This window comes from Strix aluco, chromosome 14 (genome assembly GCF_031877795.1).
Source record: "Strix aluco isolate bStrAlu1 chromosome 14, bStrAlu1.hap1, whole genome shotgun sequence".
NCBI lineage: Eukaryota > Metazoa > Chordata > Aves > Strigiformes > Strigidae > Strix > Strix aluco.
Genome location: NC_133944.1, coordinates 15862507 through 15934595, shown reverse-complemented (window position 1 = coordinate 15934595; position 72089 = coordinate 15862507). Strand labels below are relative to the sequence as shown.

The following is a 72089-nucleotide window of genomic DNA, read 5'->3' as shown; positions in this document are numbered from 1 at the left end:
TTAAGGAGATGAGATCAGGGGGTAGGCTAGAGGGACTTGTGCCTTCCTTGAGGAGGGGAGAGGGTGGGAGTGCAGAGGGACTCAGTTGGGAGTTGTGCAGTTGGAACAGGCATCTCTCTGGGCGCTGGTGATGGAAGAGGAAATGGAAAATGTAGCCTTGAAGGGTCTGGGGATCATGGCCTCATATCCCAGGCACAGGGCAGCTTGGTTCTTGCCTGTACATCTTTTAACCACCATCACTGTGGTTTGAATTTCTCAGGGTTGGCATTGTTATCAGGAGGAGGGAAGCAGCTTGGAGATTCAAGAGAGCTGATGACCTCCCTGGAGCACTACATGTCCTCCTGGGTTCCCCCACCCTTGTGTGGAGTTTTGCTGCTGCTGCCAGTAGTAAATACAAAATATATTATTTTGTTCCTCATCCTTTAGGGGGGGAAATTAACTTTTGCCTATGGTGCTGGAAAGCTTTGGGTAGCCCATGACATACAACCTTCTCAGTCAATAGGTGGAAACAAAAGTGTTTTCTCTCCTAAATGATGCCCCCAGAGGTTTGTATGTATCTGACAACGTAGTTAAAGCTGAATGGCCACCAGTAAAAACTGACTTTCAAGAACTGTAAGTAACATGGTGGCTGGGACTAATCTTTAGTCTTGCCACAATTGTTATATGGGGCCTCAGTCATTTGAACAGCTACAAGAGCATCCTGACGTCCAGATTAAGGTATCAATATTTGACCTACTTCCCTGCCTTTGTCCTTCAACTTCCTCTCCCACTTTATTTTCTTAGAGGAAGAAACAGCAGCAGCTGAAATATTGCTTCTGTAGTTAATGTACCTGGCTACAAATATGACAGTAGCCTATAATTTAATTTAGGAAAATTAGAAGGCTATTTCTGACCCAGCAACACTAGAAATTGAAGTCTATTTGTCACCTGCAAACACAGAGCTCAGACAGCAACAGTGCAAACCTCTTCATATTGGTCCCTAGTGTGATACTAATGTTGGCTGGGAGTAAGAGAATTCATTTTGTGGACCCTGCTTCAGAGCAAAGATTACCTATCATGCTTAATTGTGTGTGCTGGTTAGGAGGATGTGGTACAGCTAGGGACAGTGCTGAAGCTGCTACACCTATGATCCCAGGGTAGAGATTCAGGTTGCTTTCAGGCTGAAGAATTGGCACTCATAGTTCTAGCAGAAGATGAGAACAAATACAGCCTTTTTTTCCCCCTCCTCTATATGCACTTGCTTGCAATCAAAGATTTAGAGTTGTCAAACCTTCAAGTATGATGTTAGTATGTACTACCAAACCAGTACCGAAATTTGACATGCTGCCTTGTAATAGACATAATAACATGTACTAAGTTGTGATTTGCTCATTAAAAAAACATATCTAGAAGACAGTTTGTTTTCCAATATATTTTTTTTATGTAATGAACTTGGGGTTTTTTTATCTAGGAATTGGTGTACATTATTACTTACACTTTCTAAATTCTGAGTCAAAGAGCTGCCTTTTCACTAAGAATTCAATATAGCCATTGAGTTTTGTACTTGTGGTTAATGGCATGTGTAATTAGTATTACATTGTTGCGCAGTGCATTTTGTTGGTAGAAATGTGGGTGCGTTTTTCTGATTTGCAGATGTAATTCACTTACCTTTCAAAAAAATCAGCAATAGAAGTGTTTGAAACTGCCTCCTTCTCCATCTACTGACACCGTGCACTGAACTCCAACTGCTGGCACTGTAACAAACTATTTTGCTTAATACCATTTCATGCTCTTTCCTGTGAAATTCAAAGCTTTGCTTTACAATTTTCAGGCCTGGAGGCTGCTGTCATTCAGGAAAATACCAGCATCTGTTGAATTTCTTGGAATCTGTCAACTTGGGTGATGGTATTTTTAAGAATTTGTACTCGCTCATACTTCAATTCAGCTTTGAATGTTTTGAATCCTTTTATGCACAGCCTGATTCAAATAATTTAAAACTTGTACTGTATTGATTCAACAGAATTTTTGTGATGGAATAAGCAAAGAACAGGATTGCATCTTTAATTAGCATGATGAAGAATACTGTTTCCATGGCCTGCATGTTGTGATGATGATTTGACTTTCTTGGAGTTTAACTCTTCAGAATTTCTTGGAGTTTGAGTGATACAGACAAACAAATTTTGCAACTTGACTGTTGTAAGGTTAAGTCTTGTCACGTCCAGTCTGAAATGAACTGTAGTTGGCCTTGTTTCCTTTTTGATAAATGAAAAAGCGTCTGCCAACTTTTTCGTTGCAACTGTGTAAATTATCGAAGTAGTAATTAGGCTGAGGTTGGATTCTGTTCGCTGACTTATAGCATTGCCTCACAGAGAAGGCAGCAAGGGAATTATTTACCTTTTAATTGTAGTTCTCTGAAGGTGGGAGTCTCTGTGGATTGATGCTCAGGGGGTCTCAGCTGTTGTGACCTTGGGTACTGAATGACTAGATTAAATGGTAAAGTTTAGAACTGGTCATAATGAGTTAGTACAAAAAGATGCCTTGAGGGGTCTATATGGCATATCATAGCCCCTAACTCCCAAATCCTTTTCAGACTAATTATAATAATTAGAACTTAAATAGGAATAAAACCCCAGCTCTCAGGGGGAGGTGGGAGGATGAGTGTGGCTCTAATAGCGGACACCATGCTCGGAGAACTCAATTATAAGCAAGTAATTTCCTTCTCTCCAAAAGGTAATTGGCCTCTTCCACATCTCTGTTCTCACAGATGATGGGGGAGAATTGCGTGGAGAGGGCGCTCTGCTGCCAATAGGACCCAGGATTGCTGGATAACGTGTGGAAATTAAAATCAGCAATGGCCTTAATTTTCCCCTGGACTAAAAAGGAAATGTCCTGAACACTACGAAATGCCTGGTAGGATACATATGGAAAACAACATAGATGTACAGTAGGTGGGTGTATTGAAAGCATGTGTTGTGGTTGTAACAATTACAGCATGCTGTCTTCATTGCCCTGGAGGTGGATGGCTTTCATACAGACCCAGAACAGGAGCGATTCTCAAAGCTTGCTGTTGCATCTCAGTATCCCATTGTTGAGACCACCCTGCAAATAAGTGTTATAATTTGGCTTTAGCTGTTCCTCTGAGACTGCCAGTAGTGGCCAGTTAGTTCAAATGTGGCAGCAAACTCATTATAAAACAATATACCTCAGGTTTTGCATTTTTAACATGTGCATTTAAATTCCACTTTTATCACAGTTTTAGTTGAGGAGCTTCACTGCAAGGTGTTGCCGAGGAAAGAAGCCCCAGGGGTAAATCTGTGCACCCCTCTCACCCTCCACTTCTTCCTCCCCATGCCAGGCCACCCCAAGCAGCTCTCTAGCTTGGCAGACACTGCAACTCCTGGAGGACCTAAGTAAGTTGAGGTTTGCTGATGCAGAATGGAAAAATACTCTGCTGATATTCAGTCAAGTTTAAGAGTAGGTTCTGACCGGATTGTGTTTATGACCCTTTCTAATACAGAAAATTTGATTTACTGAGAATGTTGACTGCAAGCCTCTGCTGTATCAGCTGGGGACAAAACCAGCTGAACAAATCTGTGATTAAAGTTAGGAAATTGTCTAATGTCCTGCAGAGGGCAGGTTACTGGCCAGGTTGATATCTTTAATTTGACAATGTTCTAGAGCCTCTGAGATTTGTTTGCAGTTAGTAAAATGCATGAAGTTCTGGAACAGAAACATATCGCTTTTAGTTTTAAAACATTTTGTAGCTGATTGTAGCTTATCTGACAGTAGTCTCAGCACAGATACCAATTGCTTACAAAACCAGATGTTTTTATCTTGTATCCTATAATTCTTTGCATTTGGGGGGAAAAAAAAAAAATCTGTTTTTTTACCAAAGACATGTCTTTGTATAATGCCAGACTATCTTCACAGTCTGTGTGGTTTCTGCTCTGAGAGTGTTAAAACTCTAGATCCCCAAATCTCTAAATGTTTAGGGACTCTTTTGGATGAGGCAGCTTTTATTCCAGCTGCCCCCAAATCACAAAGTTAGTGTTCAGGCCTATTTCTAGTAGCAGTGACATTTAAGGACATCTCTGAAAGTGTGATTACCCCAGAAACTCCTTGTCTGGAAGATAAAACTGATTGTTCTTAGCTTCCCAATAATGGGTAGAGAACTGCATAATGCTGTGCATCTGCAACAGACTCCTTGTTGCTTCTTGCATCAAATATTGGCAAACTATTAACTAGAAAATCTCCAAATGGTGTTTTTAACCTCATTGACGTTCAGCATCTGTAAAAGCTGTGGTTGCCATAGTAGCAAGTTGTTGCCTGAGTGACAGTGTTCTTATGATGTCATCAGAAAACAGCCTGTTCCCAGGAATACCTTGAACTCCTTATATAAAAGTGCTGCCCTCATTGTAGTTCAGTATGGAAACAATTAGAAATGCATGTTTTTGTATCGTTATGAAATACCTCTTTTCTGTGTGCTGGCACATCTTGACATCCGCAGTAGAATTTTTAAAGAAAACAAGAGAATTACTTTGAACTTGTTGAAAAAGGGTTATTATGTAAAATGTGTATCTGGCAGTGAGTGTTTGTTACATTAACTATAATCGTTACATGCCTATCTGCTATAGACTGGCTATTGTTTAAGTGTAATGTTTTATTCTATGTTGCAAGGTTCATATGAGTTTCTTAGCTCCACTCCTTAAAGAACCATGAGTTTAAAGCTTAATGATGGTTTATTCTTCTCTGTTCTCCATACTTGACAAAGAGTGCCCTTTTCCTTGACATATATTTCTATATAGAAATAATGGGCAGTTTATGAATTCTACCTTTTTACTAGCCCGGATTCATATGTGATAAGTAACAGCTCAGAGATGGAGGGTCTGAAATGGCACATACTGGTGTGGGAGCGGCAGCTGGGAAGTTGCTATGCTGTGGTCCTCTGTATTGTTCGTTGGGTTTCTACATGTCCTTGTCTTATACTAAGAAGTTTTGAGTAGAAAGTCATGTGCCCACACTTCCAGCTTCTTGCAGTGCATTGCCATACCTCCAGGAACATTCACATGGCCAGCACACATATGCAGTGTGACTGAGAGTCTTACCTGGAGCACGAGAACATTGGCTGAGACTGGTGTTTTCTGGCCAGCTGCATCAGTGCTGGCTGTGATAACAGAGCAGGGAGGGTACTGGCACAGATACTTCTCATGCCATACAACACTAGCTCTATCCTTAACCTGGCAGGTTGGTCTGTTCTAGTGCAGGCCAGAGCTCTCGAGGGGTCCAGCCCCCTGTGCCTAGGCTAGGGAACAGAATATGACCCAACAAATTCTCGGCCTCTTTGAAACTGCTAATACAGTGTCACACAATCAGTGTCCCTCGTGATCTAGGTGTCTGCCCTTATTTCGCTTCACGCCATCAAATGGCCACAGTCATCCTCTGATCCCATTTGACTTGGTTTTCAACCAGATTCATGGCACCAGCAGAAGATGCCCTGCCTACTACCAGCCTCACTGCGTGTTCTCCTTGCTCTAATGTTGCTTTTTTCTGTCGCCTTTAAAACAGAATGTGGTACCTAAGATATGTTACAATCTTATTTCCCCCAGTATATGCTCCAAATATGTTGGAGTTTTATTTTAAAATACACTTAAAATGGAGCTTTTTGAACCCAGCAGAATTTGAGCTATGTAGATGGAGAAATGTAGTGTTTGTAAGGGAATGTTTGCACTGTGTGTCTTTCTCTCACTTTAAGTCAAATGAAATAATTTGCAGAATCTGTTGTATTTATTATCAGTCTCCCTGCCCCTTAGAAAATATTTTCTACAGTTAAAGATTAGTGGTTTTTAAAAATGGCTAGCTGATGAAATTGTGTGCTGAACCTAAAGAATAAAAATATTCTTCCAGCCTCTTTTTTCTTCCAGAAAAAAATGTTAATTGGCCTGATCTGCTTTTTTAATAGCAGCATTTATTACCTATTGAGGCAAATAAGTTTGTTTAATTCCCATTTATTTTTATTCCCTTGGAAGAATAGATCATTTATATTTCATTTCATGTAGGACACTCTGGACTTGAGCTGTCTTGCAGCAGAGAGAGCTGGAGAATGGAGCAACTGTATTATTGAAGAGCTCCATAGCCACAGACTGGGAAAAGCATGATCGGATGTGATTTTCAGAACAGATGCCCAAGCAGAGTTGGCAGTTAATTAAAAGCACTATGTACTTAATGATTAACTAATCACAGCATGATGGCATTCAACGGAGATGCAAGAAACTTCTCTGCTGGATTCAACAGAGAAACTCCTAATGTCTGCCTTCAGGGTACTGTACTTACAGCCGTTTGCTTTTGCATTACCAGCAGAGACAACACGAGCAGTTAGTCTAGCAAATTTCATTAAGCATTGCTTAGCTAAAACTTTAAAAACAGAAGAGATGAGCTTAGTCAATACTGTATCAGCTATAAATATTGCACAGTTTGTCTTTAGCAATAGTATTCCACAGCCATATTGTCAAACAAATTATTGTAAAGCACTATGAACATTTAATCATGCTTCATGAGGAAGCTATATTATTTCCATTCTACCAATGAGTAAATAAGGAGCAGAGAGGTTACATGACATAAATGACATGTCTGTAAATAAGTCTGGAAAGTTCTGGATTTTCACCAACAGATGATATTTCTTTTCTTTGCAATAGAATTACAGAATCATGCTTACAGTGCAACACCTATTCATTTCAAGGTTATCTTCTTAATCACTTTTTCCAGGTTTGGTTTTTTTTTTTCATCTTACCCTCAAGTATTCATTTCTTTTGCACAGGAACTGACTATCTTTTTGCCTAAATTTTGCTAGGTACAGCACCTAGCACTGTAAGATCCTGTGGTGTAACAACCCAATTAAATAATTACAGTATTGTGTTTCTGCGTTTCATAGATGGTGTTCATAGAAAACCCAGTTATGTGCAAAATGTGATGCAGAAAGCTGAGGCATTTTCAACCCGATTAGAAAGCAAATTTCTGGGAAGTCTCTGGGGTGATTGCTTTCTTGTCACAATTCTGCTTCATGGTGTGGATGCAATCCAGATAATTAGAGCTAAAAAGGAGAATGACAGTGGATTTAAAAAAACTCCCAACAAAACAGTTTGAATTCAGTGATGATACTGAAGAGAACATTTTAAAATTATTGGTAGAGATTGCCAAAGATAATTGCTCCAGTGTGAACATGTTTGGCAAAATAAAACGGCTACTTTTTCCAGTAGTGAAGTACTCTGCCTGGCTGTGAGGATGTCTGGGTCCTACTCCTGACTCATGTAGGCTGCGAGTGGAGGGTACTAAGCCTCGATCTTCTCGTTTCTCAAATTCACAGGTAGTCGTATCCAACATGAGAAGAGATGCTTGGAATAATTAAACATGTACGCTGCACAGGAGATTCTTGGCTAGAGCAGGCTATCACACCCGACACCAAGGCACACTGGGGCTTATTCTCTCGATACAGTTTGAATATGGTTTTCTTCCTTGCAGTTAGGTCTAATTCAGGAACAAAATAGCATTTATTACCTCCATTGTCCCTATTGCCATGGCTAGCTGGTCTGCATATACTGTGCTTCAATATGAAATATCTTTTCCCAAAGGAGAGCTTTCAGAAGCATAGACAACCAGCTTTTCTTTTTTCAGGAAACAGATGGAACAAGAAGACTGACAGGTGTCTCTACAGTGACAGCAGCCATTCAGCACGTGTTTCTATTGAGCCAGGTCTGCACCCCCTCATCACCCCAATAATCCCCTTTGCTGTCTTTGCCTAGTCTTGCTGCACCAACCACCCACTCTCCAGCAAAATAGATGAGCAGTGAGCTGCACGTGAGGCATAGAAGATAAAGGTGTCAAGTAGAGGTCCAGTCTCTTGGTGTCTGCCTAAAGCCAGGATGTCCTTCTCTGGATGTACATGGCTCTGCTGCAGTTTTCTGGTGCTGTCACAGACAGGACAAGTTTGTCCTCTGCGTGCCACCTCGTGGCTGTTGGCATGTAACTCTGCAGACCTTGTCCCAGGGATTTTCACGTGCTGAGTGAAAGACATGGACAGGGCAGCCCAAGGGTTGTTGGTCACTGTCCAGAAGCCCTGAAAGGTGAAGCACTTGTAAAAACCCCCTGATTTTTCAGTTTCAGGTCCCTGGTTGCACTATGGAGAAACCAATGCAAAGTCCCTAAACTGATGATATTTATGGGATAGTCATTGCTACAGTGAAGTTGTTTCCAGCACCTCAGCCCTGCCTCAGAAGAGGGGAGGCCTCATGGCTGCAAGGCTGTAGCACAGATACGGATCTCAGGAGTGGGAATGCTGCTGGACTTCAGTGTGTGGTGAGTGCCTGGATCTCCAGAGTGTGTCACCTCTTTTCAAAAGGGGTATCAGCCTGTTCCTGTAACTTTCTAGCTGCTTTTCCCTATTCAAGTAGTTGTTTTTCCATGAGGAAAGAAATCAGGGGAGATAGACCTGTCAATAAACTTGCCAAGAGAGGTTGTATGTCTATTAAGAAAGCAAAATAATAGTTTTAGTTAGTGACTAACCAAGTTAGAGGCAAGAAGGAAATCAAATGTTAGCACAAACTTACCTGACAGGTCATCTTCTTTGCTGATCTCAACTGAAAAAAAATTAAAGTGATGCTGAAGTGAATGTGCTTGGTGCCACATGTAGAAGATAGTGTCCTTGTTTTCAAGGTAGAAAAACAAAGGGAAGAAGTGCAACGTGAGCAAAGCATGAAGTGGCTCCTCTCCATGGTAACGTGTTGCATGAGTAACGTCTTTTTGGTGGTAAGGCATATAGGATGCTCTTGAGCCCCACAGGAAAAAAGCATCTTGACTAGCTCTCTGTGTATGCTCTGGGATAAACAACCAAGCACACCACGGATGAGAGACACTTCAGATTGTATTTGGATGGTGGGGTGTTACTTGGCATCATAATGGACTTGTGCCAACATATCAGAACTTTCCGTGGTCATCAGAGGTGCTTTTTACTTTTTTTTTTAACTGACTCATAAAACCAAGATTACTTTTAAAATGTGTCTGGAGAACTCATTGAACAGGCCACAGTTTTAATGGGAAATTACAGTGTTAAAGTCCCTATTACAGTATCCTGGGTGTAGAGGAGGCTGACGATTCTTACAGGATGGTAATATAAAGCTGAGAGCAATGGGAAAAACCAAGAAAGGAAAACATTTCTTTTGTTTCAGATTTCTCTGTACACTTATGTTAGGATTCTCCTCTAGATTTTCAGTCACTTCAGGACAAAACCACAGAAAACAGATGCCAAGAAATGACAAGACCAGAAAGTATCACCTGTGGTGACTGAAGCACTGAGTCGCTCTGTGAAAGGGGCCAGCCCCAGTCACACGAGCTCAGCTATCGAGCCCTGATGTCTGCTGGCGTGGCAGCCATGGACAGCCTCCTCCCATCAGAGGGGGAGCAAATTACAGCCAAGCTGTGATGGTGTTTTCTGACCCCTTCTTTTGGTGGCTGCTTAACATTGTCCCTTCAGAGAAGAACAAGGTAGCAGGAGAAGATCAGAGAGAGTGATGTTCCTGCTGATAATTCAGTGTTTGCATGTGTGTCCATCTGAGGGGGAGCTCTCCTCTTTCTCTGCCACTTCATGAGACATAGCAGCTGGTTCATGCTCTGACAGGACCATTAATGAAAAATCAATGCTTGCCAAATGGAGAAAGAAAAAAAGCCACTGAAGCAACACCAAAAGGATGTGGAAGTTGAGATCTTTAAATAATGGAGAATAAGCAAACTTGCAAAATGTCTTTGAGTATCTTTTTTTTAAATGCCAAAGACTTAGATGAAAATATTGCTTGCAGTTAAAGCACTGAGCTGGGATGCAGATAGCTGATTTCCATCACTGCTGAGGAAAGGCTACTTTGGATAATTGTTAGAATGTGAAAAATCGTTGAGATCTGAGCTTTAACCTACACCCCTTACTTGCTAAATTGTTTTTTCATACTGTGGACCACCAATGTCATTTATTGAGTGATAGAATAATTTTTCATTATGTTTGTCTCATTTCTATGTTACTCTGTGTTTACAAAAATGTCTGTTATTTCTTTTAACATAGAAAGAATTTCTAAGTGAAACTTTGTATCAGGACTGATGCATTTTCCTTAAAGCAAGATTATAACAATGTGTAAAGATACTGGATACCATGTTTCTTATTGAGCGGGTATTGTCCTTCTGTGAAAATTAGTGAAAGCACTAACTAAATAAATTTTCCAAAGTCTGATCCTGTATTATTTCCACTTGCTTCAAGGATTATTCACCCTTTTGTTAAGACTTGCCCGTAACTTGCAAAGCAGTGGCGTAGATCTTCTGTGAAGAAGTATGTGTACTTTTCCTTTTGCCATGTGTGGTGCATTGTAGTTTTTCTACCTTCCTTACAAAAGAAAAAGGATAATATTTTAAAATAGGTATGCATTAGCTAATGAAAGGTTTCAGAAAATATGTCTCAGAGTAATACAATAGTGCTCCCTCCTATTTTTATACAATAAAAACTGATTTAAAAAGAAAGGCATGCTACTTGGAAAACAAACTCTGAGATTGATAAGTTGGTTCTGCTTGTTGCCATGTAAACTTCTTGCTTAATTTTCAGCATACAGAAGCTTAGAGGATGGATTGACCTTGTACAAATGTAGCCAACCTCAGCAATCTCCTGCCAGATGTGTGCTTCATTATTTAAGTGATACCGCACTGTCAGACTCCTTCTGAAATGAAGTGGACATGCCAATGCAGCGTCTGGTCCTCAGATCCTTAGTTCCTGTAAGTAGAAAACACTGTACAGACGGAGAGCTGATTCCATGTACTCCAGGGAGACTCACGTGGATTTGAAATGTTAATCGATGCAGTTCAGAGCTCTCTGAAAAAGTTCTGTTCTGAAAGTGGTAGAACTTCAAAACTTCTGAGCTACTTCATGTCTCCAGTCTAAAAGTGTGTTTATAATGTGTTTCAAAGTTTAGGATTTCAAATATTTTGTTAGATTTGATAACAGGTAAGCCTTAATTATTTCCATTTTTATGCTACTCTTTAAATGTATTTGATTTTAGGCAAAAACAGGCTCTGCACATTTATAATTGCAAGAAATAGCATGCTATCATATTATAAATTAGACTTTTACCCCTTTCCTTATGTGTTGGGGGGGGGGGGATGGGTGGCGGTGTTTGCTTTGGTTTTTGTTTGGGGTTTTTTGTGTTTTGTTTTTGTTTCAAAGAGTTGAGATCACTGTCATACTGAACACCTGTGAGACGCCCCCCCAGTGTAGAGAACTGAGCAGGCAAGACCCCAGGACTCTTACCGCTTGGTCTTTTGATCAGCAGGTTCAGGCTGTAGGGCAGGAGGGAGGGCACTGCAGAGCTGAGGTCTCCTCAGTAAATGTCCTGGTTAGGACACAACGGCTACCCAGTTGCAAGGGAGACATATGAAGAGGTCCACTGATAGCTACTGAAAGGAACTGGAGGGAGTGATCTGTAAAATTTGACACTTTTTGTTTCCAGAGTAGGCAATGTAAATGGTACAGCAGGCTCTGGGAGATCCACAAAGCAGCATAAGTCAGCAGAGGCACCTTGGAGTGCTCGAGGAAGACAACAAGCAGAAATAGCTCAGCTGAATCAGTGCAAGCCATGTAATGAGTGAATTTCGAAAGAACAGTTTAAAAAACATACCATGACTCTTGCAGAGAGCAGGAAGGATTTGTAATAATGCTTATTCTTCACCTAACTTGATGATTGTTGATGAGTTTTCCTTTCTAAATAAGCACATGTGCTTGGAGGAAACTCGATGGCAGCCCTTATCTGACCCCAATGTCTCCTTTTTTAGGAGACAACTTAAGAATTTCACACCTCACTTAGTACCAAATTTAATGTACTGTTTTTTTATAAAGATTACTTGCACAGTGTGTAAGCATTTGGCTTAAGCAGGGCCTGAAAGATTTTGAGCATTTAGAAGTGTGCAGCAAAGCATGCCAAATTAAGCTGGTTTTCTAAGCACAGGCAGTTTCTTTGATTTTCATTGATTTATTGCATGTGTAATTTACAGAATTTTGCATGGAGCTAAAAGAAAATTCTCTGAATTTGTGGGGAAAAAAATCCATTTAAGCTTAACAAGGATGTACAGTACTGTGACAATTAGCTGAATGAGAACTCTTCTAATGATGTGAGGGATATTTTATACATTCCTGTATGTATTACTTTTGGGGAGGAGGAGTTTACTCCACTAACTGATGATACTTAAAGCTTTTGACACTTCTTTGTCTATTCAGTAATCCACTCAGCCTTCATGTCAAGCAGCTTCCTTTGTAGCCTCCACTCCTGTACATCTTTGTATATCTGAGGTGGGTCTTCAGGTTCTAGATAAAAGGCTTACACTGTGCAAGGTACTGTACTGCTGTTGAATTAAAACATTCTTGCTTCATGGATCTGCAGTCTAAATAGACAAACCAGAAAGGGAGGAAGGAAGTGGATGGTGTCTGAGACATCTGCTCAATGAAACTTTGGAAATGAGAACAGAGAAATTAATCAAAATTCATAACTGAGTACAGCCTTCCACCTGGTATCAGTACTGTCTGTACCCATTGTGGAAGGCTTTCTTGGTTTTGGAGGAACATCTCCAACCTCTCATCAAAATCTACCACTCCTTTTCCTTTAAACAAGTAATCTTATGATACAAATATAAATTAACCATACTAAGATATTCTTATGCATATTCATGAATCAGGTCTATTTTCAAAGCTATGGACAAATTAAACTTTAGCTGAAAAATGGAGCTGGTGTAACATGATACAACAGTTGAGATCCTAAACAGAGGTTTTGCAGTTACCTCTTTCCCCATGTATCCTAGTCCCAAGCACCCCATGCCACAGGCTGTAGCTGGTTTCCAAGTGAGTGATTGAATAGTGTGTGCACACTAAAAGAGATGCAGATTGTTTGGGTTTCCCCTGGCCCCGGAGAAGAGTGGTCAGGACCCTCTTCTTGGAGGAGACTACAGACAGTGCTGGCCTCAGCTTACTGGTCTCTTCTGTTTTCTTTTTCCAGGCAAGATACTCTATACGCTCTGACAGGAGCAGAATAAAAGACAAATTATCAACATGTTCAGCTTAGTCTCCACTGCTGTTATTGAAGAAATACATGGTATTGCTTGTAATACTAAAGAGCAGTCTGGAAATACTTGAAGAGCAGGGAGGCACTGCAGTCAACCAAAGTGATAATAAAAGGCTGAGAGCTTTCCCAGTGGTTTCCTGTGTCACCTGGGTCAATCTTTGAATTTGACTGTACTTTTCTTCCCACTTGTAAAATGGGGAGTCCTTCCTTACCACATAGTAAAGGCAAAATGCATTACTTGTGTATAGGTAAGTCTGAAAGGTCTCCTGAACCCACTCTCACTTGAGTGAAATCTGCCTATGATTTGTCCAGGCTTGCAAAAACCATGTAGCCATGGTCAGCTTGCCTAGCTTAATACCCTGCTCTCTCAGCTGGTTCTATTAGGACTGGTTTAGGATTACACTAACACAGCTGTGTTGCTTTAGTTTGCATCAGACTGTGGACAGACCTGGCATGTGTCAGCTGTGAAGGTCAGATAGATACATCTGTGAGAATGTGGCTGCGGGTACTTCCAGAAGAAGAGAGCACCAAAACCACTTCTCTCTGTGTGTACGTGTATATCCAGAGGTGAGTCAGGCTACTGGCATGAGGAGAAGGGAGTGGGAAGCACAAGTTACTTGCCTTCATAGCACTGTCAAGAACTTTTAGTTTTCTGTCTTCAAAAGCATTTGAGAAGCAGAGGGGACAGCTTAAGAGAAAAGTTGCTCTAATGGAGAGAGATGTGAAGGCAGGTCATCCTGAAACTGCACTTTAACCATATCACTACAGATTATCTCCCATCTGACACACACTCTGAGCTCTTTAAAAATCCAAGCACAAGATGTTTCGCTTAAAATTATTTAACAATATTTTTATTGTGTTAAGATTCTTTTTCCCCCCAGTGTTAGTAACTCTGGCCCCCAGCCTGTGCTGCTGGAAGGCATGGAATAACTCTCTCATTTTAGGCAAACCTCTTCGACGCATGAGACGAATATTGGAAAATCTGAGAGTATGTTTTGCCCTAGGAATCTTTTGTTCTGGTTAATTCTGTTGCAGACCTGTTAAAAAACTGTTCTTGAATACTCATGGAAGCAAATCTCCCATTTTGTACAGGTCAGTGGAGAATGATTTCAGCCATAGGTTTACTGTAGCAATAGGGACTAAAAGCATCCTCATGCTTATTTAATATTTTGGAGGAAAACCTACCTGCACACAAAAAGAATTAAAGGTGGCTTTTTTTAAAAAAAACCCAAAACTGTCTGAAACAGTGCCAAGGTTTTGTCTCTAGAAATGACATTTATTCTGTATTACAAGTACCTGCTTTCCAGGACTGATCAACCTGGAGCTGCATCAACAAAGGGTAATACTTGACTGTGGTGGAATTCATCCATTAAGAAATGTATCACTTAACAGCTTGGCAAAATAGTATTTAATAGCCTCTAGACCGTGCAGTCTAATGCTCTATTCCCCAGAGCATTAAATTTCACCCTGAATGCATTGCAATTGTAAGTATACTTTGAATAACAAGGTAATTGTGCATGAAAACTGTTAGTTACGTATGCAAATAGCTTGCTGCACTCTGGTTCTGAGAGTTGTCTGGGCTGCTTCTGTTTAAAAAAAAAAAAAAAAAAAAAAAATCCTCGTGGTTAACTGTCCTTATTGCCTTTTCTAAAATTCTTTTAACAAAATATCCCAAAATTCCAACAGTTTTTCTTTGTAAATGATGTCCACCAATCACCCTATTCTAAAGCTTCATTTTCAGTTGAGGCATTTTTAGAGCAGTATTTGATTTGCCTGAATTAAGTTGCCCACAGTTCTTAATCATCTTTGACAACTAATCGTCTAACTCACACTGCATCCAATCTTGTCAGCATATGTGTGGACTGGACACTTAGGCAGCAGCTGTGCTGTTTTCATCAGCAGTGTTAGAAATAGGTGTTACCTGCTAAATGCAGAGCTGGTGGGGGAAAGATACTAGTGAAAAAGAGAAAGAGGATTGAGAACATGTTGGCACAAGCAGCACCACAGTAAATTTGTCTTACATTGTAAATGTAGAATCTTTCTTTGAAGAAAGTTTTACTCCTAGTTAAAAGTGGCATTTTTCTGAACTGCCCAATTTAAAGATGGAAGAGAGTTAGTTCAGGTGTGCACAGAAGGCCTTTGCTCACCTCAGTACATAGTGAGTGGTTTTTGTTGATGAAGAGAAACTTTGGGCCAGTGCTTGGCGTCCAGCCCTGATCTCAGCGTGCCTCTCCTGAAGTGCAGAGACAAACACCTTTACAGTCCTTGTGCAGAGAGCACGTTTAAAATGTTTTTCCTGAGAAGTCAGTGAACTCTAGATTTCTCACTTCCAGGAGCCCCCTGCTGCTGAGAGGGATGAAGAGCCTGTTGTGTTACTAAGTCACAACAGGAATTTTGCAAGTTTTCTTTCTTCCGATGTAAAATGGGGACTTACAAAAGTCTCAGCAATGTTACTTTGCACAGGACAACTCTAAAGCCGATATGCTATTAGGAACATTAAAAGTAGATGATGACAGGGTGTTGTTTTGTGAAGGTCTTCTCAAGTTCATTGCCTTTCCTGCTGCCCTTAGATGTCTGTGATAACAGTTGCTGCAACTGAATCCTCACATCTGCAAACTTAAAATCAGTGCTTCAAAAATGTTTGCCATCACATATATTAAGGAAAGGAATTTAGCAGTCTTCTATGGTCACTGAAAGACAAGTAGCAAACCAAATTTTTCTTCTAAGGCTTTCTGCTATTGCAATGTTTGTCTGCTTTTTGACGAGACTGGATTGATTTTGGTGGTGTTAAAATGTGATCTCATCCTTCAGAAACCGGAGAGAAAGGATAATCTTATGTATAAACCCTCCCCATTGCTGCTCTCAGGGAACTCCATAGGTATAATTATGCCATGGAAATAGATGGTGCAAGACTACAGAAAGCTGGAATAGAACTAAACAAGAACAAAGAATGACTGAAGTGCATTACCCTCTGCAAAGCAGGGTTTCCAGTCTGTGTGTCTTTATCTTGTGTGGCATTAGGAGGGATTGGTTGGCTGAGCAAACAAAAATGTAAAAAGTCGCTACAAGAAAAATTTAGGACATCATTGTATTCACAGGACATTATCACCAATGTGTGTGTTGTGTATATACAAAAAAGATTCCTCCTCTATTGATGTTTTTACAGTTCTCATTAGCATAAGGGAGAAAAAGAAACATTAATATAGGAAGAAGGGAGGGGATAAAACCTGAAATTCAATTAAATGCATGCTGCTATGTTTATTTTCATGATTTGGCATTTTCTGAGATATTTTATGAGACGGTCTTTGGCCAGTTCCTGATCTACTGCATAAGTAATATTTTTTAACAATCAAGGGAAAAGAGAATGTTGCATTCTGCCTTGTGTGTTCTCTCCTCTGCAGTCCCCTTTGTCCTGGATTCCCTTAGGTGGCAGTAACTGCAATGCTCAGAAACGTTAGCCATGCGATCAGGTACAGTGCCAAGTCTAACACAAAGTAAATTTGAGCTGTGCTTGCCCTTGGATAATCTCCGCTGTGATTTGAGAAGGGGTGATCAGTGCTTTGTTTTCCTGTGAGTGCACGCTTCAACTTCATGTGAGAAATGTTCAAATGTAAAAGCTACAGGTGAGTTTGATGAACATGACCCGACACATGATAGAATGGTCTCTTAGGAATTATTCACAGCAACACAATTTCTTGTTGTATCTTTCATAGGGTTTTTTTTAATTTTCTGGTAGGTTTAGCAGAAGAAAATGGGACAAGAGCTTTACATCATTCCTAATGCTGCTCCACATTTTTTAAAAATTATTTCTGCTTTCATCCAGTGTATATTTATTGCTTTTTCTCAATTGTAGGATCTGTAGGCTTTTATTCAATGACATATTTTGCTGCTTTTAATTTATTAGAAGTGTGCACCGTCCTGTGATTTTATTATTTATTTATTTCCCACCCCTGCTACCTCCCACCTCCCCATGAAAATGCTGGAGCCACTCACTTTTAGTACCAATAGTTTGATCAGATGAGCAGTTATCAGAAAATTATCTATCTAATATTTTTCCTGTTGCTTTTTTTATGATGGAAACATAAAGCACAAATGCAGTTGATCAAACACAAACCAGGATTATTTAAGTATTTTTTGTTATTTAGGTATTTAAAGTATTTAATTGAGTTTTAAAAATTATTATTTACATATATTTTTAAATTATCATTTGAGTGTGATTTGTAGAAAATGTCCAGTAGTACTTTGTCCAGCATTTCACCCACCTGAGAGATCCCTGGAGTAGTTACTCTCTTGAGTGATGACTCTGTTGGCCTCATTCTGCTACACTGGCGATCACTGAGTAGTGCTTTCGCTGGCCTGCAGATATCAAAAGCAATGGGAATCAAGCCTTTTGTTAGCACACGAAAGCTTTACCACCTGGAAAAGTGTGTCAGCTTTTTTGATTTATTTGTTCAGAATTTTTCACTTATTGCCTTCTGGGTCATATGACAAGTATTTGGAGGCAGAGTATAGCTTCAAAGTCTACTTTTTTAAGGAACCTAATTATGTAGCTCATCTTAGTAGAAGAATATTCCTGATCAAGGAAGTTTACTGCATCATGTTTCTCAAAGGATGAACCTACTGAATCTCTAAGCTGTTTTTCTTCACTAGCCTGATTCATCTAGTGAAAATGGAAGGAAGGCAAGTACAGTTATCAGGACCCAAAGGCAGAGGATGAAAGCAGAGAAATTGGCTTCTCCTGTTCCTGGCCCTCTCTTTGGGAAACAGCTTTTGCTTATCTTGAGGAAAAAAAGAAGTTGTTTTTTTTTTTTTATTAACTTCCAAATAAGTATATAACTCAGCACATAGACCTACACTCAGTGACGTTTTCTTCCTAGCTTTGCTCTAATACATTTGACAATCCCTATTGAGCCAAATAGATATAAAGTTTTCTTCTAGAAATCGATCTGCAGCAGCAGCTGGCCTGGGCCACTACTTTAGGAAAACACAGATATTTTATATTTCTTAATGTTTTGCCTTAGAAATATCATAATAGATGCGGAAATAGAGAGGCGGAAATTTTCCTTAGATGAGCATATGCGAGACCTTCTTGCTTTTGAAGAGCTGTGATTGTCAGAGGTCCAAAATGGGCCAAGTCAAATTAGCACTAATTAGCACTTCAGCATCATTTGTGCTGTAAATACTGCATTCACCACAACTTACTACTGCCTCATTGTGGCAGCCTGTGAATAAATCCTCAAGTACCTAGCAGATGCTCAGATGTTTAGAGGACATAAACCATGCCACTAACTAGATAGCATGATAGTCTGCGTTTATGAGAACCTGATATGTTACCAGAGTGAGATGCATTAATACTGAGACAGTGTCTTCGTACACTACAGGGTTAATTACGTTAGTTTTGTAAAGCACTGTTCAAAATTTCTCTAAATTCTATCCGGTAGTTGCATTATTAATCTAGTTTGTAAACTAGAATGTGGAAAATTTATTTACACAGGCATCTGCCTGCCTGCTTGCCTAATTCCCCTCTCCCATTTAGAAATCCGAGAATGAAGGTGGCTGCCTCTGAAACAAATAATGCAGAGGGTCTCTTAATAAAGCAAGGGACTGCGCTTGCTCTTCTCTTGCAAAATTCAGCGGCACTGCTCCTTGGCTGTATGAACAGCTGTGGCAACAGCCCCAAGCAGGTGGAAAAAGAGTGGGTACAGTGGCAGATGAGATGGAGCAGGAGAGAGAAGGCAGCATTTGGTTGAGCAGTTGGGTAGAGATGAATTTAAAGCAAGGGAGGGTTGGCAAGAGGGTTTTGAAAATGGACAAAACCTGAAACAGAGCTTCAAGTATGTCCCATGATGCTGACAAGATCACCGAGAGCCTAGCTGGAAAGAGCTGCGTAAGGACACTTAAATACATTCAGTCTGAGCAATGTTTCTAATGCTGATGAGACTGGACATGCTTTATAGGACTACTTGAAGATTGTTTTTATATTTTAATCATACTAAACTTTTTTGACAGCTAGAAAACAAAGGAACTGTCTCTGCTTCCTCCCTGAAAACATGACTTAGAGAGAAACTTTGTTTTTCTCTGGTTTAGAAACCTGGTAATGCCCAAATGTGTTTAAAAAAAACCCAAAACAAAACAACAAAAAACCCACAAAAAAAAACAGGAAAAAAAACCCCAAACACCCAAAAAACCCAAACCCCAACCCTTGTTTAATGCATCGTCATGAAGAACTGTCTGCACTTTTTTTAACTGAGCGCCTTATCCAGGGGGATGAAACCTTTCAGTAGTAAAGAAAGAAAATTGCCTTGGAATAGATGATTTCACTGGTCATCCATCTACTGCGCTTTAAAACAGTAAATGGTCTTTCTGACATCTCTTCCCACAAAATATCAGTTCTCATTTTCAGAGTCTCTGTCTGGCAGTTGTATACATTAGGGGATGCTGCTTAGAAGTAGTAAAACATGCTATGGATGTGGTGAAATAAAATTAATCTATAATGCCACAGAAGAAGCATATGTTGAATGCTTTTTCCAGGGCTAAGTGGGGTATTTAATCACCAAAGTTTTAGTCTTTGGCCTTTTAAAATTCTCAATTACATACATTCAGGAGTCTTGGCCCCCAGGGCATTACACAGAAGTTTGGAAAGGTTGGGGTTTGATCGCGGAACACTGCTGGTATTGATTTCTTCTGGTATTCACTAAAACTTACAAAGAAATTTAAACAACATGTTTCTGTTTTTATCATCTCTATTACAAATAAGCACAGGAAAATGGCATTTTTTCCTGAATTTTAATTGTGAAAATGCTATTATGAGAGATTATGATTCAAGATTATATTTTCACTTGTCTTGACTATTATGAGTAGTGACATCTGCCTGCCTTGGAGTTTGAATTAAAAAAGGCTGTCTGGATTATTATTATTATTGCTCCTACATTCTCATGCAAGCCATAAACCCATTTTATCATAAATTCCTTATGTAAATGCTATTTTTAAGTGCTATCAGGGTTGAACACCAGTCATTAAATCCTTCTGAGCAGTAACAACTGGGAGAGTTTAATGGAGCCCCCATCAAAGATGAACATGGAAGAAGATGGAGAGATGCTTCTGTGCATGCTGCCTGCAGCCTGGAGGGGAACAGAGCGAGGAGAACCTCTACAATTTACTGTGCTTCTCTGTTGTAGGGAAAAAAGAATTAAAACACATAACCTAAACCAAAGCCCAGTAAAACCTGTGGGAGGCTTTCTGTTAACTTCAATGTGCACTAGATCTGGTTGATAGATTTCTAAAATATAAAGCATTTCACATGGCGTGTTGAAGAGATTTTTCCATGCAATGGACACATATAATGAGATCTTTCATTCTCTCTCTTCCCCAGATTTGGCCTTGAAGAAAACCCTAGAGCTGAATGTTCTGAACTTTGGGCAGAGTTGGATTCTGACCTGAATGTTGAGGACAGAGTCCTTGTCTATTCTTGTTTGTTGCTACACATAAGTTCTTTCTCATCTGCTGCTCTGTTCTTGGTTATCTGCAGGGTAAAGGATTCTGAACCAGAAATAGATTTGCACGTGGAGGTCTGGGTTATGGGGGCAATAGCTCTTCTCTCTATGCCATCAACAGAGCTTTCTGCTTCCCTCCTGCAGCATGTCTTGTAGTCACAGATGTGTGGAGAGTTACCTTTACAGATAGATGCTGGCAAGTGTCTGTTTTTCTCAGCAAGAATACACAAGGCAGAACGTTAAGATTTGCTTTTCAAGTAGTCAGATATGAGCACACCAGCATGCCATTGTATCCTCCTAGTTGCTTTGGTCATCTGTTACTTAGTTTCTTGAGTGGATCTTTGTACCAACCACCTACATATCTCAAATATCAGAAATATAAATTTTTTTAAAGTGTTGGTTTTCTTTTCTCTGTGATTCTTGAAAACATGATTCATGTGAGCAATGAGGGATTTTTTCTGTACAAAATAATTCATCTGAGGGTGAGAGACAAGTGTATCGCCCTCTTTGTATCTGGAAAAGAGATATTGTTGCAGGGAAATCATCCCTTAATTCTCACGTGGCACTTGGCTCTGAAACTGTTGCAGGTGCTTTTTGGACTGGACTTCTATTTTTCAGGATTTGGAGTGCAGCAGAATCCGAGGCCATCTTCTGCTTCTCTGTTATATGTACTACTGCAGGTTTTCCCAGAAACACAATCATCTTTGGCTGGCTATTAAAGTCACTTGAGAAGACTTGAGAATGGAGGAGATGAGGCACCAGCTGAGCAATAGTTCTTCACCTTTCCTGTTCCTTTTCATCAGAAGATTGGGATGGAGGTGCTGTGTGCTCTTTGGGAAGGGTATATGTTTCCTTTGTGAACAGCAGTGAGTGGACTCTCCCATGTGGGCAGCCAGGAGGGGAGTCATCCACACCGCTTTCTCAGCAGTGTTGGACTGAGGCATTCATTTTGTTGTCCCAGCCAAGCTCTCTGTTCAGTACCCACAGACTGAGAGACTGCTGTTGTCCCCAGGGAGTCCCAGCAGGAGAGCCAGAGCAAACCTGGGCCAGAGGGTCAGGACCTGCAGCAGGCTGCCTTCTGTGAAGTATCTCCAGCTCTAGGGTTGGCTCCTTCGATTTTCTGACAGTTATTTTTCATTTTGCTAATTTTAGGACTTCACTGAAAATCTAGTCTCTTGCCTTATGTGTTTCTAGAGGAGTTGGAATGAAAGACATGGGGCAAGCAGGGGCAGATGACTTTGCGTTATTTTAGGTTAACTTTATTATTTTCTATAAATTAGCCTGAGAGGTCCAGGAACAGAAATAGGGTGAGGGCAAGAAGTGCTTGTGTCACCAAAGTGTGCATTTATGTAAGGTCTGTCTGAAGGTTTCCCTTGTCATTTGAAGTAATGACCCTGCAATGCTGCTGTTTCCAGTTGCTTGTTGCCTGTAACAGCTTAAAGTTGCTGTGGTTTATCCTGAGATCCTGTGGACACCTCCTAGTCTGTACGCACCAGCACACAGGGCAAAGGAAGAGCACCTGCCTACACCCAGCTTAATGCCCTTCAGTGCTCTCATAGCTGACAACTGTAAGTGGTACAATGGAAACTGACTGTTTGTGTTGCAGTGCCCTTTTTAGTGTTCAATATCTCAAATTATTTTAGTGAGTAGATGTGGTGAGAGCTGATAGAGCTTTATAGAACTGCAAACAGTCCATGAAGCCAATACCCTGGGGCAGCTCATTTGCCTAACACAGAGCATGTGAAATACTCAGCTGGTATAACACAGTACAAATATTTACTAAAATCAGTTTTTAGTGTTTATCTTTGAGTGGGAGAGCACATTTTTAACAATTAATCTCTGTTGTGCCTGACTATGCAGTGCAGAATATGTTCAGCAGAATCCTGTTGTCAAGCCTTGGATGCACATATAGATGCTTTAGAGAGTGAACTAAAGTGCATCCTGCTGTGTTGTGCTGAGCACAGGAGAAATGAAAGGTGTAAGTAGACCCAGGATTCTGTGTCGGAAATGACATGTTTAAACACAGTGATGATTTATATGTATTCAGCCATAATTAGCAAGAGTCAGCTCAGAAAGGCCCTTGAAGAGTTTACTGTGGTACTTCCAGCATCTAATAGTGAAGATGATGTCTTTGGCAAGTGCTTATCGGCATCTGGTAGCCATGAATATTTTTGTTGTACAGAAAAGCAGCAAGCTATTTCTAGTGGTACTCAAAGCTGTGGGCTCCTGGGCAGTACTGTCAAGGTCTCTCAGAGGAACAGTGTTTGTGCTTTTGTGCCCTGCACAAGGCTATTGGTGCCATCACAGCTTTGGCAATGCGCTGCTGCTGTCACCAAAGCAAATCTGTGTGTTCACAGAAACAAAGGACTACATGGTGTGATTCCTCTTAATGTGGTGCATTGGTAAAGTGGTCACATTCTGCTTTTCACCTACTCATTTAAGCAGTTCTTCAGTTTCTTTGTTTCTTTGCAATTGAGAGAGATGAGTTTAGGAGGATGCAGGTGAAAATAGTGCATGGAAAGAAATTTTCAATGAGGTCATTTTGCTGTTTCATCAGATGAGGAGGAGTTTAAGGACAACCATTCAGGCTTCCTGAGTATGCAGATCTTTAGTAAAAGGTAGAGATTCTCAAACATTTGTCAGTTTATAGCAGGAATGTCATGTTTTTCCAATACATTATTTGCCAACTGGTTTATTTTTCTCTTTTCTCCCACAGTTCAATAGATTTAAAAAAAAAAAAAAAAAGTCTGCTTATGGAGAGGGTTTTCTTCTGCATGTTGTGAAGGTATTTACACTGATACAAAGAGTGTAAGAGTACTAACATGTCATTGTTCTGATCCTTTTCTATCTGCTTTGCCCTGCTGTGAATGACTATGCAATGTTTAGGACAGTAGAAACTGTCTCTGTTTGTGTGTATGTGTGTGTTATGTGCTTTTAAAAAATCCTGTGTGTAGGCTCGCCTGCCCATGTGGTGTATTAGCAGAACAGGGCTTTGTGGGTTTGGAAGCTTGCCAAGTGCACTTAGGCAATACCTAGGGCTGAGCCCCTTGCTGTCCGAGTTCTTGCTCTTCTATTACCAGTTGGCTTAAACACCTAAAATACTTCATTTTGCCATGGATGTGATTCATACTTCAGAGGACATGGGCGTGACTGATGCTTTTTGTAACTGTGCTGTTGAGTTCTGCCTTTCCATCTTAGCAAGAACTCCATTGCAGTATCTGAGTAAGTCAAAGACCACAGAGATGTTCAGCCTCCCCTGAGCGGCACTTTAGTTACCACATAAAGTTGTCTGTGGGTGCCTGGGGTCATTTGTTGTGGAATAGCTGTGCTCAAAATCCAGCAAAGGGTATCCCAAAGGTGTGAAGAGACCTGTGGATTGAGGTCATGCAAATGAAGTCAATGGGATTTGAAAGAATCAACAATTCATATTGCTTCTCTGGGTCTCATAACAAATGTCACCACCCCAACTGTGGTCCCGTGTTGTAATATGTCCCTTGCATATATTCTTTTTACAGAAGTCTGAGTATATTTGTAGGTAATTTCTATCAAAATAATGTGACAACCCAGGTATGTTTTAATTGTTCCTTCAGCTGTGGCTCTTCATCATTACAGAGCTGAGAAGACACCATGCTGGGGCAAGCACAGCTGCAGAGTGAAACCAAAACCAGAATGTGTTTGAGATGGATGGGAAGCACCATTCATGAAAACTCTTCTGATTAAAATTAGAACTGGTAACAGCAAGGTCTTTGTTTAAAAAAAGGAAAGGGAAAAGAAGACAAGGAAAAAAGGAGAGAAAGTATAAAGCCTCCTGCAGAGTGGGCAGAAAGGGGAGGTGGTTAGAGTGTTTCTAAAACACTTAATAACCAGGGACAGTGAAAGGAGGTGAGAGATGTGGAAAATCCTGCTCCACTGACAGGACCTACCACATCCCAGGAGCAGCCTGCAGGGGACTGGCAATGCTGTACAAAGGCATTTGCAAATTCCCTTGAATACTTTTTCCTCCTGAAGTATGTAATTTAAGAATGCAAATTTTTTTATTTCCAACTGCCACGTTACAGTACCAAGTTTTTATGTTGTAGATGTAAATCATAAATTGACGTCAGGTGAGTCTCAACAACGTATGGACTAATTAGAGAGGGGATGTATCAGCAGTATCACAAAGTTCTAATGGGCTCAGGGCTGAAATACTACAAGAAATGCTTTTTTTTTTTTCTTCTTTGTCTGGGAGCCATTATCTATTTTAATTCCTCTTTATTGAAATATGAATCATGTGAGTCCTACCCTTGATTTGTTTCTTTATCTGTGCTTTGTTGACTTCATAGGTTATACAAAACACAGCAGGGGAGAGCCGTGAGACTATGTATCAAGCATTATAGTGCATTAGAGTAATCACTTTTCTCTCTAACACATAAGATGTTGTCATCAAGTTTTATGAGTATAGGTGTTATTTTTCTCAGAATCTCCTGAAACTATTCATCTTAATTAGCAGTAGTATAAGCTTCTTCATAAAGCTGGAATACTTTTTATTATGAAGAAATTTTGTGGTAAATGCACCTGCTTAGTATTTCTAAACAAAGTGTTACAAAACAATTTTCTATGGCTCAGAAAGCTTCCTTTATAAAATTAATTTTAAACTGTTGCTGTAAGGTTAGAAGTCACACTATTTTCCCCTGAAGGGACCAGATGGTGAATTCTGGTTTGTGGCTCACAGGCTAACTGCTCTGAGTGCCCCTGAGCCCCGTCCGTGCTCCAGGCAGACTGTGGTGGTGGTGGCAGTGTCCCAGGCACGAAGGTAGTTGTTGTTCCTTTTGTTCTCCTTGCTGTGATGTGACATGTTTTCTTACCATCCTGTGTGAATATGTAGGTATTTCTTGTCTTTCAACCCTGATCCAAAAAAGCTTTTTAATCAGAGGGCAGCAAATGCAAAATGGATTGTGTTATAAAATACCACAATTTCAAAAGACAAACAATACAAAGAGATAATCCAGCTGTTGATGGCCAACCCTATGAACAGGTTTCTTAAATATGAGCTCAGCTGTTGCTCACCAAACTTTCAAGGTAAAAGAAAATATGGGCTAAATAGTCCCTGTTTCCCAAGCTGTGCATGGTTGTAAGCTGGCGTACCAGTTCACGAGCAGCAGCTCCCCAGTAAGCTGGCACTGGTGTTGAGAACATGGTATTATTTCTAGTCTCAGTCTTTTGCTCTTGTTTTTTTTTGTTGTTTGGTTTTTTTTTTTTTAAAGGAGTTGATGAATAGAAGACCCTGAATGAAGTGGTTTGCATTTGTTTTCTGATGTGGCAAACAACAAATGTTGCATTGTCATAGCTGTGTTCAAGGCCCCCTTATTCATCAGCAGCCTTAAAGTAGCTGTGCCCTGTCATTATGAAACACTGTAGATATTTTTTTTCATCAGTTGCAAAGTAGAATTTGACAAGAGAAGTACTTGGAGAGCAACAAGCAATAAGAGACATCTTGTACATTTGAATAGGACATTTATAGATTATTATCAGCTTTTTTGCCAGGGGGTGGTTCACCCTTTAAAAACTCTCAGCACTATTCCAAACAGCAATGTTAGAATATCATCTGCCCTGCTCTCGCTGGGGTTGGGCAGGAGTCGGGAAATGCACTGAGCTTGTTCATGGATCATGTCATGCTGGGGGTAGCTCACATGCAACGTGGCACTGACTGTTCAAGGCTGCTTCATGGTTGTTGTCTGAGCATCCTGCACTTCCATTTTCTGTTTAAGTGATGATGCAGTTGAACTATCATGTTTTTACCTATGTATTGCAGTCTTACCGTATGAAAATATTATTTAAACTCTTAGAGAGCAGTGTGCATTGAGTTATTTTTCCCCCACGAATGTCTTGCTTTCTAGTGTTGAATTGAGTATGTGAATTTGGGTGTCAAAACATCTATCTCAAGTTCTGTAAAAGTGGGGAAATGTGTCTGTGTATATGCAGTAAGCATTACATCTCTGTGCAGATTGTGATTACTCTATATAAAGCCTGGGCAAGAGAGGTTATGGTAAGTGCTGGCATTTATGGAGAAGCAGTTTGTCCATTCATGTCACTCAGTGCAACAGCTGCATCTGAAATTTGTTGCCCTTTGCTTATAGACTGATCCTGGTATTTGAAACACTTTGAGTGTTTCACTGCTCAGGTGTCCACAATTTGAAACAAAATCAATTATAACTGCTATAGGCAGGGAGGTTTATGGTCATAATGTTCCAATGACAGTGTCTGGGGGAAGCATCAGGAACTTCCAGCTAATGTTTATTTGCAGACATTTCTACACAGTCTTAAAATAACAGTAATTGGTGCAGAAAAAGCAGGTACAGCATGATCTCTGCCCCTACAGAGAAGTAACTATATAGATAGGTAATATAATGTTAGGAATAGAAAAAAAAAAAATGTGATACAAAAATGCAAGTCATGTTCTAGACGGAAGATAGTTGGTTTCGCTGCACTGGCTTCTAATGGCAATCTCTTTGCAGGATACTTCAAAAGTGATGGATTGAGGCACACACATAATGACCTGTTCCAGTCGGAAACTGAGACAGCCTCAAAGGGAGTTGCCAACGAGATCTATAGAATGAGACATGTGAGTGTATGCAAGAGCAGTGTTTGTACAATTTTGCATGTATATCTTCCTGCCAAAAAGTTTTTAAAAAAAAAGTCAAGACTGCACATTTTGGAGGATTAATCATCTGAGGTTTTTCTTTAATTTATCACCAACAGGAATAATGTTCACTTTGTTTCTGTTTTACAGGGACACCCACATAGACTTTAAACAGCATAAATAAAATGAAGTCCACACAGGCTGTGGGTCTGTGCGGCAGCTGTTCACATGACACTCTATTTTATCTGCATACATTTAATCATTTTTTCCTGAGCAACTGTCTCAATCTGTCAAAATATTTGTAAATGGATTCAGTTTCCAGTGAAATTTGCTTTCACTAGCACAACAGAGAGACAGGGAAGACTTATGCCCAGTGGGAAGAAAAAAAGCAAAATTGTTTTCCATTGCAGGTTGAACAGCTCAGTCCTAAGGCATTTGCCTTGACAACTGTGTGAAGACAGTACTCTCACTTAGCAGCTACCTCATTTCTGGGAGGAGATATTTCATTTCATCAGACAGATTTCTCCATGACTGAACAAGCACAAACGAAATGGTAGGTGACAGAGGATGGCTCTGTATTTCAGTAGAGGAGGAACTCACTTGGAGAGGAGGGATATTTGGGATTTGTTTCTGTTTTTACCCCTGACTCACTGTGTCCTCTTATTTTCCTCTTCTGTGTAATGGGTTAATGCTTCCTTCCTGTATCTTGGAAATCTCCTAGCCTGAGAGTGCCCTGGGGGCTGTGTGACAATTTACTACAATAATTAAACAGATGAGCTGGTAACCACTTCCCATCAGTTCTCCAGCAAATTCAGTGTCTGTGTTAGCCCAGCTTCCTTGTAATGACCCTCTGAGTGCACAGGTGTGGGAAGAAGATTACTTAAGCCTCTTGGTTTCCCAAATCCATCACTGCCCTTTTTGTGAGACAACACAGATTCCTTTGTTAGACTCATCGGACATGGAGGGGGCAATGCATCCTGAGAATATGGTGATGAGGGCAGGTATCATCATGATGCATAATTGCTTTCCAGAACTATCCTGGAGGAAGTTGGTTAAAGCGCAGGATGTGGGATCACTTTCAAAAGTGAAAACACAGATATGCCAGCGTTGCCCACCAATGCAGGCTAGTCTAACATCAGCTGCCTGTAGACTACCACAGCAGCTTCTGTACCTGCAGTCTTACCAAAGCTGTAGAAATCCACGTGCTTTGATTATCCCATGAAGGAAATAAGCCTTACAGCTCATATCAATATATTGGTCTTTAATTCTGTTGTATAAACGAGAAAATCCAGATGTCAAGTCTATTTTTAAGCCCTAATCTGTAGCAATGAAAGTGAGAGTTTGATGTGTTTGCTACAGCAAGGGGATTTCTATGTGCACAGGACTACCTGAGGCCTTACAGAGGGGTTTGCAGGGTGAAGGAACTGGTTGGGTTAGTTGTGTAACTTAGTGGGCAGGAGCTGCTTGTAGGGTAACTAGAGCAAAGAATGTCTTTGCCTTATATACAGGCAGTACTGTGTACTGAGGAACACGGACCACACTGTTTTGGTATAGTCTTGAGCCCATCCTTTATGCCTCTGAATTAGGTTGCAGATAAGCCAGGTAAATCTTATTACAGTGCAGAACAGTTGACAGCCACCTTATCTTGGTTGAGACTGTTGTATATGCTTCCCAGCTGGGACCACTGATGCTCTTGATGTGTCCAGCTGTGGCTTAAGGCAGGCACTGGGAGTTGGCTGTAGCCAGTGGGCACTGCTCCTGGCTGGCAGAGGGGCAGGGACTTTCATAGTGCCTCTGTGCTGAGACCAGGGCCTCTGGTCAGATCAATTTAGCTTTGACCCCAGATGGAAAGGAGAAATGGTGAAGCACTCTCAAAGGCAGGTACTTGTTTCAGCTGCCAGACAAGGCCCTACCGCCTCCTGGCTGAGATAAATGCACTCCTGCATTTCCCAGATGTATGCTCCGCTATACAAGCAATATGACCTAGCCTAGAAAATACACAGTTCTTCAGATGTTACTGTCTTTCCATCAAGACTGTCATGTATTACAGCTCCCAGGAATGTTAAAATCTCATGAATTTTACACAAAAACCACACAGTCTGTTGATGTCAGAGCTGTGTGCAGGGTCTTTAGTACAAAATAGAATTAGACCTCTGATTATTTCACTTATGGCTCTTTTGGTGTTCTGGACTTCATACTCATTGGTTAAGTGGCCAGATGTCCTGAAGTCGTTGCATACAGCTGGACAATAAACTGTCTGCTACAGAGAAATAGTAAAGGCCTTCCTGCTTTATTAGGGTAAAACTGACAGTTTTATTGACTGGCTTTTTGCCATGATCATATTTACAGTGTTACACTTGATCTATTTAAATCATTTCAGTAGCAAGCTGGATACTCTCTGAAAGCAGTTCTGATTCCAGCCTGAAGTATAGGTAGGTGTTTAATGGGTACAATGAATTGTCATATAGCCACATTTTAATATGAAAAATAATTATTTCTCTGTAACAGCTGACAGTTTGTTTTGCTGCAGGCAAAATGCAGCTTTGATAACGTACATTGCCAAAATGTGAACTCAAGAAATTTGAGAAATGTGCACTAGCAAATCAGTGCTTTTACTACCTGCGTACAAGACATGATTTTATGTTTTTATACATAAAAGAATCCAGTACAGATGTTGTTGTAAACACAAGTTGAAGAAAAAAAAACAACAGAGAAAAGCCAAGAGCAAGTATCAGCCCACATCAAATGAATCAAGTAGTTGATAAATGAAGGATCCCTGCAGCTGCAGCTGCGGGGCTGTTTCTCAGGCTGTGGTCTTGTGGGCCACTGCTGCTATATAAGACATCAGAAGGCCTTCTGTCAAACAGCAGTGAAGAGAAAAAAACCCTCCTCTTAAAAAAGCCTACATGCACTCCCACAAGTGCAGGCAAGCAAAGTGTGTGTATGGGCACGTTAAATTAACAGTACATATCTTAATTGGTTGTAAATTAAATTATTGTGGCAGCTCGACAGAATGTGATCTTAGGAAGATATTCCTCTACTCTAGACACGATTTAGAAATGCTATTGTAGGAAATACAGCTGCACTCTCAATATGCTGTCCTGGTCTGCTGCCACTCACCCCCTGGACTCTACCAGCCCCCGGGATGCTCCAGCAGAGGTGCTGGCTGTGTTGCTGGGGAGCAGCGTGACAGCCTCCCACTTCAGTGTTTACATTAATGGCTGCACTTCATCATAATCGTATCGGAGTTTTTTCCTTTGTTGGTTTTATTCTTTTTCACTAATGCAGAGAAAGTCAAGATTTTAGAACTGCTCTGCTGGAAAATGTCACGTAAATATTACTAACCCGTGAAGCCGGCAGGAGCTTTGCAGAGCACACTGCCGGATCAGTCTGTTTGACCAGTGTGCGGGTACGGGCGACGCGAGCCCGGCGGGGAGGGTCTGGGGTGCAGCCTGCACACGAAGTGCCGGGAGCGCGGCCGGTGCCGCCGGTGCGCAGCGTTTCCCGCGGCTGCTGTGCCGGCAAGGGGCAGCAGGGGGGGGTGCTGCTGCAGGAACGGCCGCCCAAACGGGTGGTGAACGGCTGGGAAGGCAGGCTGCCTGCTCTATTGATTTAATAAGAGGGGGGAGAAAAGGAGAAGATTTCCAGGGACTCGTTTCCCTGGCTATTAATGTCGTTTAGGGAAAAAGAAAGTGGTAAATATTAAGAACTTCCACTCAAAATGTACTAAATAGCAGACTGTGTGCCTAACAATTTGACTAAGCACACCATAAGGCTATGCTCAAAAATGCATTTCTCGCTTTGTTTTCAAATGACTTAGTTAAATAAGTAAAAAAAACAAACCAAAACTAAAAAAACACGTCGTGTCCGTCGTGTGTCCCGTCCCGTCCCCCCCCCCCCCGCAAACCAAACCCTCAAATCTAAGAAGGTCTGTATGAGCATGCTGGAAGACCCAGGAATGTCTCTATCCTCACCTGGCTGGGAAAGTGCTGAAGAAAAGTGTGTACAGGCACAGCCAAAGAGGGATATAAATGAAATAATTTCAGAAGAGAAAACAAGTTTGGAAAGAAAAAAAGTATTGTGACATATTTGAGTACTCAGAATATGCCAGCAAACTAGAGAGGGGACAGGTATTGTACAACAAAGTTAATTTCAGATGCTGACTCCTGTACTAATATAACATGATCCAATTGTATCCAGTCCGTTATCTCATCCTATCTATTAGGTTTGCACAGCTGAATCCTTAACTGTAATGTAAGTTGCTGTATCTCAGCTGACTTCAGTAATAGCAACATATACCAGCTGTCTCTCCCTATGCATCCCACTCCATCCCTGCCAACTCTTTGATCTTTTCTGGGAAGCCCTCCTTTGTTCTACCAATTCTTCTGTCTTTCAATGCTGTCTTAGGATGATTTAATATCCTCTTCGGTCTTACAAAGTTTTCACTGTTCTTAGCCCTGGTGGTTGCTTCCTAATAGTCAGTCTTCCAGTTGTTTCCTTAAGATCTCTTACTCGCATTTATTGTTTCTACTTAGGTACTTAAGCATCTCTCTCTAATTTAATTCTCTGTATTCTAATAGAAATATGATTGTTTATAAATAAGCATTGTATGTAACTCCTTTGTGGACTACAGCGTGGTGCTGAAAGGGCTCATGTAAAAATTAGATAAAATTCCACATGATAATCTCATTGATTTTCTTTCTGGCTAGGATGAACATTTGTTTTAGCAGCCACAAACTTCTTTGAACATATTAGAGCTTGCAGATAGAGTATTTTATATATATATCTACTTGTTTGCCATGTCAAAGATGCTATATTTCTGGATGAGAATAAAAGAAGTCTCATGATTCAGCTACTTAAGCACTGAAGTTAGCCAGATTTTCAGAAGAGCTTTGCTGGCATTTGGACACCTCAGTGAGAAAACTACTGGGCCCTGAAAATGTGGCTGAAAATAAGGGGGAGCACTGAGTTCTTCTTTGCTGATTTAGGGATGTCACAACAGTATTTATACTATTTCAAAAATCTGGACCCGAGCAGATTTGCAGTGTTTGCTAAGTAAAAGCCAATAGCTGTTGCTGCTAAGTAAAAGAAAACTGTAAACCAGTGTCTCTGGGGAATTGCATGGCATGAATGTGTTAACTGGCTAAGCTGCTATGTATTAGCATGAATCCATGGATTAAATCATTATTTGTAATTTGAAGTTTCTTGAAAACCTTCTAAAAAGAGACCAGGAAGAAGCTGCACAATTATTTTTGTTTTGCCTAATGAGCCTGGCTAAGTAGAAGGTCACCTCAAAGTAGAATTTGAGGATACCAACATTTCCTCATCCTATACTGTGTGTCTTGATAAAATAGCTGGATCTCGAGATGTATGCTTCACTAATTGAAGGTCATATTAGCATGAATGGGTCTAACCTTGGCTGATAGCTACTATTTTAATTTAACATTGGTTTTCTTATAAAGCAGAAATATGTTTTTCCTACAAGAGCTATTCTTCATAATGCAATCTCATCAAATCTGATGTAGAATGGTATATTCACATCTATCAATAATTGAATCTTCCCCCCATTTTAAATAATTAGAATGAATGAATAGAAATAAAATCCACATGCAATAGGAAAGATGTAATGATGTTGTGTGTGTATGTATATGAAACATCACATGACGCTGCTTCTACAGTGAATTAAGGCTTTGTTGATCTTAAGTGATAAAAAAAATCAATTGGATTATAACACGTAGCTTCAGTGAGGGTTTCCAGGATCTTAGAAATGAATTCAGTGTTCATGAATATGGAAAAGGTTTCCTTGTGGGATTCAGAAATGAGGTGACAGTGCAGCAGCTGGCCAACAAGTCCGTGTGACTATTGGTACAAGGGTATGAATATAATCCACTGCTGCAAGCACAAGTTAAGGATGTGGCATATAATAATTTGTTGTCTTCTGTGCAAAAGAACTGTTGACTCAATCAAGAAACACAATTAATAAAGCCTCCTATTGTTTAGGTTTTATTGTGGGGCGGGAGTATTCCTTTGAAGCTTCCGGTGCCGGCTGCTCTCAGAAGCAGAATACTTGCCTCAATGATCCATTGCTCCTAATCAGGTCAGTTGTTTCTTATGAACCTAAAACTAGCACTTACTAGGTACTTAGGTCTTATTTTAGCATTAAGAAGTGTTCTGAGAAAGGGGTGTGACTCAGGTTCATAACAGTTTTAGATTCAAGTAGCAAGAAGTTAGGTGCATTTTTAGAGTATCTGGAGCTAACGGAAAACAGGAAATTAATTTCAGCTGATAAAACCATGATCCTAAATCAAAGTTCTCTGTAAATGTGCAAATACTGTCCAGCATAATTGGCTAGAATTGCCATCTAGATGTTAAAGATATCAGTCACCACAGAGAAGCAGTTATCAGGTGTTCAGATTAGCTTGCATATAAAGTAGCTTGATGGGTCCCAAAATTAAAACTGCTTGGTTCCATGTGGCTCTAGTCTTACTCCACCAGAGACCGCATCTCAAAGTTGTCTTCTTACTGATTTGGGACATAATGGAGAATTAGGTTAATGATAGCTGGGATAGTAGCCTAATATAGGATCTTAGGAAGGGGAGGAATTACAGCTGCCTTTGAGCATCAGTATGTGGCTCTGGGAGAGTTTTGTGCCACAAGCTGGACTTCTTGTAAGGACTGTAAAAACTTATCAGGGCAATTGGCATTATCAATCAAGGGTATCTTTTTCTGCATTTGAATGAGAAGAAATGATAATAGTATAGTTATAATTTGGTTAGAGGGAAGAATTTGTGGCCATACTGGAGAATGCTGAGCAAGAAGACAATTCTGAAGGGATGCCTCTCTGTTTCTGAGTAATTGGGCAGCAGGATCCCAAGGCAATTTGTTTGTTATAGTATCTTCCTCGCAAAAGTCTGCTGAAATATATGGATTCCTGAGATGTGTCACCCTGAAAAAAATCAACATAGGGTTTCCTGCAATTTAATTTTGTACACATCAACACATTTCTTGATTACACTTCAAGCTTTCAAAAAAGATGCCAGCGTTTTCCTGCAGTAAAATTAGGACTTAAATCTTCATCCAGTTGTTTTTACTCCCAGCCCTGCTCTCTGTGGACAGAAGCAGACAATCTGCACATGCTTTGTTCTCTATCCACAGCCCTGGCATATGTTCAGTGACACTGTATAGACCAAGACATTAGTGCAAAGCTCTGGTTTCCCAAATGTTGTCAGATCAGAAAAAGGGTAGACTAAGATCAGGCGACTTATTTTTCATAGTTCTTGGGTTTTGTTTACATTTTTTTTTAATAACAAGTCAGAGGAAGAGAAGTCTCGTTACAATCACAATACATGCTGTGCATAAACCCTGGTTTACAGCTGCAGAGGTACACTGTATTCTGGATTACCTGTCAGTTGTAGACAGCGCCTAGCACTTCAGAGTTACAAGGGAGAAATGGAAGGCTGCCTTTCTCTGCTCCCAGGTACTGTTCTATTCTGCAGTGCCATGCTGAAATATTAATTACATTTATCAGAACAGGATTAAACGTGGAATGAATGATTAATTATTTGGCACTGGGATAGATTAAAGTTCTGTCCAGGGTTTATGTATTCATTAATTACTTGTTAAATCAAAGCGACACTACTTTGGAGGAGGAGCAGCCTTTTCAGCTGTGTTGGTGCAGTGGTTTATACAACTGATTTGGTATTCGAAGGTGCTTTCTGTAACAAAATAATTGTCAGGATAATATATTCTACTTCTTAAGCATGATGAAGAAACCTTTAAGTGTGTACTTCCATGCAGGTCTTACCCTTTTATTTTCTGTCTTATATGATGCTTTGAAAGGTCATTGGCATAGGATTTAATGTAACACATCCTTGATAAATTTTGCTATCACAGCAGAAGAGATAGGCTGGAATGGATTTATTCATGCCCCTCAGCAGGGGAACCTGCTATCAAGAGAGCAGATAAGCGTGAGCCTTCCCTGCTGGATGGTTACCTGCCCAGTACCTCCACTAGTGTGGTCATACCGTGCCGGACGTGATGTTATACAGTTCATGTGTATTCTCCACCGGGATATGAGCAGGAGGCTCATTTTCATGATTGTGTCTAAAATGCACATCTTGGAGTGTTTCTGAGCTGACAAGATTTTTCAGGAACTTTGGGAGGGTTCCACTTCTGTGTTGACAGTATCATGTATGTGGAGATGGTGCTTTGTGGTATTTTCACTTAGTTTTTACGGGGCTGGTGTGAAGATTGACTAGTTACTGCAGTACTGATTGCTTGGATCTGATAGCACTTTATGCATATAGTGGCACGGACTGAAGACTGCTGAACAGGTTCAGCTTTGCCCTGTTCTGCCTCTCTTAATGCCTTGTTTTTTTACTGGTGGCCATGGTTTTCTTCATCATTGCTTATATTAAATAGCTGCTGTGTTGCCCTGAATGGGAGAGTAGAGGGCCTTGTAGTCATACATGCCATTCAACTCTTAGCTGATGTTTTGTGAGTGATAAAAGCCATCATGTACATGCATTTGTTTTCTTTGTATAAAGAATTCCTATTTCTCCTCAAAAGCCCTCTGCTAATGATGTTTGGTATTTAACAAAGTGAATTGGGACACAATTTGCCACTATGTGACTGAAGGTCTACTAACATAGCCAAGTTCAGCTTTCTGCCTTCTCTGTTCTTGGCATCATTATACTGCAACTTCTTGGTGGTCCTGACCATGACCTTTATTGATACAGAAACACTTTCAAAAGCAGTGCATATTATTGAGAGTGCAGAATCAGAAGCTGTAGGTTTTTAGTGTTTATAAGAGGTGCAGGGGTTGATTAAAAACAGGTTCTGTCCAGGTCTACGTAGATATCGCAACATGAAGAGAAAATAACAGAACTGGTCAGAAGCCCAGGTACTTTTCTAGAAATGAAAAAATGGAGAAAAAGGGTCAAAATGTGTGAACACATTTGAAAAGATTAACCTTCCCCAAACACCCACCTCCCTGCCACCCCACTCCCACCCCCCACCAGAGAACTCAGCTATTTTGAGCATTGCAAGGACCACAGGCATCAACTGCAATGAGTCAGTTATCCTTTTAGAAAAGCCCTGAAATTCCAGGGCTTGAGAAACAATATTATGAATGTAGCACTGCCAAGAGATGCTAAAGTACATGTCACACTGAAGATGTGAAACACCACACTGAATCAATAAATAGGCCTCTGACTAACTGGAAACAGTGGTGCAGAGTCTCATTTCTGCCTCATTTAAATAAATCCATGAATATCAGGAATCAAGTTGTGTGTCCCAGTGGTGCTGTGTTGTGAAAGGATATTCTCTAACCTAAATGTAGGGGACATTGTTGGGGGAACATGATTTTTCTTCAAAGCATTTCCAGGTTTTGGAGGCTGCTGGATTTGTGAGTTGTCATAGTTATTAGTCAATTCCCACTACTCACCATCATTATTAAAAATGACAACACCAGTTTTTGTATCCTGGACTGGCTGTGTTGTATTGGTCTGAGTAATAACGTTCTTTATTTTTAAGTTGAGAGCATTTTGTTTATGTACTATATCCACAAGGGAAAATATACTTCTGCTATTGCTGCAACACACAAGGGACAGTTAAATCTAATAAGTTAATCTAGACTTCTAGAAACAAAATTAAATTTTCAAATAAAGGAAAACTGACAGCTAAGGCATAAATCTTTTATTTAAAATAGTAAATAACCCCATTCAAATGCAATCAGAGAAGACAGATGTAGGTAAAAAACAAGTGGAGATAGGATATATGGTGCATAAATTTGCTACGTCTGCGTGATAGATCAAACAGGGTGACCTTAAAAATGTTCCTAAAACATCAGCTAAAATATGAAATTTGCATATATTTAAATACTGCTTGTTAATGTAAGATGGACCAGAAAGAATGTTAACACAGAAAGTAAAATACAGCACAGGTGTAAAGTGTACAACAGAAAGGTCACATTGGCTATCAAAGTGGCTGAAATGTAAATATTTACTAGCTTGGCGCTGGCAGGAAGTTCTGTAAATGAGAAATATTATCTTCTACTGTTTAATATATATTCTCAGGTAAAATATTTAGCTGAAAAAAAGACCTTGATTCAGCAAAGTTCCTAATTAGCTAAATGTTTAACTTCAGACATCCTCTTAGATCCAAATTACCTTAATGGGATTAAAGATGCAGTTTTACTAGAGGCAAGGGCAGGCCCCTCTGACGAAGCGTGTTATTAAGATCACAGAGAATGCTGTGAAATTTTACCAGCCTTTGAAGTGGTAAAAGGAGCTGTTTATACTCAGATTTCTCAAGTAGTTTTCATTCTCTTTTTCTGGGTGCAAATCTGTTGCAGATTGTTGGGTTTGCTTAAATGTGGGGTCAGATTGCTACTTGGAAGGTGGCATTTATTTCCTATTCAGGAGAAAAAATGTAGCTTTTCAAGAGAACCTGATATTAAATCATAATGTGTTCTTTTGTGTAAATACTCTCCTTGGACAAAAAGCTGCCAAGGGTTCCTTGATTTCTGCTCTGTCATTCTCTTTTGGACACATTTTCCTCTGTCACCCTCTCCTCACAGCAGTGCATAAGCCATGCTGCTTCCCGGGATAGGACACATTTAAATTCAGTACCCCCAGATGTCTGCAGTGAGTCTCTGGCTTTTTCATCATATCCTCAGAATGGGAATTTCTCCAACTACGTAGGCAATGGCATAGGCACCTCTCAGCTCCAGTGCCCTTAAAGAGTTTGAGACTGGCTTGTCCATCTGGTTGTCCCTCGAAGTACATTGTAATCGGTTTTTAATAAATCTGGGTTTTCTAGAGATTTCTGCTGTAATTGGATCAGTCATTAATGTAGCCCAGATTTCTCACAGTATTCTGCTGAGATTACATCTGTTCCAATACAGTGACCCAGTTAGAGCCAAGATAACTGTGTGACTATGAAAAAGGAAATCCATTTGTAAAATGTTATAAATATTTTGACATACAATATCAGAAAAAAAGAAATGTAGTTAATGCTGATAGCATCATCCAGCCCCTGGGAACAGCAGGTGGATGTGCGGGTGGCTTTCTGGCACTCCAGACATGGATGTAGCTACTGATAAACACAAGGGGATTTATCCTTTCAATTTGCTTGTTTGATGTTTTGTTCTGTTGCTTTGTTAGCTCATTAATGTTCTTTTATGTGGGTTTTGTGAATTATTTGCTTTTAAAGTGGTGTAATTCTGAAAGGTCTTTTTTGTATTCATTTCTAGGAAGATTGTAAGTTCTTCAAGTCATTGATTAGTGACAAATGCCATCTTTTGAGAAGTTCTCTTAATCTTTGGGATGTCTGTTTTGAAGGTCACTTCCATTTATTAAAGGATTGCAACTGTACACCTGAATGTTTAATGAATTGTCAGTATTGTTTCTAGCTTTTGCAATACTTCATAGGAAAAAAGTCAGATAACAGGAAGATTTTTAAAACATTACCCAGAAAACTACATACTGACCTAATATTATGTTGTCATAGGTCAAGTTGGATTGTTTCTGTCACATTTGTATTGCGTAACACAAGGCAAATAAAAATGTGAGGTGGCATGTATGTGCACGATGGGAATACAGTCCTCACGCTGAGTGTCAGCTGTGTGTGGTTGTTCAAGTTGCACATACAGACCTCTGGTAACAGCTGCAGCATATAGGGTGAAAACACAAAACCAAAGAGGAATAGAAAATAGCCAGAGAGGCTTCCAATAAAATTGTGTAGATTAATCACTGGATTCCCTTGAATGAATGGCATGCTACAGATCCGGGGCCCTTTCTTTGGTCTCACTGGCTGAGGAGTGTCTTCTCTGTGTAAGGCAGGATTTGGTGCATCATAAAAAGCACAAGTCTCTCACTGTTCCTTGCTGAGGGCTCTTCCTGCACGTGGCAGGGGTCTGTCATTCAATAACAAAGGTCTTAGACTCGTTCTCCACTGACAATCTGTGTTTAGGTGTATTATGTTTGCACTGTCACCTTGTGGGAATGGACTGTTGAAGAGAAGGTCCTTCACACTGTGGGATCATTAAATTCAGGTCATCTATAAAAGGTTTGGTCTGTGACAGAAACTTTTCTATATGTTGTTATAATAAAACATGCCTTGATAGGAGACACTTTAAAATTTCTGCTTGCAGGAATACATTAGAGTAAAATTTAAAATTTGCCCTGTACTCCCAGCACACTGAAAACTGAACTTTCTTTCCAGGAGTATAAGAACTTCATTCACATATTGTTTTCTTTAAACACTGACTTGAAACATTTGGCTGATTTGTAGACTGACTGGGGTTACAGAGACATTAGAGCTTGCTAATTTAGGGAAATTAGGTTCATTTGTTTACAAGAGGCCTGTTCAAAAATGATGTGCTGTTTCAGTGTGGTCTTTCCTATAGATTAGCCACAGTAGAGTATGCGTATTGGGGCAGCCAAAATACAAGTAGACAATTAGCTCTTCTACCAGAGACTAGTTTTGTTAACATTCCCTTGATTTGACAGCTGGAATAGATGAATGTCATTACTGACCTTTTCAATTTTACAGCTTCTTCACTTTCATAATTCCAACTCCTGCAGCTGCAGCATGGAAATGCACTTTAATAATGTTCCCCAAACGCCTGAAAAGCATTACTTAGCAGTTACATTTTACAATACTCTAAACAATATGAACCTTTCATATCACTGCTTTTAAAACCATAGAATAAATGCAATTAGCATTAGCAGTTATGTGGTGGACATTTTGTGACTGCTTTTGTGGAGCAGATCTGAATAATCAGACATTAGGTATCCACATTTCATTGTGATTTATGACAATGGAAAAAATATTCTGCCTGGAGTTTTAATTATTGCTGGAAGATAGTCTATAGGTTCTGCTATTAATGCCTTTAATTTAATGTTATAGGGTCAAATACTGTTCACTTCATTGATGCAAATAATTCTACTGAAGCTAATATAAGTAAATATAAAGAGCAGAAAGCAGTTATACAATGTAAATTCCAGAGGTACAATTGTGTAAGCTGTGGTATGCCACTGAAATCGGAGTAATGACATTATGCTATTCTAGATGCGACTCTGCTGTTCTTCTTAATTTAGTTTATTGCAATCTGCATTTATGTTAATTAAATTAAAAGTTTAAAAAAGAAAGGGTTAGAGGGGATACCATCATTATGGAGAATGTGAGGTTAAGTAACTTTAAGTTAGAACTATTATTATGGGGTTTTTTTTTTTTGGTCTTATATACAAAGTAAGACTAGTCCAGGTTTAACTATCCAGATCAGGTAAAGCTGTAGGATTCAAAATTGGGAAGCAAGGTGAAATTGCACAGAATAGCAAAGCTAACCTTAGAAACAACAGGAATCCAAACTGTTAGTGATGTTACTTGGTGGGCTCTAGGGGTGACTGGGGCCCATTAGCTACTGTGGCTGCAGGGCTTGCAAAGAAGCTCACCAGCCACAACCTCTTGTTTCTCCTCCTGCCAGACAGCCTGGTAAAGTCCACAGTGTATTAACCACTTTTTAATATATTCTTATAGTCCTTTTGAAAGGCTCATTTCAAAGCTCTCATGTAGCTAATGGGTTGAGCCTCTTCTGAGAGTTCAAATATCCTAATGAGATTAACTCATTAAATAACCACCCATCACTTAGTTGCTGATACTCTTGATTCATTTGTGGCACTGGAAGAGAGAGCTGCCTGTGAAAATGTTAGCACTGCTTGGAGACGATTTCTCTTTGAATATTTTTAGATTATTACATTTTTCCACCCTAGGTAAGTCAGTATCATTTCCCCTGTCACACAAATGGATTGGACTGTGCAGTAACAGTCTTTCTCCCTTCAGGTTGGTCAGGCAAAGGCGACAGGTTTTGCCACTATGACATTACCTCCTTCCTTAGGAATGAGACTTAGGCCTCCCTGTGACTAATTAGTCATCTCTTGGGGGATGGATTTGTCAGTGCTCACACAAGCAGAATGGTACAGATACCTTCCACAGAACCCAAGGAAGGAAAAAGTAAAATAACTTCACCTCAAATTTTACAAATTAACCAAAAACCACAAATAAAATACACATATGAATATTTATGAAAGAGCAAAAACCATGGCAGAAAGCACAGGATAGTGCTAAACCTGCATATTGGTGTCAAGCAGCAGGAGATGTTACCTCCCTTTAACAGAGGCGGCCTGAGTCTCACTTTTTCTTAGTTGTGTCCCAGTGGTCAGGGAAAACTTAGGAGTGAGTGGCTCTTTGGGGAAAGGCCAGAAAGGAGTTTGGTTTTGGAAAGCCTCATGCAGGAAGCAGATGAGCCTTGGTGCGGAAGCGGATGGCAGAGGCTCCAGGAAGGAGTCCAGGCAGTGCGACCTGGTTTGGCTGCAGAGTTACACTGGTTGCTCCAGTTTCAAGAAACAAATGTTCTGTCCCTGGACAAAGGACACAAGAAATGCCAAGACTGGGAGATTCCTCTGAAAAACTGGCTGGCCGCTTGTGTTGCTGGCATGCTTTAGCTTTAACAGGCCTGGGAGTTTCCAAGCAAGCTTGCTCACAGAAGTGCTCGAAAGGAATGAGTAGCTGTTGCTGTGACCTTGCACACACAGATGGGTAGTGGCTTACAGGAGCAGCCTTTGGGAGAATAACAAGGACCCGCATGTGCAAAGCTCTAATTTCAGAAGTCCCCATATGGCACAACCAGCATATAGCCACATCCTTTAAGGCAGATTTGGATGCTCTGAACAAGTGGGGATCTTTGTCCACTTAATGAAACCCCACTTGAAAATTAGATATGCACTATTATCATGACTGATTAGCACCACACTGGTATTGTGGTGATACTACTGTATAATCAACAACTTAATTTATAGCTCTTGAGGATATAAAACAGATGCAATGCTTAAAAGATAGATGTTATTTTTCTTATAGGCTATGCTTCTCAAGTGTTTGTCTACACACAGTTTTTCTGGTTGCCTCTAAAGAAAGCTCTGGTTTCTTGATAGTCAGCTGTCCAAGAAACTTGAACGGTGGTCTTTAACACTTCTCGGTAGCATGAGTTTGTTTTACTTTTCAGGGGGTTTTTTTGTGAGCAAAGCTGGTCAAAATTTATGGATTTGAAAAAAAAAATGTGAAAGTTTTGACTGTTGATGGAGAAAAAAATATAAACAGTATCTCCATTATAGTTTTTTTCCTGTTTTTAACCCATTCTAGTATCGGTTAAACTATTCAAAATAACAGTATTTTGACTGTTGAATTAGGATAGAAAGGAAGAAAAAAGGGAAAGGTTTTTGTCTTGTCTTTTTGCAGCCATGGTCTCTGGTTACTATCAGCGATAGGGGGACACAGAAGAATTCTTAATTATCTGCACAAGGACTGACTACATGTTCATTTCCAAGGTGAATAACATCCAAACTATTGAACCTACTAAAAAAAAAATCCTTCTTAGGTTTGGGGTTTTTTTTGCTGTTGGGTTTGGGGTTTTTTACTTAGTTGAACAAGTCATTTGAAAACAAATAGAGCAATGCATTTTGAGCATAGCTCTATGGTTTGCTTAGTCAAATTGTTAGACACACTGTCTGCTATTTAATACATTACTGAACAGCCTACTCTGTGACCCTAAGCACCAAATGTTGGAGCCGAAATTACAAATATTTTTCCTTTTTTTGCATGGTAGGCTAATGTGTTATACACCAGAACTGTTCTCCACATTCTTGGAATGTAATGATTGCAATGCAAAAGTGGAAGTGTCTCAGTTTCCTAAGGGTGGACCCTGTTTGGGCCCATTCAGATGAAACAGCAGTCAATGTCCATCCAGATGCAGCAGAACTAGTAAATAAAATAAGAGAGCAGCAATACTTCATTACTCAATTTTGCTTGCTGTAGACTTGTTTCAAAGACAGCAGAAGGAAATGGGAAAGGAGGTAAACTGCCAGAGTCATATCTGTACCTAACTGTGTTTAACATTATTGTTTTATGTCAAATCATTACCATATGCAGGAAAAACCACTGGTGTTTAGTGCCAGCTGTCTGCTTATTACAGCAAAGAAACTGGGAGAAGACACCAGGAACAAGGCAACCATAAAAGAGATATGGTACCTCTGAATTATTGACACTTTTAGGTATTAGCAGTGTCACTTTGGGATAGCAGACAGGAGGCAGCGTGGAGTGGAACTAGGAAGCACGTGGTAATGACTTGGCCACAGCCGAGTTGTGACAGCAGAGCTTGCTGCCAGTCCACTTTCTGGGAGGGAAGGGGCAGCAGGAGTGCTTTGGAAGAGTGTCCAGCACAGTAGCTCAGGACTGGCCCTGACACTGGCCATCCCAGTACTGCCTTCTGTTTGCTTCAGTGATAAAATTTGTTGACTCAGAAGTTTGATCAATATTTAATGTGAGAGACAGCATGTTGATGCTGATTTTTAAAAAAGTGAATGTACATTGTTATCTCTGTGCTTTTCACAGATATGAATGATGGCAGATTTCAGTATTACATTCAGAGTTACTCTGGGAAAGGATGTGTTCAGCCCAGGATGCAGCCCATTGTGCGAGGTGTGCTCTGGAAATGCAAAATAATAACAGCTTACGTTGATAGCATAAACCATTGATTACATGTGCTTTGATGTAAAGAACCACACTACCGATTGAACTTGGAGCTGTAGTCAGGGACCGATTCACCGTGTGATCATTTTTAGCCAAGCAACTTCTGAATCATGGGCCTATAATTGCTTCAGATTCCTGTTATTGATCTCTTATGTCAAAATAATTGAACTCTATGGCTGACTTCTGATGCTTATTGAGAAATCATATAATTACTTCCAACCAGCTGTGAGTCAATAGAAGTTGAGTACATACCACACCACTACTCAGAGTGCTTGATATATAAATTTCCTTCCAAATAAACACAAGACCTACAATATATTAATAAATCTAGGAGTCTGGATGCATGGTCCTAAGTTACATAATTACATCACCTAATATTAGTAATACCTTGAATATCTGTTATGCATTTGTATATAAAATATACCGACTTCAACCCCAACCCTACAAGCTGTGGAGACTGCTGTGCCTGCAGAGAGCCACAGCAGGGTCTGCACCGATGCAACACTCTGTCATGAAGAACAGGGATCAAGGTCTTGTTGGCCAAGCAAACACTCTGAAGTGTTGGGAGCCAGCATGTTTTATAGTGCTGAAGCTGTCTGGGACATGTCCTATAAAACACCAAAAACTCTTCTTTTTCCATTTGAAGTTCATACCAGTCTAGAAAATCCTGTCCTGTATATTACTTTCTTTTTTAGCTTTGCCTTTATCTTTTGGTTATACCAATGAACTGTCTGGAGCCTTATTTACAAAATAAGCAGCCAGGACACAGACATCCTTGTTTTCCTTTGGAGAGGGTCTTCAGAGTAGACATAGACATGTAGTCTCTTCTTCAAGAAGCTCATACTTCTGTGATTTCACAAAACCTTAACATTTTTGTTGACTACAGGATGGTGACAAATAACAGTTGCAATCCTTTTGAACAAGCAATTCAAAAAAGCTCCCTGATAAGCTGAAACTCTCTTCTAGAATTACTGAAGTCGAGAATTTTCTCACCCCACTGCTGATGGGGAATAGACTATAGTGTATATACACACACACGGAGCTAGCAAGGTACTTGAGTGATAAACAGTGGTTTATGTGAAGGTAATGAAGACTTCGTGTTGCCTAGTTGAATAGCTTTAGCTGTCAATTTCTAGATCAAATCCTATCTGAGAAAGCACATTAGCTTTACTGTGTCTTGTTTCCTATGTAATCACTGTGCTGCTAGTATTGGTTTTATTCACTCCTGCATTTCTTTAAATACTGTTTTAGTAATTCTCTTTCCTTAAGGAGAAGAAAGCATTAATCACCCAGTGCATTTAGTACCTACTTACATTAATATCTAGACAATGCAGTGATTTAGAATTCTTTACACCTTTTTGCAGGTTTTTCATTATATTTCTTAGCGTCTTGAGGATGCCTTTCCTCATGACACTTTACAATAAACCTTTGCAAAATGAATAGCTTTCATTATGAAATCAATGATATTCCCTCTAAACTTCAGGGGCAATGTCAAAGAAAAGCTACTATAATTGCTAATGCTGAGCAGTTTTTTATGACCAAACTACTTCCCAGATGTCACGGCAATGCAGTCATCACCTTCCTCAGCACTTTTGCCCTCCCTTGTCACTGTGGTTCTCATTCTCCAGAAAGTGATTGTCAGCCATGTCTTTTTCTGTTCTTCTGTCTTTACTCTGTTTGCTGTTCGAATTCAACCTTAAAGCTACCCTTTTCAGCAGAAATGGTCTAAAGTTTACACTTGTGACTCCGCATAGCAGGAACCTCTGACCACTGCCTCTCCTAAAGCATGATTATAAGGATGAATTTTAATTCTGAAGCACAAGAAGTAGTTATTAAGAACTTGATGTATGAATTTTAATTCCAGGTTTTGTTTCTTTTTTTTAGGCGGATCTACCATGCAGACACAGAATACTGCCTGTGACCAGCCCAGTCTACTGAGTACTATCTTAGGTGTTAAACATTATAATTTGAAGCAGGGTCCATAATTTCATTTTTAAGAAGCCAAATCCAGTGTGCCTACTAGGACTAGCCCATGTGGTGCTTGCTGCTTGCACTGGTTGGGTCCAGATGTGAGCATACTGCTCAGTTTGATCCTGGCTGACACTGTGGAGCCCAGAGAGTCGTGTACCTCTGGGACCCAGAGGAAACAACTGGACAAAGGAATTCCCAGGACTGTTGGTCATGGACATGTAAGTTCCTCAAAGGTCTGTGCAAGATTAAATTAGGCATATTCATTGTTTATGAGTGTGGACCTTTGTTCTTATGTGTTTATGGATATCAGCAGCAGAAGTAATGTGTACTAATAGGTCTGGTAAAAGGCTTGTAAACTAACAGGTAGAAGTACTCAGCAGCTGTTCATTAAATGCAGATAGTGTGGCTGTTCCACTTTTCAAGGTCTTACCAAGGTGCAAAACTGCATCAGCCTGTCTTTGTCTCATGAAGAGACACCATTTCTTCCACTTATATTTTTTAAGGTAATACATTAAGCTCCGGTTCAGAGGAAAATGTGAATGAAATCCTAAAAGTTTGTCAGCATCTTGATATTCTCTTGATTAAAAACAGTTTAACTTGTTCTTCCTTTTTTAGTACAGAAATAGACATGTGAGTCACTAATTTGTTTGTCTTCTTTGAGGCTGTCGAAATGTAAAAGAGGTGAGTTAGCAGCCCCTGGCAGTGGGGACTATAATGAAGATGCTGACAGACTTATTTATAGCATGGTCATGCTACCAGGCATGACAATTACATTTCACTCAGGGAAGTTACCTTGACTTCTTTAAGTACCAGCTGTAGTTAAACAGCTCTTTAAAGCTTGTCTTAACACTGTGGATGTTTAGATGATTGAACTTTTGTCATAGGTACCATACCAGTGGTTATCCTGATGCTCTGTTTTACTTCAAAGGCATACAATTGTCTTATCTCATTCCCTGCTTTAATTACTTTAAATGTACTGACAAGCACAACTGACCAATTAATAGTACTTTTTCTCATCTTATCTCATTTGTTATCCATGATGCTCTTCCATGTTGTAATTACTTTTCAATTTTTCATGACTCAAATAGGAGATGTACATAATGAATACAAATAGCAAATTGATTAAATGTAACATGCATTGTAGCACCAGCAAGATTGTCATTTGTTATTAATGAGAGAGATTTGTCAGGTTCTTGTGAAAAGGCTCATGACGCACAGCAATCCAACCAAACCTAACAGCTGTAAGACTAGCCGACCTTCAGCCCTTTAATTGTCATGAACACAAATAGGAAGGTAGGCATGATTTTCAAGATGATTTCATATTTCTCTGTTTTGGTGCCATCTTAACATTTTGGGGCTTAATAGCAAAACGTGCAAGTCGGGTTAACTGGGAATATTCCAGTAAATGGTGTGTCATTGTAAGGTACCAAATTTCAATGCCAAAGCCGTTTTGTAGGAGCCAAAATACTGATTTTTACAAGGCTGAAACTAAGCGTGGCCTTTGCCTGCGTTGGTATGGCCAGCAGCTCAGTAGTCAGGGAGCTCATGCAAGAAAGGCAGGAACCTGCTGTTCAGATGCCTCTGCCGGATTTAACCAGATACACAAATATATACCTTTTGCATCCTTACTAAGTTACCAGCCATCAGGCAACGGACTACTCCAGACCCTTGTTCAATTGCTCCTGATCAAACTGGTTCATTTTACATAAAGTATCTGCTGAAAGCTGGTCTTCTGTGTACTGGAGGGAAGTATTTGCTATTAGAGTAGGTGGTTTTGAGAGATTTCTTTCATGCCAGTGTCTGCCAAGAAGTTGATTTGATATCCAAAAACTTTTTGTGGAATGAGGAAAGTTTTCTTCATTGTATTACAGAGAAACATCCAGGGAAGGCTCAAAAATGAAAATGGTAATGCAGGAAATTATTTCCCAACCTTGAGTCCTGAGCCTAAAAATCTAACAGCTAAATCCTTGTCCCCAACATGCAGCTCCCTCAATTTCAGTGTGGATCAACAAAGGTGTTTTTTTTCCCAGAATCACAGCCTTGATAATACTTTAGTTCTTTGTTGATGTACATTGTTTTTGCTGCATTAACTTAAAAAATACTTTGCACCAGGTGAAGGTCTGCCTCCTGGTCAGTTTGTTCTAACCATGAACCATACTCAATTAAAAATCACAAAAACCAGTTTTCCTTTCAAATTACGTGTTACAGTGTGAACATCAGTATTATTTACCTGAGTTTAAGAAATTAACTGAATATTAAACCTTGCTATTTAATTCTTCCATCTTCTGCTTTCATAAGTGAATGTAGGGATTTTATGGGCCTTATTTTAAACAAGAATTTTGATCATAAAGCCTTTGAAGAACTAAAAAAAAAAAAGTTACACAGGTAACATCTTGAGGTAACAAGGAGAGGAGAATCTTTGAAATTTACTCTGAAATTAGAGACTTCAATCTGCATAATTTATACACTGAGTATTCATAAAAAGGACTACAGTTGAACTCACCTGTCATCAAAAGGATGGAAACAATGGCTAAGACTGAGGCAGGGAAATGGTGTTATGGATGTTATTTCCTAAATATTTTCTAAGGAACGGTTTCTACTAGTTACTGAGGAAATTAAGGAAAAGTGACAAAGCAACAATCATTTCCAAGTAATAGTTTTTTTTTCTTTTCATTATCTGTGCTGTCTGCCCTCAGATCTCCTGCATTGTTCAGATTTCAAGACATTTCCTGCTGTAATAGACAAGCAAGAGACTTTCCACCCGGCAAAGAGGAGATCTCGGCTCCTGCAGCGCAGGTCTCACCCAGGGCAGCGCTGGCTCTGCTGCTACAGGCTGGTACTGAACAGCCAGCTCAGGCGTGTTCATTAATGACAGATAATTTTTCTACGCTCAGAACTTGGTTTGAATAAATATGTAAAAATTGGGCTATAATGTTCAAATAATTAGACGGTCTTTCCTATTCTGCTTATTTTCTTTTCCTGTCTTCTCCCCAGAGGGACAACGATTGCTATTTCTTGCCTTTGGAAACACTTTTGGCTTATCAGGGTTTTCCCTCCTCACCGTGCTACTGGCAGAAGTTTATCTCAGGAGATCCTGTTTTATCTCCAGAAGGGATCTCATTGATAAACAAGAATCCTGGGCAGGATTTACACCCTTCCTCTGGAAACACAGGAAGCTTGTGTCAATTCTTGCTCATTCAGACTCATGTCAGCTTGTCAGGGACTATTGGTTGTTAAAAATTTAACACAGGAAACCTGACAGGATTGGTCTCTTGGTGCTACAACAGTATAAATATTTAATAATGACACGATGATACATTTCTATTAACACAGCTGGCATTCTACACTTAAGCACAATGGGATAATAATTCTCTTTATGACTATGCACCCTGTAAAATACTTATGTAATAGGTGCATGGACCAAAGCTACAGTGAACAGCGCAGAAAAGGCAATGTCTTATGACAGATGAGTGACTGCTGTAGCTATATTCTTTAATAAATTCTCCTTTCATGATGAGTCCGGCCAAATTTTGAAATTTTATGCTGCTAACACCTAAGTCCATGAGTTCCACTGACTGCTGTGGGAGACTTTGTGGAGCAGGGTATAGATTACTTATAATCAAGGAATCATAATCTCCTTTAAAAAATTACTGGAGAAAGCAAAATATCAAGCTCTCTCTTCCATTTATTCACTTTTCTTCGTGTATAAAGGTCATGTGGTTAGGGACAGTTTGACCTGATGGAGGAACAATGCTTTTTTACCTTTAAAAAATGTACCTGTTTGATTTACCTATCAAATCTAGTTTTCTCTAGTCTTCTGAAGTATTTCCTGAACATAAACATTTAAAACTGGACTCAGTTCATAGCTGAAAAGTTGTTTACAGATAATTTTTTCTCTCAGCCCTTTACTCTGTATTTGCATGGATGTAAATAACAAAAGCAAGCCAAGAATGTTTAACAATCTGATCAAAAGTACTGCTTCTTCACTGCTCATATTTTTACTTCTTTGTTCAGTAACTCATGACACCACACAGACCATCCAGTTCAAGGTAGGTTAGAGCAGAGCTACTTATTTATCCAATTAAAGTTCTTCTCTACACCCAGAACTGAAAAATCTGTGTCCCTCAGTCAGGTGGGGTAAACGCTGGGCAGTGTGAAGCAAGGACAGAACTGTTCTCGGTGTGACACTGGACTCCTTCAACGTGAAAAAGCAGATGGTACAGCATATAGGTAGGTTGATACACTTCATACAAGACCTGCTATGTAATCCCTCTGAGCTACTTTCAAATCTGGGGCCTGCAGGCTGAGTCTTAAGCTAGCAATGCATCTAATGTATGTACAAACATAAAAGGAATCCTTCCCTGCCTTTCTTCTCAACTTACAGAAATATTCTAATTAGTTATTTCAGGTGGGAGAAGAAAGGGAAGAAATTTGGAGCAGGGGAAATGTGTGACTGTTGACTTTGCAGTAGCTCTGTCAAAAAAATGTATTCTACTTTTAATACGCACCGTTTGAAAAGCAAAGCCCCTTTTAAAATGCTTCAGAACTCATGTCCTTTTTAATTGCCTGGAATTCATGGTGGCTGTGTGAGAAAGCCATAAACATATACAATCATAAAAACACATTTAGACAACCCAAACAGAATCAGTGCCATATTATTTTAGTTTATTATTCCTAGTGGAGTACAGATTGGTCTTCCTACTTTGATATTTATTTATACCAAGGAACTGCAAGAACATAAATGCCACTCTTGGGATAATCCTAATGCTGGGGCCGAACAGAATACACATTGCATCTGTCTCATTTGCAGTAAAATGAAGGAGTGTTTAGGTGTAATCCTCCTAATGAAGGACAAAGTTGAAGGTCAAATGTAGTCTTCAGAATTAATGTGTCACCATGAAGCTGAGAGAACTGTAGTTCTGCATTAAAAAGTTTTCTTAAAATATCAAATAACTAAGATGAGAAAAAGGAAGATGTAGCTCTTTGGTTTTATAATTCCTTTTTCTTTGAAGCCACTCAAGGATTCTGTTCAAGACTTTAGTGCTCATATGAAAAATTAATGATGGGTTTTTGCTAGACAGAAAGCCTTCTTATTTTGCACATGATTAACAAAGAAAACTCAATGCAGGAGTGAGATACTCAGCAGGGGGTGGTTCTCTCAGAGGCCAGCTCACAGCTTCACACCAGAACATTTATTGACATGGGAAAATACCCACTTTTATCCAAAGACAGTTAAACAGATAGGATATGTGCAGGGCTCTACGTACTGAATAACAAGGAACAGATTCTTGACAAAGGAAAATGTCAACCAAAATAAACAAACAGCCTAGCAGCAGGCTGACCCTGCGCCGTGCCTGTGGGCTATTTTGAGTCTACTGCAGAGCCAAGTGCAATGTTAGTCTTTTGCTAGTTATTGTCAGGAAGTAGATTATCAGCTGAAAGGCTGGAGGGTGACTTCAGACAGTCTGCCTGTAGCAGAAGAAAAGCCAAGGACATGTAGGCAGTATATAATATATACAAGCCAGATCTGTACTCTGCTCACGTGGCATTTTGGTTTGATGTTCCTCACCTACAAAGATCTCATTTTTGGGTACTTTTCCCACGTGTAAAATCACAGAGTAAGCTCACATGCGCTTGTCCAACTGAAAGCATCCTGGTTTAACCCTGTTGTTCCTGTGTACATCCCTCAATTTTTAAAGCTTCTTGTTTTGGTCTAGTCATCCAACTCCATACATTTGCTGGGATTCAGAAGGGCCATCTGCTACCCACACGTTCAGGAGGAAAGTCACACCAAAAGAGGTATAGATTTTTACAAGTTACAATGGAATTACAATGAGTTTTACTTATTTTAAGCTTAAGAAAAGACACACATCTGTTACTAGTGTATATTTGTGATTTGTCCCCAAGTACAGGAGGCTTTTATAAGTATCTGTTAAATACAACAGTGCACTACAAAGAGCTGAGTGGGGTTATAAATCTCAGGTCAGACTTGGGGTTTCAGGTGTCAGACAAGAATGAAGCAGATCACCCAGGACAAACTGGACCAGAAAGCTTTCTTGCCTTTTCTTGTCATAGTAGTAAATGGAGAATGATCCCCATCTCTGCCCCCTGCAATACTGCCATTATGAACTATAAGCTGTTTGTCTGTAGGTTCAAAAAGGAGTTATGTTAGTTTTGAAAGTACTATGCATAAGTATGCACAAAAAGCATAGAATTAGTCTCAAACAAGTGAAGTCTTCCATGTAGAAGCTTGATTTCCTTAAAACTTCATTCCCATAGACAGCAAAGATGAAGGTTTCCCATGCCATCTAGAGTGCCTCTTGCTTTTGAGGTAAGGAAATCCAAGGAACATTAAAGTTGCTAAAAACTGGTCTTTTGCAGGAGGACACAAGGTAGGGTTTATAAGTTATCATTTCTAAATGATAGGGAATCAGTTATGCTAAGTATAAAAAGACATGAAGCCACGAATAGAGCACCTGGTAACAGCACTTGTGAGCTTTTCTAAAAGGCTTCCTATTTGTCTGGTTTGGTTATAGTTTGTTTGCTTGAGCAATTCTTTTGAAGTTATCTACAGTGGTGGCACTGAATGCAGTGGCTAGTGTACAATTATAGAACCAGGTTGGCAGAATGATTGAACTGGCTAACTGCCATTTTCACAGCAATTATTTTTTTCTTGTGGATTTTTTAGATCAGATCCCTGCAGGAACAGATTGAGTGGAGGTTTTATATTGTTATTATGAATGTTTTGATATTGCAGTAATGATTTTTTGATATTTGATAATAAAGCCTTGAGATGATAGCAGTGGAAGCCTCAGAGTAACTTTCATAATCTATTGATTTTGTGGTTTTTTCATGGTGAATTTTTTTCTTTGCTACCATCGACTGTTTGGGTTTTTTAATTATTTTGTGGGGATTTCTCTCACAGCTTTTGCCTACCACACAGTGCTGCTACATATGAAGTATATACAAAAAATGTGCTTGCGTTATCCAGTCAAGTGCTACTAACCAAATACAAAGCAGCACAGCCCACGTTTGGTCCTGCATCACTAAACTCAGCGAGAGCTTTGCTTGAGCTACATTAAAAAAAAGATCAGGCCCTATCCAAGAACAGCTGGATGCGTTTGATAGAGTGAGATTATATTCCCATCTGTAACTCAAAATTTAGATAGTAGGTTTTAGGACTTAATATAATTTATATCCCTAAATTGTAATCTGTCTAGAACAGGAATGGTATTGCCATGTGTAATCTGCAAAACAACCTGACTATTTTGGCAGGGAAGGCAGAATTTGATGACAGAATTTTAACTACAGCTGTGAAGTGAAGGACTAGAGACATGCCTGCAAGGGAGAGGTGCCCTGTGCTCCTGGGAGCCTCCCACTCATGGGACCACCCAGCTCTCACTGTTGTACCCTCACCAGCCAAGAAGCCGTTTCTGCCCTCCCTGGCTTGTCCAGACTTAGCCTCATGCCGATGAGTGGCCGGTCTTGGTTTGCCCATTGGCTGCTACCAAGCAGATGGCACTGGCTGCATTTTCCTCACCTTTGCTCAGCAAGAGCTCTAAGTTGTGCTTCCTTCTGCTCCCCAACCAAAAGTGTCCATGAAGTCTTACAGGCCTGTATTTATTCTTGAGATTTACAATGCTTTTTTATTCTGGCTAGGATTGACTTGACAGGCTCAAAAGTTCCTGTAAGGCAATATGAGAGAAAAACAAGGACAGACAGACAAACAGCAATGGCATGACCCTCATTTCCTTAGGAAACCAAGCTAAAAATTAAACTGTAACCTCAGACCCTTTGCTGAGGGCTTCTCCTTTGAAAGCCAGGATAAGAACAGATATATCCCAGATCAGAAAAGACATGTGGAGATTACTGTATTCTTGTGACTATATTAAAGGAGTCAAGAAAATAAACTAATTGTGAATAGCTTTTAAGTCCTCTTAAATCACCATTATTATTACAATTATTAATAATAATTTTATTGTATTTACTTTTTGAAGGAAAAAATGGTCCTGTGGTACAGTTAAAACCAGAGAGGATACCTGAGGGAGAGAATGCTAATGTCCGTGCAGAGGCACTCCCCTGCCCCTGCTCTCTGCTCGAGGGACAGACTGAGGAGTGGGCTGCTGTCAGGTACTGCACTGGGCTGCAACCACGCAGGCAGGTAAAAACAACCGAGAAAGGAGGCTGGCATCAGTGTCCCTTCTCTAGGTAAGGTATACATACAGCAGAGAGAGCAGAGAGGTTTTTGATTTTTGTCTCATGTAACAGATGGGAGGTAAGATGTGTGGAGTGAGCTCCTGAGAGGAAAGCTGCGTGTCCTCCCCAGGCCATGCCCACCTATGTGCTGCAGTCACTCACAGGCAATTTGAAACCATTTAGGTGGGTGTTCTGTATCTGCATGACTTGACTTTAAAGCTTTATTGAAGCTCTTCAGTCAATTCACTAGTGACCTTGAGAGATCCTATCATGTGTGCTGGCAATTGTGTAGTTGATGCATTTCCATACGAGGCACTAAACCTTTACATGTTGGAAAAGTCATTTGGTCTGTTAGAACTTGCATGAAAAAATACAAATATTTCATAAGGACAAGTGGGCAGATTATTCTCAGGCTATTGATTCCACATTTTGGTCTGCTGAAAACCTGCTGCTAAATAGACCTCCCTACTGAAGAGACTGAGCAAAATGGCCATTACACGGAGACACTCTGGGGATTTGATTGGACATGAGAACACTAATCATGAAATAGCAAAGATTGAGCATGCTGTTGAAGCTACTATTTGCATAAAAAGGTAACACTTCAGTGTTGGGAAGCCAGATTTTTTCAGAACATTAACAGTAGCTGTTCCAGATCAAGTCATATCTCTTGCCACATCCAGCAGGGCAGCCAGTTCCTCAGGCTTCTCATTTTCTAGCGTCTAGAGAACTGGGACAACACACACATGTTGTCTGTAGCAAGTAAGTTAGCGAATACTTTTGCTACACTACATAGATACTGAAAACCAAACTCCTATCTCCAGCAAGCCTACAGAATAATGTTTTCTTTCTTAAGCATACCTGAAAACAGCATCAATTTTGGATTTTGAAATGGCTAATCGACTTTCTATTTGATTCTTGTAATCAAGAAGTTAATTCAATTAATTTCAATCAATTCTTGTAATTAAATTCTTGTAAACTTTCCTTGCTCCTGACATGCTGATTTTGTCAACTTCAAGTACTCAAAACTCAAAAATGAGGAGGCCCTTAAAATTTTCAGCAAGACTAGACTGTTATGCAGTTTACTCTTTTAAAACAGTATTTGTTTCATTCCCCCTTTATCTTGCTGGTTTAGTGGTTTATTTTGGGTTTTTTTTGTTTGGTTGGGTTTTTTTTTAATGTGGCTCATCAAAGAGACTAAAAAAGTGGATAGAATCTTTCTACACTTTTTTAAAATAAAGACCAAATTTTGCACATATTTATGTAGCTCCAAGCTTTATGACTTTAAGAAAACACATATGAAATTACAACATTCATTATTAGACTAGGCAAAACATAGTAAGCTGTAAATGTTTGCCAGAGTTTAGGTGGATGAGATACTTTGCAATTTCCACATATGTCCATTTCTAGCTTTGTCTCTAAGCTGGTAGAGCTACTTATGAAAAATACCCACACATGCATTCATTGAGGGTTTCACTTGGAGAATAATGTATACAGCCAGAAACCAAAACATGTTAACAGAGAGTCTATGAGCCCCAATCAAAAGCTCACAATATATACAGTATTTAGGTAACCAGCTGCCAAGACCTCTGCACATCATTCTCTGGTCTGAGTGCTGCCAGGGACTGGCAGTCCAGTCTCCTGGTTGTCCCTTTCCCCCACCTTTGCTGCAGTCCTGTTTCTTTTGGATGAGGACCGGAAGCTCTGGTTCAGGGGTGTGGGCCTGGCTCACAAGCCCCCAAAATCTGCGGACAACAGTCACTGGGCTCTGAACTGGTCAAGAGCATGTAAGGTGTTTGTCAGAGGCAGGGGAAAGTCAGTCAGAGAAAGAAACAGAGGGAGGAAGATTGTTCATTACATGTCATGCATGGTCAGTCTTGGAGAGAGACCATGAACAAGTGAAACCTCTGTGTGCATCTTCTTAGGTACTTGCTAGTCCTCTACTTTGTCAGCAGACTCCCACGCAGCTCCACTGGCAACCCTAACAGGAGGATTGCAAGGTATCTGCAGGCAGTTATGTAGCTCTGAATGTGCTTGCAGAACTTATGTCCATGTATTTATGTCTTCTGGCATTTGTTTTACCATTCCATGGCCACACCAGCCACCTTATGAATATCAGAGTCCAAGATTAGAAAATAGTTACCCAGCCTGAAACCTAGACCCCATAACAAAACATTCATTGCCTTTTCAGAAACATCTAGAAGTAAAGGCTGAGACAATAATTTAGTTTTGTTTATGCTAGAGGCTAAACCAAACGAAAAATCTAATCCATACTTCCATGCACAAGTGGATGCAAACTGCACTGATTCAGTGCAGAACACGGAATTGCTGGTTTCCTATGCTCCTGTACACTTAGGGATGTCGGAAGCGACCAGTTCTGCATGAATGTATGAAGACACTGCACATTATGTAGCTCCTGAAGTGCAGTACAATTTTGTTTATTAAGGTAGAAATGAGAATGGCCCAGACTGAGCTCTTCTACCTCAGGTGCAACTCCCTCTGGTTACAGGCTGGTGGTACATTGTACCTCGTGCCTGCAGTTCTCAGTTCCTCGCAGATGGGATTCAACAAGGTATCTCAAGCACCAGTAGCTCTGTGAAGTACTTCACCAAATAGGGTCCTGAAAGACATCAGGTCCCTTAAATGCCAGTTTGGCCTGCTGAGGGAGCGGTGGATTCACTCCACATCTGATGAGAGGATTCAAATTGTCAGTTCAGTGGGAGAATCTTTCTGTTGAGGGGATGAAAAGCTCAGAGGACCTCACTCATGCTCAGTGGTCTTGTAATTAAATGTTACACACTTGATGAGCATTGCATTGCAAGCCTCAAGGCTAATTTACATGTTACCACCAAAATGTCTTATTTTATTTTGCTTGTAAAAATACTGTACAGGCATCATTGCATGTCATTGCAAATGGTTTGTATCAATGATGCTTGGGCGACTCTCAAAATTACTAAAAGCTGTACATAATTACTGCTAAAGAGCCCCGTACAGAACCAATAATACTTCCTCTACAATAGCTATTTTATGACTAAGATGGCTTTCCTGATGTGACTGACAATGCTAGGATCACAAACAAGCAGCCTGCCAGCAAATAAAGAATAGCTTTTTGGGGAAACAAAGTAGTTTGATTCAATTATAGTATTACATGTATAATTAAAGTGTATGTTGCTTTTCCAAGAGTTGCCCATAATTTAAGACAGTAAGACAGGGTGGGAGGAAGGAGAGAATAGTGAAAGTGGATAGAAGCTAGTTGTAAGAATGGTGATAGGTATGATGCCAATATAAGGTATTTACTGGAACATTAAATGCTTTCTGTTGTAAAAGTTGCTTTTAGTGATTTGGGCCACATGACTCACTGTTACTCTTTACGCAATGGATGAGTGAAAAGAGAAGCAGCTTCTTGAGACTCTGGGATCCATTTAGCACATACACCTTTATCAGTTTCTTGTTCTGAGGCGGTCATCCCACAAGTAACATTTCAATGAAGGCATATCAGATGGACTGAACTGCCATTTCTTACAATTCACTATTTCTTTAATGCTTATGTGACTGACTTCAAAGCAGTGCTAAAGCACTGCAACCATTTATTGGAATATATTAATAATAATAAATTAGAGTTTCATTCACTGAATTCCAGCTCTTAGAAGAATAAACAACCTTGTGCAGATGCAGAAGAAAGGCAGGGAAATATTAGATGACTTACCCACAGTCTGCAGCAGGTGAGTGGGAGAATTAGAAACAGAACCTCTGGCCTCTGGCCTTTCTTCCAAATCATCTTTCCTGTGTTTGTGCCACAGTAAAATGATTTTGCATATGTCCTGTCTCAGAAATATGAAAAATATATGCAATATGCAAAGCAGCCAATTGGACTGCCTTTTGGAATATATCATCATTTATGAAAGGTGCATCTTGAAGCCTAAACAGATTGTGTGCAATTAATTGCAAACTGTCAAAGAGACTACAGCACTTTACTGCCAATTTGTAAATAAAACCTAGTATGCAAATGGCTTAGGCAAGTAAAGTAAGTTTCTGTGGATAAAGGAAAGGCAATGTGCAAATGGAACGGCACACCATTTTTATAATCCAGCCCTTTAAGAATTTTGCTGACTCTATAGGAAAGTGGTGTGGTGCGGAGTCATTGAACACAGCTAGGCTCCTCCACAGGTAAATATTTTACATAACCCAAATGAAGAAGTCATTTATTTGAAAAGCTAAAAGAATAAAAAAGTCATCAAGTGCAAAAAGAAACATATTTTTTATTAAAATCTTGGTAGATACACAAGCATTTTTGTACCTTAAAGATGTGCTGAACGATGGTGATGAAGTGTGGATCATTCCAAATATAGGGGACTGCAAACAAAGCAGATTCCCTTTATGTCCTGATTCTGACCCTCAAATGATCTTTGTTATAAATATGCTCATCCTGGTGGCTGGCCAATACCTGACTCGATTCCTTATCCAGTGCTGTCTAGCTCCCTTTGTATCACTGCTGTTACCATCCTATACCTCATTGTTCCCCCTCCGTAATATTCAATAAATACAATATGTTTGGTGCCACTGCTGATCTGCTGAGCCAGTCAGTGGCTGGCCCAGTGACTCAGACTTGATCTCAGCTTCAAAAGAAAAATTATGATGCCTGTCTTTCTAGGTTTGAACCCCTCTGGTGAACAGTATCACAAATGTAATACAGACCTTCAGTAATTACTGAAACAGCAGTTTGTCACAAGCTGCTGGTGGCACTGATGGACAATCTGCTTGTGGGTATAGTTAGAGGAAGGAATATGTAGGAAAATGATATTTGTGACAGGCTTAACTTGGAATTTTTTTTTCAGGGGATGAAATGTACATGCAGAGGCAGTGTAGATGAAGAACTGGATTCTCATATTCATCAACAATTCTTTCCACCTCTCTGGTATTTAATATATATGCAAAAATTACTCCAGTGTAAATGAGAATGTGGCCCAAGTAGTAGCCACAACTACATGAAGTGCAGTTTGTATCTCCTCTGAAGTTCACATACATCAGCAGTTTCCAAAACACGTAGATTTGGCCCTTGGGGAAGAGCAGAACTGCCTACATACCCCAGTCACAATCCACACTGATGCCATTGAGGGGATCCTTGCAATGCTCAGTAAATAAAAAAATCCCTTCTTCACTCCCCTGAGTCTTGTAGCAGGCCCAGAGCTTACTGCCACATACAGGCACTTCCCTGTGCTCTGTGAACCTGAAAAAAATGGAAACCTAAAAGTCCGCCCTTCACGTGAAGCAATTCTCTTTATTCTTTTTCTCCCCTTATCTTGTAGTGCAAATGCAGTTCCAGAAATGACATAAAACATCCGAATCCAGGCATGGTGAGGTAAATTCAAGGTTGAGAGAAGATGAAAGAAAAAATAGACTCTGAGCCTGATAGGCTTTGGATGGAGCTTTACAGGGAATCAGCACTCCAAAGGATGCTGTCGTGGGGGTGACCTGCCCACGCAGGGGAAACAGGCCCAGCTCGCTGCAAGATCAGAAATCTAGAATGGAGAAGAGGGAATGTGCTGTTTGACCCAAGCCAAATTCATAATGACACTTTGTTTCACAGCTTAATATTTAAAATGTGTTGCTCCAATTAGTGAGTTGAAGAATTTTCTAGGAGACACAGTCTCTCCTCCCCAAATTAAGGTATTTTAATTTCTTTCAGGATTTTTTTGGAACTAGATTGCACTTGACTCTAGGGACAGAATGTTTCCTTCGTAAATCATTGCTGAGTTTATGGCACAAACAGCTATGTCCCTCCAGCCTTTATTAACTCAAACTTACGAAGTCTATGTGTCCACACACCCTTGTTTGTTGCACTGCTGGAGACTGCTCGTGTTTCACCAGAAAAGGCTCTCCAGTCTGCAGCTATCGTATTTTCTCTCTTGTGTCACTCAAGCAAACTGCCTTGCAGCTGGCTTGCCGCCGAGGTGGGAGCAGGGCCACTGAAGCCCGCTGCCCCCAGCCAGGGGCCTGGCTCACCAGGAACTCGCTCGGCACCACAGGTGCAGACACAAGCTGGGCTCTCCCCAGCGCTGCCAGGAGCCAAACGGGATTTTGCCTGAATAAGTACTGGAGAATGGGGCTCTCTTTCAGAGCTACAAACAACTCTTTAAAATACTGGGAGTGTTCAGAAGATGGAAATTTGCTATATTACAATTTCAGAAAGCAGCAGATGAACACCGGACATAATGACCTCCCCTCTTCTGAACAGCTAACCCAAACATGGTGAGTCCTCTGTACAGTCCAGCTTCAGCCCTTGACTGTGTTCATGAGAGTTATTTTGATGTACTGTGATGAATGCAAGATGAATGCATAAAAAGCAGAGTTCAATAAGCAGTATGGAACAGTGTTCGTATGCTGGCTTACAGGTTTACCCTACAGCTACTATGCTAGTTGTTTCCAGCCTTAAGTCATGAGAATTTGGTTGGTACTCAGGGTTTTGCCTTGCCTTTCCCCTCTCTGCCACTGAAGTAATCTGGAGTCATCATTTTCAACTGAAAATTTTTAAGTGTTATCTTTATCTGTCATTGCCAGTGTCTCTAAGAGCTCAACCCATTCCTCTTACCACTACCTCTGCAGGTGCTTGTGGAAAGTGAGGAGGAAATCAACACTGCGTGTGCCTGTTGCCAGCGTGACTCCACAGTTTCCCAGCTCTGGTGAAGTACCAGTGTGTGCTGAGCAACACTGATGCTATCCAGGGATACTAACGTGTACGTCATGTAATGCTTGTATGTCACAAAGATTTTGGAGGGTAGAATAGTGAGGGAGAATAGGGAGAGCCTATTATTTTCTTTAGAAATAGCCTTCCTCCTCTGTTGTCCCTTGACATCTGCCCCTCACAACAGGCTTGTGGTGCAATATGCATGTCTACCCCCTGCAAAGGCTCTGCTCCTTTTAGAAAAAACTTCCAGAAGGATACCGACAGCACTGAAATCCCACTCAGTCTGCTTGGTTTTTACCAGCCCTATGCGATTGCCCTGCAAGAAGAGAGGAATATTTTCCCTGCTCTCTGGAGTAAAGTCCTCCATTACCATGTCATGAAAGAAAACAGGCTGTTTGGTAGCTAAGGAAAAATGCTGACTTTAAACCTGAGATAAGGCTCTATCATTTACACTAATGAGCTCACTGGTGGGGAATTTGTAAAATTTTATGATAAAAAGTAGCTGTAGTCAGTGTTTGATGGAATTTACTATTTTACTTTTTTGCTGAAAATACACATAACTACTAATAATTTTTCCAGCCAAACCTAGAGAGAAATAAATGCAGCGAGAATTGCCCCAGTAGAAGTTCAAAGATCTTATAAGTAATCCATTATTTTAAAGATTTATTCTTTAATCATGGGTTGGTCTAAATTCTGCTGAGAAGGCTATAGACACTTTTAACTGGTTGAATAACAAATTAGTTACTCAGAAGGAGGAGCCCTTAATGAAATATTAATATCAGGATTTTAATTGCTGGTAACTTATGGTTAAAAGTTAACCCCCTAGATCTGATAGTCATCATTGTCCTGTCAGATTTTGATTTCTGATGGAAGTGTGCCCTGAGATGCACCCTGGGGTTGCCTTGTAATAGCTTCTGTGCCGGGTACCACATATGTCCAATATGTGCAGTGGAAAAGGGAGGTATCTAATAGCCTTTGTTATCTTATACTGTCAGAGCAGTAAATGACCAGTGTTAAGGAAATCTCCCAGCTACTGTAGATTACAAGAACCTAGACCGTTCTGTTCAGAATCAGAATAAAGGAGTCTGGCAGGAGAGAGTAACCCTGCTATAAAACTAGTAAAAATGGAAGAAAGCAAAGGGTATAAGTAAAGCATAAAGTAAGCAGAGAGGAATAGAGATGTCTCCAGCTGAAGGGCTGGAAAACTCTCACAGTTTGGCATGCATGTGAGACATAAATGAAATGTTTTCTCTCCACCTCTGTGGGGTTTTTTTGGTTTGTTTGGTTTTTTTTGTTTTGTTTTTTTGCAGCCTACCCACTCTATTTGAGGTGTTTAAACTCCACAGAGTCCCTGGTTCAATGCCTGGAAAAGCTGGCCAGAGATGCAATACAGTGCATTGACTTCATTGCGTGTGAGAACTCACTGCTGCATGCAGACAAGAAACAAGTCCTTATGAAATATTCCATGTACTGTTTGTACCCCTGCAGCCTTGTTTTCTACTCGGGGGTAGCTGTGGTTCTGCAGTGCTGTCTCAGCCACCTCATCCTCCTAACAGTCATGGTTTTGACTCATCACTTTGATAGCAATTTGCGAAGGGGTGCTGGGTTGTATGATAGGCACTAATCCCAGAGCAGGAACAGCAGAACAGTAAGCAATGAACATGGAGACTTGAATTTGGGTTTACTGCTGCTGAAAAGGACAGACAAAGGTATGTAGCAGATAGGAGAAACATCTGTGGAAAGAATACAAGAGGGACAGCTGGTTTATGGGCTGTTACTGATGCATCTTCTAATTCCATGAGTCCTGCAAGCACTGGGAATATGGGAAAACAAGACAGACCAACAAAAAGGATTGGTGTGAGAGTCTCTGAAGTGGCTGGTCTTGCATGTGAGTGATCACAATTACTATGATCTTTCAAGAACACATTGTATTTTTCACAATAATATTGTCAAATCCATGGCTCTTGTATCTCTGTCTTGATATGGCTCATCATGAGATTCCCTCCATCCTACACCCATCACTTTGTACCTAATACAGAAGTGCTGCTACTTTTCTTTGAGAAGAGCAGCCACTAGAGGGAAGGATGCACACAGAGAAGTTCCCCTCAGCACCTCTGGTGCTTCCTCTGTAAGTAAAAAAATAAATTCAGAATTTTACCCAGCATTTGTAAGGTGGCTTGGTTTATTCTTTCAGATAAAAGATATAGAATGAGATTAGTTTTAGTATTGCAGTTTCACCGTACATCCTGAAACACAGCCAAAATTAAGGGCCAGAAAAGAAATAAAATCACTGGCTAAATTACACAGAGGAGATTGGATTACCTGTTCAAACAGAGCTCTTAATTCTGTGTATAAATAGAATCCACAATTACAAGAGTACTGTGGTAGAAAATAAAGCCAGCCAACAGCCCCTAATAACCCCTAATTATTAGGAGTTTTAGTTAACATTTGGGCAGCTTTGGTCTTAATTCTTTTAAGTCTGAAGAGGCAGCACGACCGAGGAGGCCACATTTACAATTTCAGCAAGCACACATGCTGTTCCAACCCATGCTGGCTTTAGCTGAGTGTTCTCTGGCAGCTTGAGTTGGGATTTTGCCCTGTTAAAATATAATTACCTATCTGAATGGCGACTAATTTCCAGTTTGAGTTATTTATTTGAAACAATGCACTTGTTTTGACAGAAGTCTATGACAAGAAAAACAAATCAAGCTCCCGACCTTGGCATCATCAGTCACTTAGGAATTTTTTGCACCTGAAAGAAAACCTGCTGATATCCCATCCAAGTAATGTATTAACTTGCGTGTTATCAGTAAATACAACAGAGATCTAGCTGGAAAGCAGACACCTCTTAAGGTAAAACTGAAGTCCAATGTTACTTTTTAAAAAAAGAAAATGTTACTTTTTAAAAGCTTGATAGCACTATACTACATATGGACAATTATGGTTGTATAAACCAGAATGTTTAATAGTTGTCTCAAGGATGGTGTTTCCAGATATCTTTAGCAACGAGCTAATATTCTTTCCCAGTTTTGAAGCTGCCCTATGTAATATATATACAGGAGATTATAAATCAAATACTGTATTGCAGGCAGTCAATAAAAAGCAGCAGATGACATTATCCACATTATCTTAATAAACCGTGTTGTTCTTCAAAATATACAAAACCTAATATGTGTGCAGCCCAATGATCCTTCAAGGTAGACAATTTAATATTCATTTACTGCTGCAATCCCCACTTTGGTGAAGGCTGTGTAACAGTTTCCCCTTTGACCTTCTGTTTGCAACTGCCCATATCCATCAAGAATTCCCACTTCTGAGACTGAAGTTTGCCACGACTGCGAACTGCAAAAGGTGAATTTTTATTTCAACTTTTTATCACAATCTTTCTGAACATTTCAAAACACATGACAGTACAGGGAATACATTAAGCTTATTTTGTTCGATATTCTCTGGCCAGAAGTGAGATCTGAAAATAAAAATCAGAACTATTTTTCTATAGGAAGGAGTGCATGATTAATTTTGGGAAGCAATCTGGTTTCATTTGATCAAATAAAATTACAGGACGTTTGGATATGAACGTACACAAATGATCACCTGGCAGTTATTCTCAGGTACACGCCTTGGAAAGCATACGTACTCTTTAGGTGTCCATGCTACTGTTGGGTTTTACCCTCAGTGATGCCATCTTTCTCCTGCATGCACAAGTGATCAGGAGAGAATTCCCTTGGCCTGGTGGTGTTCTCCCCTGGCACCTGAACCAGCAGCCTGTCTGTGCCATCTTCTGTCCTTTCTCTGCTGTGTACCACCTGCGCTGGCAGGCGTGTGGCACTGCAAGGCTCTGTGGCCTTTCTTATGCTACAGGGTGAGGAACATTACAGATAATTTCTGCTGAATGGCACCTTAACAGTTCATCTGCTCCTGCTGTGCACTCTTTCACTGAACTCAGCCTGCTCTTTGAGATACCTTAATTGCTTGCTGGGGAAGCTGAAGGTGACACCATAAGCAAATCACCATAAATACATGCAAACCTTTCTTACAACAGCAAATCAGACGCTTATAGATAGAGCACAATATGGATCAGCAAGAGCTGTTTTGCTCTAAATCTCATTTTCACACATCTTCAGACTTTGTACAGAATCCCAGCAGATGTTTGGGAAGACAAGTAGCTTAAGTTTATATCGGCATATATAAATCCCTGAATTGCTTTTTGCTGTTTATACTTCATAAACTAATATAGCAGTGAACAAACTGCATTTTCAGAATTGTGAACAAACTGAATTTCGTAAGAGTTACCCAGTTATGGGCCAGACCTTGCATTTCTTACTCAAGAAAGATTAAATCAGAAGGCAAGTAGTCTGTGAAAAGCTGGTTTTATCCACAGCTAGCTAAAGTCTTGATAAATTATTCTCTCGAAGGAAAAATAAAGGTTTCCAGTAGATTTCTCTGTGCTTGTTTTCAGAGAAGCTTATGCTTGCCCCCCTTAGAGGCTTTCTTCATAAGTGAAGCTAAAGTTAAATGTCTAGTGAGACTGAGTTTCTAAAGATGATTTTCCTAAAACAGGATTAAGGCTCACTGACGGTGTAATGCAGGGCAGGTAATGTTGCTGTTGCTCATGATTTAAACTGCTCTGTAGCTAAACTATATTTTGGTTTCTACAGATAATGGTTCAGTACCTCTGAGCTTTGAACTTGCTTCTGTAAGAGGTAGAAACCATGTTATTTTGGCCTCTCTGTATTTTTTTTCTGGAACAAAATGAGCAACCCTCTCATGATCTAAGCAGGATAGTAACCAGTCCTAAAGCAGTCTTTCAGAAACTTATTGAGGATCATTCCATTAATCTTTTTCTCCCCAGATTATTACCATGGGTGAAACATTAGGGGAGCTCTACAAACTAATAGTCTGTGGTCAATCTGTCAACATCAAGGTCACGGCTAGTTACACTGCAATGGACAGTTCGCATATTTTCTCCGTATCCACTAAAGTATTTCTTAAAAGCAAACATCAAACAATGAGCTCTGCCTGACAAATAGTTTCAGTCTAATATCTAAAACATCTATTACAGTTTGTTAATACCGTGACACTGTTCCCATCGTATCTGAATGACAATTGCACTATTGTATCTCAATGACATTGATTAACAAGGCAGTTTGTAATTAGATGGGGTAATGTAATTCCTGGCTCTCTGTAAACATCTGGATTTTCAAATCTGCACTCCTAGCTTGGGAGCTCTGTGCCACGCATCACTAATTACGCCGTGTTCTTATATATCAGTACCTACGTCCTCCTGCTGAGCGTCTCTTCTTTGTTCCCAGTATGAGTGAGAGGCTGTTGTCAATACAGAGAAAATCAACATAACTGCCTAGCGCCGCATGTGACATTTAATGAAAATGAAGTAATGTCTAATTTGCATGGCTGGTGTTACTTTATTAAAGCCAGAACTGCAGAGGCTGGGTGCTACAGTGCTAGTCAAGTGTGCAAGACTGATAGTCTGCAGCAACGATGGTGTCTGGCACAGGAAACTTTGCATGCTCCCCCTTTCCTGCCTGCCCACCTCGTAAGTGAGGACTAGGGCTTCTGGTAAAAGTGACAGATTTGTTCATTTTTCCAGGCCCATCTGTTCTTGTTCCTTCTGTTAACTCCATCCGTCAGAGCCTGCGAAGAGGTCAAGGCAGGCAGGGGAGGAAGGCCCACCCTGCCTCCTCCCAGGGGGATCACACAAAACATCAAGGGCAACTTCCAGCTCAGGAGGGAAACCCCTCCTGGATTCGAATAGCAAGCTACAAATAAAAAGCTCGATAGCACAAGAGAATTGACTTCTGTCATGCACAAGAAGTGTCTTAAAAGAGAAATATATAAATATTTTTTACATAAAAAAGAGCAATTATGTTGGAAGAACGCATAGTCAAGCACTCAAAAAATTTAAAAGGGCAGAGTTGTGCTCCTTCAGTTTCCATTTTCCCACATCATTTTGCCAGTACTGACAAGGATGCAAAATGCTCATTTTGGCTGATTGTCATTTGCTTTAGCCTTATTAGTACCGTTTAGAAATACTTAGAAATGTTAATTTTATTTTTTAAAAAGTTTCTGATTCTGACTTCAGACTCAGTTAAGAAGGTCAGCAGTAATAATGCATTATAAGTCATAAACTTATGTCTTGAAGTAAAACGTAACACACCTTCTAACAGGTGGTGGCTCCGCCCACTCAGTTTTATCTCATTTTCTACTTCTCAGGAGAGTTTTTGTTTCTATTTTCTTATCTTCCTAACTCCTTTCTGACCAGTTTCCTTCCCCTGTAATCATTTTGCCATTACATTGGTTTCCAGACTGCTTAACTGCTGAAAGTCTAAAATAAAGTGCAGGTTTGATGCCGTTGGTTGCAACTACAGCCTGTCCCCTAGACCCAGCCAGCACCAACCCACGGGCAAACTCAGATATTACAGACTCCTGTCTGAGCAACTTTACAGACACGCATTTAACTTAGCAGGGCAGTAATATGAACGAAGTTTTGTTTGTAGCTGTTTTCAGAGAGAGATCAATTTGCCAGGTAAAAATCTGATGAGTCACATAATCAGAACAGCACAGTAAAATAAATTAAAGCCTTTACCAAAAGGCATGATGGTTTGCACTGGAGCCCAGTTTTGGCTGCTATTCAGTTTCCCAGAGAGGATGCTACAAACTCCATATAAGTTTTTATCTCTGAACAGAAGTTTGCAAACAGATCTGCCAGTTAGAAAAATATTTTGTTCCAGTGGTTTGTTTCTAATGGCTCATCAGTCAACCTCTTCTTTCTCAATCCCGGGTGATGATGTTTTGACAGCACCTCCAGAGGAAACACTGGTCAGATGTCCACCACGACAGAGCAGCCTCTGCCCACTTTAGGGAATCACGCCGGCCCTAAAACCGCGGTCCCGGCCGGGGCCGCCCGGGGCAGGGCCGGCCCCGGGCTGTGCCCTCCCCTAACGGCCGGGGGCTCTGACGCCCAGAGAGGTCTCCGCGTGCTCGCAAAGTTTCTTGCTCGGGAAGCCTCGCCGGAGGCACTGCGTTTTGTTCCTCCCCGGGACGTGAACGGGGCGGCCGAGAGAGACAGCGGGGCTCGGACAGCCCGGGCGGGGGAACGGACCCGGCGCGATCTCCGGCGGGGAGGGCGCGGGAGGGCGGACCCGGCCGCGGCTCAGAGCACGGCCGCTGCCGCTCGGCGCCGGCGGCAGGACCCTGCCCTGCCCTTGCCCCTGCCCCTGCCCCTGCCCCGCTCCCTCCCAGCCTTCCTCGCCCAGGCGCAACGCAGGGACCCGCGGCCCCGTTCCGCCCCCGGGCCCTCGGCCAGGCTTTGCCCGACACCCCGCTCCTCGCCGAGCTGCCGCGGGTGCTCTCCCGCCCCGCGTCCCCCGCCGCGCCGCCCCGGCCCGGCTCCGCGCCGTGCCGCCGCGCCCCGGCACTCCTACCTGCGCGGTGCGGTGCGGTGCGGGCGGCTGCTCGGCACCTGCTCCCGCGCCCGCGCCCGCGCCGCCTAACAAAAGCCGCGGCGTCAGGTGGCAGGAGACGGACTGCGCGGCCATTGGCGGCGGCGGCGCGCGGCGGGCGCCGGTTGGGCCGGGCGCGGCGGGGGCGGGTGCGGGGCGCTGACGCCAGCGCGGGGCCGGTGGGGAGGCGGGGCCGCGCCTCGCGCCGTCTTTGTGCTCGCCGGCAGCCCCGGCAGCGCCGCCGCCTCCCGCCGCCTCCCTCAGCCCCGCGCGGCGCGGCGGGCGGCTCCGCTCGGCTCGGCTCCTCTCGGCTCGGCTCCGCAGCGCTCCGCGCCGCCCCGCCGCTTCCCGCCCCGCACCGCCCCGCGCTATGTGTGCCGGCGCTCCCGTGCCTCCTCGCGGCCGCTTCCCACCCGGCGGGGCGCTCTCGGCCCCGCTCTGAGAGCGCGGCGCGGCGGGGCAGGGAGCGAGCGGAGCGCAGCCCGGACGTGCCGCCGGGCGCGGAGCGGCGCGGAGCGAAGGGAGCGCGGCGCCATGCGGGGCCCGGGGCTGGGGCTGGGGCTGGGGCTGGGGCTGCTGCTGGGCGCGGCGTGGCTGGCGTGCGGGCAGAACGAGACGGAGCCCATCGTGCTGGAGGGGAAGTGCCTCGTGGTGTGCGACTCCAACCCCACCTCCGACCCCACCGGCACGGCGCTCGGCATCTCCGTGCGCTCCGGCAGCGCCAAGGTCGCCTTCTCCGCCATCCGCAGCACCAACCACGAGCCCTCCGAGATGAGCAACCGCACCATGATCATCTACTTCGACCAGGTGGGGCGGCCGCGGCGGGGCGGCGGGGCTCCGGGCGCGCCGCCGCCGCAGGAGGGAAGTTGCTGGGGAAGGTGGCGGGGCCGGGCCGGGGACGCGCCGCCCCGCGGGGCCCTGCCCGCGGCGTGGCGAGGGGGGGGGTGTGGGGGGGGGCGAGTGGGGGCGCTGGGGCGGCCGCGGGGCAGCGGGGCTGGGCGGCGGCGGCGGCCCCGCGGAGGTGCTGACGGTGCCCTTCCCTTCCAGGTACTAGTGAATATCGGCAGCAACTTCGACTCGGAGCGGAGCACTTTTATCTCGCCCAGGAAAGGGATTTACAGTTTCAATTTTCACGTGGTGAAAGTGTACAACAGGCAAACCATCCAGGTCAGCCCCAAACGCCGTCGCCTCGCTCCGCGGGCAGCGCGGGAGGGCGCGGACCGCGTCCGCAGCCCGGCGGGGCCGGGGGCCGCGCGCCTGAGCCGCCGCCGCCGGGAGCGCCGACCTCCCGGCGCATCCCCGCCCGGGGGGACGGTGCCCAAAGGGCCGCGCAGCCCCAGCAGGCCCCCGCCCGGCCCCTGCCCGCAGGAGCCGTCCCGGGACGGGAGGTGGTTGCCCGACGGCCGCCTGCCGTCCCCTCCCAGCCTGCCCGGGCCCCCGGGCTGCCCCGTGCCGCGCAGTGCCGGCGGGCGCACCCCTGCACAGAGCCGGTGGGAACCGCGGCCCCCGGTGGGCTCCTCAGCTGCTCTCGGGCGGCAGAAGGTTTCGTAGGGATTTGGGGTGCAGGGAGGGGCCTATGGCAGCCATACAATAAGGAATACAGCTCTCTGTGTGTGTATGCAGCTACCCTATACGTGCCTTCCATATGTGGTTCGATGCATACGCACCTCCAGGTAGGGATAATAAAATAGCAGCCTGAAGCCAGGTAGCATAACCTAGCAGGAAATCTGTCTGCGTAGCGATGCGCATCACCAAGGTGAATGTACAGCTACACAGCACCGTTCTTGTGTAAGTGGCTTCACACATCTAGATTGGGCAGGTAGCGTATTATTACTGTGGGGTATGCAGTCCCGGGATCATTAATGCGAGCTGAGCAGGGCTTATTGACTGTGTTGTGGCATATTGTCTTTGCTGCCTAACAAAGGAAAACTACCTCTTGAATACACTTCAAACGCGCTGACTCCAGCGGCTGTGGCTCTGCTCCTCGCTGTCTCTGAGGTTTCGCATAAAGCCATCTTTCAATAAGTACGAGCAGGCCTCTTTTCATAGCCTGAAAACACAGGCACCCTATTGAAATTCTTCAAAACAGGATCAATGTCCTGTTTTATATGCACCGGGTGTTTTGATGTGATTGTCGGTCTAAAACAGCGGTGAAAGGCTTCTTCCTTTAGAGTAGGTACCTTAGCTGGGTTCAGATTGGTATTTCATTTTTATGGGGCTGGAGTTTCAGCTGTCAGAAGAGGCCCTTTCTTAACTAAGCATTTTGCCTGCTAGGCGAGCCCCGGCGGTGTCGTTGTCTGACTTTAATTGATGGAGGGCTTTGTTTTATCTTGCTCTTTAGGTGAGTTTGATGCTAAATGGGTGGCCAGTGATTTCTGCCTTTGCAGGGGACCAAGATGTGACCCGAGAAGCTGCTAGCAATGGAGTCCTGATTCAGATGGAGAAAGGAGACAGAGCTTATCTAAAACTGGAGAGAGGAAACTTGATGGGAGGCTGGAAGTACTCGACATTCTCTGGATTTCTAGTGTTCCCGCTTTAAATCACTGCTCATCCAAGAAAAGGGAGAGATCTCTTACGAATTCCCAAGTCATAGCTGGGTTTAAAGAGTCGTGGACAGCAGACTTTTTACATTCAAATATTAACGAAGCTAAATCCTGCTTAGGTTTGTGTACATCTGCTTTGAAGAATTACTACTTATTTTTGTTGCATTGCAGCCAACAGGCGGGAGACACTATAATTGATCAAGCCCCCATTTATATTCTTCTCTCTCCTCCCACAAAATTAGTTCCCATCTCTGTGTCACTGGTGTAATCTGCCATCGTTCCCCCATGGTTTCTGCCTCACACAAGTAGACTTTAGATGTTTTCATTGTCCTTTACAGCATATTTTGTAGTTTTGTTTTTAAAACATATTAATCTTGACTCTTTCTCTGAGTTTAACTTTTAAAAAAAAAAAAAAAAGCAAAGTATTTTTGAATACGTGGATGCCATGATGGAAGGGAAAATGCAATTCTTGCTGTGTACTGGCTGGCAAAAGGAAAAATTTCTACACGAAGAACTGTTCACAGCCAAGGCTGACTAGAGTATTTCAATATTTCTATGTAATTCTGAGTGATTGTGAAATTTAAGGCTGCTAAATGTTTTGATGCTTGTTTTGCTCTTGTACAATGTGGCCCAACTAAACGCCAGGAAGTATATTGAACTTTTACTATTACTCTGTAATATATGTGTGAATATCGAAAATTAATTTTTGCTTTAATTCAATAAAGTTTAAATGGGACTTTTATTTTTCTTAACCAGAAATAAGGTTTCTCAATGCAGGTAGGCAGGGGGAGGAGGCTCGGCGCTGTCCCGGGGCTGCGGTGGTGGGGCTGGATCGGGGCGGGGGAGCTCCCGCGGGTGCGGCCGCGGCCGCAGGGCCCCGCGCAGCCCCCACCCGCCCCGCGCGGGGCCCCGCGGCTCGGCGTGGTCGCGCAAACCCCGCGGGCGGTGTCGGCAGCCCGAGCGGTCCCGTCGCTAGGAAGCTTCCCGCCGACTCTTATATCCACTTATTTATAGCATTTATCTGTATTATATTCTATAAACCAGATCGCATTTTATACGGCCGTCTAAAAATACCTGACAATGTATACTTCGATGCTAGTGTGATTTATTTGCTAGTATTATTTTGTTTACAGTCTTTTAAAGATGTAAATGCTATAATTTTGCAGTACTCGAAGAGATTACTACTTTTATTAAAAGGTGCGTACGAGGATTTCCATTGTATCTAAACTTTAATGTGAAATAAACCCGTGAAACGTCCCGCGGGGCTGTGTGCGGGGGCTGCTCCGCGCCCGGCTGCGGCACCGAATCCCGCCTCCCAGCAAGGAATTTAATTAGCTCCAAGGGGGGGGGGGGGGGGGGAGGCGGATTAATACGAGCACAATAAGCAACGCTTCTCGTTTTATTCACAGGTTCTGCCCTGGAAAGCGAC

General features: G+C 41.4%; 1 protein-coding gene and 1 long non-coding RNA gene across 2 annotated transcripts; one reads left to right on the top strand and one right to left on the bottom strand.

Annotated features, from left to right (window-relative positions):
• Positions 1-34473: 34473 nt before the first annotated feature.
• On the bottom strand, positions 34474-68122 carry LOC141929835 (uncharacterized). Its single transcript, XR_012625117.1, has 3 exons — positions 68100-68122; positions 39761-39849; positions 34474-36131 (listed from the first exon to the last, which is right to left on the bottom strand). It is a non-coding gene; the product is annotated as an uncharacterized LOC141929835 (long non-coding RNA).
• Positions 68123-68329: 207 nt separating this feature from the next.
• Positions 68330-71402, top strand: CBLN1 (cerebellin 1 precursor). Its single transcript, XM_074839805.1, has 3 exons — positions 68330-68924; positions 69165-69284; positions 70459-71402. The coding sequence occupies exons 1-3, from the start codon at positions 68652-68654 to the stop codon at positions 70654-70656; spliced, it is 591 nt and encodes a 196-aa protein (XP_074695906.1). The 5' UTR covers positions 68330-68651; the 3' UTR covers positions 70657-71402.
• Positions 71403-72089: the final 687 nt, after the last annotated feature.

Excerpts from the sequence above, each read along its gene's own strand:
- CBLN1 (XM_074839805.1), top strand. The coding sequence starts at position 68,652 with ATGCGGGGCCCGGGGCTGGGGCTGGGGCTGGGGCTGGGGCTGCTGCTG. Across the intron at positions 68,925-69,164 it reads TGATCATCTACTTCGACCAG|GTACTAGTGAATATCGGCAG; the intron begins GTGGGGCGGCCG and ends CTTCCCTTCCAG. Across the intron at positions 69,285-70,458 it reads ACAACAGGCAAACCATCCAG|GTGAGTTTGATGCTAAATGG; the intron begins GTCAGCCCCAAA and ends CTTGCTCTTTAG.